Source organism: Gobio gobio (assembly GCF_949357685.1).
Source record: "Gobio gobio genome assembly, chromosome: 1".
Taxonomy (NCBI): domain Eukaryota; kingdom Metazoa; phylum Chordata; class Actinopteri; order Cypriniformes; family Gobionidae; genus Gobio; species Gobio gobio.
Window position 1 is genome coordinate 35065618 of NC_137097.1, and position 72089 is coordinate 35137706.

At 39.8% G+C, this 72089-nt stretch overlaps 2 protein-coding genes across 2 annotated transcripts; one reads left to right on the forward strand and one right to left on the reverse strand.

Moving 5' to 3' along the window:
* Positions 1–3568: 3568 nt before the first annotated feature.
* Positions 3569–28121, reverse strand: ubald2 (UBA-like domain containing 2). The gene is made up of 3 exons (XM_079833494.1): positions 27739–28121; positions 14399–14452; positions 3569–6809 (listed from the first exon to the last, which is right to left on the reverse strand). The coding sequence occupies exons 1-3, from the start codon at positions 27856–27858 to the stop codon at positions 6450–6452; spliced, it is 534 nt and encodes a 177-aa protein (XP_079689620.1). The 5' UTR covers positions 27859–28121; the 3' UTR covers positions 3569–6449.
* Positions 28122–38792: 10671 nt separating this feature from the next.
* foxj1a (forkhead box J1a) lies at positions 38793–43083 on the forward strand (the record flags this gene model as incomplete). The annotated part of the gene is made up of 2 exons (XM_079833096.1): positions 38793–39362; positions 42235–43083. 2 exons carry the CDS (start codon positions 38793–38795, stop codon positions 43081–43083), a joined length of 1419 nt encoding a protein of 472 aa, XP_079689222.1.
* Positions 43084–72089: the final 29006 nt, after the last annotated feature.

A 72089-nucleotide genomic window follows, 5' to 3' on the forward strand; every position in this document is an offset into this window, starting at 1 on the left:
TTTAAAAAATGCTAGATGAACGTTCAACTAAATCGTTTCAGAAAAAAAATGTTCCATGAACGATACAAGTAATGTTATTGTGCTAATGCTTTGAGAACATAAATTAAGACCAGATAACTTTGAACAAACATTATGTGAACGTTACTAAAAGAACGTTTGCTCGTAACTTTGAGAGAACCTTGCCAGAATGTTAGACAACATTCAGAGAACGTTCCCTGTTTACTGAGAAAGCACTAAGTATCAAATATCCTAGTATCATGGTGGTGACTTTATGCACAGAAGTACAATTAATTTATATACATATATATAGCTTTTTTAAACGTCAGTGTCTGACAGATGCCTTACACGTTTGCCAGTTTATGACCTCCAGTTGTACCTGAAGCAGTTGAGTGGTCTTTAACCTTTCACCTCTGCCCTCCACTCCCACAGCTTCCAGTATTTCAGTGAGAGATCGGCCCCTGTCCTCCATGGACTGCCTGTCCCAGGACGTCCCGCTCCAGTCCTCATTCCATGACACCACCACAGAGCTCAACAAAGACCTCAACCAATCAGAAGATGAGCCGGTGACATCACTGTAGAGCTCCTCCAATAGGAGCTGCTCCATTGTTTGAATGAAATGTTTACAGCAGGGCGAGACACAAGCGCTGTTCGTGTACAGAGTGTTCATCTGTAATGTCAAGAATATCTAAAGATTTAATAAACGCTTTTATGCATAAGCATTAGTCATATTGAATTCATAAACTATTGTTGGTCATCCAATTAGTAATAACTCGCTTAACCATTCTTAATTTTCTCGCAGTGTTGATCTGAATCTGACCCAGTACTTCCAGTCGGTTCAAACCAGTATAGAGTACCTGGAATAGATTCATTTCTGTTTCACCACTGATCTACCTCTTGAAACGTAATAAAACAACGCTTCTATCAGTCAGTTTTACCCTTCAGTTTAAGCTATTTATGGTGATAATCTGTCCCACTGTTGCACCAGTGTTGTTTCTATATGCAGAGAGTCCTTGCACTGAACTTCACACATGTATAAAATTGTCAATTCAGTAAACATGCATCATAAACATAACTGAGGTCTTGTGTTGAATTCATGTAAAAGCAGTTGTTTTAAGTTTTGTTTGGCTTTTGTTTGACTAATTTGATGACCTTGTCTATTTACTTTCACTTTCAGATACAAAAGATAAAGATACAAAAGTACAAAGTGTCCCAAATCAACACACACACACACACACACACGTGAAGTGAATAACACTGATTATCTCTTCATCACAGCAGCTGTTAGTGGGTGGGATATATTAGTCTGCAAGTGAATATTTTGTCCTCAAAGTTGATGTGTTAGAAGCAGGAAAAATGGGCAAGCGTAAGGATTTGAGTGAGTTTGACAAGGGCCAGACTGTGATGGCTAGATGACTGGGTCAGAGCATCTCCAAAACTGCAGCTCTTGTGGGGTGTTCCCGGTCTGCAGTGGTCAGTGTCTATCAAAAGTCCAAGGAAGGAACAGTGGTGAACCGGCGACAGGGTCATGGGCGGCCAAGGCTCATTGATGCACGTGGGGAGCGAAGACTGGCCCGTGTGGTCCGATCACACAGATGAGCTACTGTAGCTCAAATTGCTGAAGAAGTTAATGCTGGTTCTGATAGAAAGGTGTGAGAATACACAGTGCATCTCAGTTTGTTGCGTATGGGGCTGCATAGCTGCAGACCAGTCAGGGTGCCCATGCTGAGCCCTGTCCACCGCTGAAAGTGCCAACAGTGGGCATGTGAGCATCAGAACTGGACCACAGAGCAATGGAAGAAGGTGGCCTGGTCTGATGAATCACGTTTTCTTTTACATCACGTGGATGGCCGGGTGTGTGTGGGAACCTGGGGAACACATGGCACAGGATGCACTATGGGAAGAAGGCAAGCCGGCGGAGGCAGTGTGATGCTTTGGGCAATGTTCTGCTGGGAAATCTTGGGTCCTGCCATCATCATGTGGATGTTACTTTGACACGACCTAAGCATTGTTGCAGACCATGTTCACCCTTTCATGGAAACGGTATTCCCTGGTGGCTGTGGCTCTTTCAGGGTGATAATGCTCCTACCACAAAGCAAAAATGGTGCAGGAATGGTTTGAGCAGCACAACAACAGTGAGCTTGAGGTGTTGACTTGGCCTCCAAATTCCCCAGATCTCAATCCAATTTGTGGGATGTGCTGAAGAAACAAGTCCGATGTCATAATGTTATGCCTGATCGGTGTATATACAGCTCTGGGAAAAAATTAAGAGACCACTTAACATTGATTTCTCCTTTTTCCAGAGCTGTATATATGTATATACACATATTTTTACACACACACACACACACATATATAGCTTATATATTCTGGAAGAATTAATCTTCCAGAATCTGGCAGCACGTTTTGGGAGTTCATTTTAGTCCATCTCCTATCCTGATGTCCGTTTTGCAGAGATGGACTAAAAATGAACTCCCAAAACGTACTGCCAGATTCTGGAAGATGAATTCTTCAAACAGTGGTACTAGAGGATGTGGTGCTGGTCCTTCAAGAGTGATTCTCAACCTATCGGTCCATAAAGCCTATAAAAAAACCTTCTTCATGTATTTTACAACACTTCAGCTTGTGATTCTTATCTAGTGGGGGTCATTTTTTAGGATTCTTTACCTAACTGAAGTCTCTGAGATCCTGACACCTTGCACTTCTGGAGACTCCAGGTAGGTTGCAGCTCTGGAAAATGGTGGCGCTGGAGACTAAAGGGTTCCTGATGGTTTCACCCTTAATTCTTCACCTTAATTCTTTTGCAGTTAACAGGTGTCTTTTCTCCGCCACCTGTTTTTGTCAGATCCTGCTGACCCAACGAGCATTTCACTGTCCAATGGTCACGCCTTAACTGCAAGTATTGCATTAGTATTGTGCTTGGAAAAAAATTTATCAGGAAATCAAGTGTAGTGCAGTTTAAATAGTACATAGAAAATAGGCATAATGAATTTGGACCCACAGTTCCAATAAAAAGTTTATGTTTAAGTTTACAACAAATCTAGAAATAGTTTGCAAAACAATTCCCTGTAAAATGTGCGCAAATTTACACAAATTCAAGGCAGTGTGGCAAATTAGAAAAGAATGGATCTATGAATGATCGCTAGGAACAATTTGCCTTATGAAACAAGCTGAACAAACATGAATTAAAAGCATCGATTTACCAAGAATACTTTTAGGAATAATTTCTCTTTTCAGAGACCCAGTCCACGTTCACAATCATTGTCTGGAAAAGAGCAGCGTGAACATTCCTCAAAGCATCTCCTTTTGTGTTCGTAAAGATTTGGATCGACCGTGTCATGTTTGGGTGAACTATAACGTGATACATCAGGCTTGCATCATCATATTTAACTTGCTTGCATGTGAAGTAGTGCAAGCATGTCCTAGTTTCAGTCATGTGTGATAGCGGAGCGAGCAGCTTGAGTGCGTTAACATACCGAGACGGTTACAGAATGAGAATATTATCGGAAACGGGTTGCTGTTGCACACACTTGGTTCGTTGTTAGACTTTCAAGACAAATAACACAAATCACACTAGTCATTAAATCATTTATTATGACCTTAATATAAACACAATGACCTCCAAAATGGTTTCAGATCATAGCTTTTTTGTCAGACATATAAATACAAATCTCAACAAGGGAAAAGAACAGATAGTACAGGAGGGAAATCGATACAAAAAGGTTGTTCGCCAATGAATTGGTTCTCTTTCGATGAAGGAATTGCCCATGACTCACTGTGTCTGTTGTTTACCACAGCCGCAGTCCAAACAAACATGAACTGCCTCACCGGCCAGTGGTGTCAGTGACATCCCGACGCTCTGAGATCTACGGCAGCCCAACTGTTCGAACAGTCAACGCATGACTGGAGAGGATGACATTTGAGAGTACTGGCCCTGTTGCTATGAGATTTCGACAGAGCAACAGCTGAATAAAATGGAGAGCGTTTGAACCTCAAGGCACTCGAGACACTGACATCAGAGCCACTGCCTCTGGACACTCGCATTCCTCTTAGCAGGAAATGACCTACTCTCTAGATGGCCACAGCACGCATCTTCACCCTTTGGAGACCAACATTTTAGGTTTCTTTCTACTTAGCAAACAACAGAGAAACCAATTGGAAGACCAAACAATTATCTGCGACATCAATCTACCCATGTTTTCTAAAACCAAGGGGACTTTGCGCATTTCACATGCATTTTCTGGGCTGAAATGCAGAGGCTGGTCTATCAGCCCTCGATGATTAAATGAAAAATGGCTAATGCTCAAAATCATTCCTCAATGGACCAAAGTCTGATTTAGACACAAATGCAAATGAAGACAAAGCTGTGAGGCGAGCCGATTCAACGGGTTTTATGAACATTTATAAAGTCATTCTGCTTGTGCTTAAACCCTATCAGACGATTTATCTGAGAATGTACAAATAGTTTGTTCACGGTTATATATATTACCATTGAACTTAAAAGCAAGCAGAGCAAATATGGGTAAATGGGTCTTAAAAACAAATTCAATTTCTTTACTTAAGTACATTCAATGGAAACGGATTCACGCACATGTATAAACACAAACCATTTAGCCACAAATGGATTAAAACGTTAATAGCCAAAAATTTAGCCACCGCCAATGGATTTCCGCACGGGTATACACACGGCAATTTAGCCGCCACAAATGGATTTCCAAACGGGTACACACACGACAGTTTAGCCGCAAATGGATTTCCGCGCGAGTGTACACACACGTCAATTTAGCAGCAAATGGATTACCACGCTAGTGTACACAAACGTCAATTTAGCCGCCGCAAATGGATTTCCACGCTAGTGTACAAACGTCAATTTAGCCGCCGCAAATGGATTTCCGCGCGGGTATACACACACGTCAATTTAGCCGCAAATGGATTTACATGCGGGTATAAACACGAAAATTTGGCCACAAATGGATTTCCATGCTAGTGTGCAAACGTCAATTTAGCCGCCGCAAATGGATTTACATGCGGGTATACACACGACAATTTAGCCGCAAATGGATTTACGTTAAGTACATTTTTTCACCTCACAGCCTTGTTTTCAGTCGCTTCAAATGAAATGAATGAACGAGGTCGTACTAAACCACAAATTCAAACGGCAAAAGTGATTGTCTAAGATGAACGAATGAAGGGAAGGTGACATCACGTGAAACTAAAGAAACAGGTCATCTCAGAATACCGCTGCCAATCAACGTTCTGATCTGGGGTCAGCCTTCCCGCTCTATGACTTTACGAGACAAATGCCAATAAGTGACACTAGACCAGTCCTCATGCACTGAGACGTCAGAGCCAAGCCTGATCGGTTTCACACAGCACGTTCAGCAAAGAGCGTGAGGTATTTGAGGCCTCCATCATCGCCCTCATCGTCAAGAGGAGCGGAGGTAGCAGGAGCTGAGCTTCACTCCGCCGGCTGTGTGGATCCAACAAGCTGGACCTCCAAACGTCAGACCGCTCATTACAAGTCAAACAGGAGCGCTAGTATTTTTAGTTTTCTGCGGGTAAAAAGAAACCCAAACAAAACACTTTTTTTTTTTTTTTTTTTTTAAAGCTTGAGTCTTTTTTCTCCACCACAGTTTTAGTTTAAACACGACACTTTCCTGATTTAACGGTGTACACGATAAAAGTTGGGAATTTATCAAACAAAAAAATAAACTTTTTTTTAAGGTCGTCATTACTGAAAAATAAAATCAAACGAATCAGGGTGTCACTTGAATTCCGACCAGGATTATTGCAAACTGTTCCCGGTCATGTCCTGGTTTTTCCTTTTATATCTTGAAGAAAGGTTGTATGTTTGTTTTTTTATGATGATTCACGATAAATTCAACTCAGCATCTCAGTTATGTCCGAGGCCATACGCACTTGAAAATGTGCGTTTTGAACAAACAGACGATAGTCTGTTAGGAACTCAACAGACAACTATCTCTACAGAAACGTCCTCCGGCTGCTTTCTCCCGGGATGCAGAACAGCACGACCACCATGATATGCCGTTCAGTCTTATTGTCCGTCGGCTGTTTTATTGCGAGTGCGTGTTGCCGACACAGCGCTACAGAGGAGGAGAGAGTCCGAGAACAACCCAAGATTCACACGCACACATGACTCCGTGGCTTCCTTCCGCTGTTGGGAGAGTGAACTTCTTTGGGACTCCTTTTATTACTTCCATAATTTGTATTCATAGTGGTTCTTCCCAGGTTCGGACAGAAATGAAATCGACAATAGATAAAAGAACAAAACCAGATCTCCGAAAGAAGAGAGATTGTTCATCTTTAGAAAACAGAAAGAAAGAGTACCATGTCTTTCCCCCTTGGCCATCCAAAGTCTCAGTGAGTATTTCCACCCCGTTAAACCCCGCTTTACACCCTCTCTGCTCCCCCCCCTCCCCTGCCATAGAGTCTCATCTCTGGCCGTGCAGGGCTGAAATGACGGGAGTCTGCTGGCCGCTGGCGGGCTGGGAGACGGGCGGCCACGTGGGCGGCTGGTGCATGTGATGGTGGTGGTGATGGAGCGCGTGGTGGCCGGTGGGAGAGGACGGGGGCAGCCAAACGGGCTGGTGGTTGGGTGGCGAGGAGGCCCAGAAAGAGCCGAAGCCCTGTGCGGAGGAGTGGGGAGGAGGAGGGGAGCACGCCATAGACACCTGGGCAGAAGCGCCGGCTCCGCTGCCGCCACCGCATTCGGATGTCCGCAGCTTGGAGAACATGGTGATGGCGTCGGGGAAGTTGGGTGGTGTTGCTGGAGTGTTGCGTGGAGTGCACATCTAAACACAGACACAAACAGTCCATCAGCTCAGCTAGTCAATGAGTGTACATGGTAAAAAGGAAGAACATGCAAGGTTATTATAATTAACAAACTAAAACCATAAATACATAATTATTACTTGAAATAAAAGACACCGTTTAATTTCAGCTAGTTTCCAAAGGAACATTTCTCATTTTCATTTAGTTTAACTTTATGTACTCAATCAACTAAAACTGAAATAAAATGTACAAAAAAATGATATAGACATTAAAAAAAAAAAAAAAAAATAAGAGTAAATTACCAAAACACACAACAAAATTAAATGACTAAAACTTTAGAATTAAAATGCAAGTAAAATGAATAATTTTAAATATTGTAACCCTTTACAATAAAACTTTTTAATTTAATGACTATAGAATGACATATATAGATAGAATTAATGACATATGGCGTAACCATCAAATAAAAGCATTATTTTCATTTTTTTTAAACAATTATTATGCATTATAAATTTAATTATATCACTTAAGTATTTGAACCACATCATATTTTCCAGCCTGAACTAACCTTGATATCAAAAAGGACAAATTATCTGATATTTTAAGAAACTTATTGAACTGCAAACGCAGTCATGAAGGTCTGCAAGGGTCTTTTATGACATCATTTCCTGTTTTATGTTTCTTAACTCATGCTGGTCGCACCACAGGACTTTGACTTGGTGGATAAACACATACTGATTAGGCATAACATTATGACCACTGACAGGTGAAGTGAATAACACTGATTATCTCTATCACAGCAGCTGTTAGTGGGTGGGATATATTAGGCAGCAAGTGAACATTTTGTCCTCAAAGTTGATGTGTTAGAAGCAGGAAAAATGGGCAAGCGTAAGGATTTGAGCAAATTTGATTAAGGCCAAATTGTGATGGCTAGACGACTGGGTCAGAGCATAACGCTTGCCCATTTTTCCTGCTTCTAACACATCAACTTTAAGGACAAAATGTTCACTTGCTGCCTAATATATCCCACCCACTAACAGGTGCCGTGATGAAGAGATAATCAGTGTTATTGACTTCACCTGGTCATAATGTTATGCCTGATCGGTGTGTGTGTGTGTGTGTGTGTGTGTGTGTGTGTGTGTATGTATGTGTATATATATATATATATATATATATATATATATATGTGTATACAAAAATTAAAACACTCATAAAAAGGGTGCATTCAAGTGAATGCATGTATGAATTGCATTTATTTATTTTGAATAAAATAAATTACGACAAAGATTTTTCTACTGTACCTTTAAGACTTATACGTAAATAACCCTTATGATTGGCTAACCTTTGTATAGTGAAAATTAATTTTCCCCAACACTCTGGAAAAGGAGGTGTGTGTTGCGTTATAGTATGTGAACGACATGCTATGAGCCGCAAATGTCCGATGTGAAGTTTATAATCATATACGTCACGTACAGATGCATATGTCAGATACAGATGAGGCTTATGGGACTCTTAAACAAAGGTATATGCTCAGTAAGCAGGGTCAGATGTTCAAACTGAACAACATTGTGCTGAGCATCGGTCCCATGATTCACATAAAGTGTGAGTTTTGTTTGCACTGGTGTCTTAGTCTGTCTCTGCTGTCCGTGTGTTATGAAGGAAAGTAGGCCACATATAATTGACAGCAGTTTGAGCTCCTGATAACTGCTCCTTTAATAACCACAATACACACACACACACACACACACACACGGAGAGAGAGAGAGATCAGGTGACTGATATAAGAGGAGGAAGGGGTTGTCAGCACAGGAGTTTATGGAGTTTAATTTAGGTAGAGTAGCTATGATGAGGGTCAAAGGGACAAAAACACAGATCAGTCTGTTAAGTAGGTCATCAGTGTGGCTATAAACACTGAGGAGGGTGAAGATGTTTTGACCTTTTTCAGTGTTTACATCAACTCTGCGACTGGAAAAACACTGTACGGTTTCACTACACGCCTCTAACAGATCTTACATTCTGTATTTTGCTTCATATTTTTGTATCCAGCGGCCATTTTAAAAATCACTCAGGGCACCAACTAAATTAGCCGTTTCCACAATAAGTGTAGCTATTCACAGTAGCAAGCTATTTTTGTTCATCACATTTACAAATAACAAAAGCAGGTCCTTACAACTGGGAAATAACCTGCTAAAATTAGTGACACTACTAGCTTAAAGGTGCAGAACCTCGGTGCTCTGTAGAGAAGTTTGTCCGTTTAGGGCTACTGTAGAAACATGGCGACTTCACTCTAAGGAGACCTGTGGTGTGTGTAGATAGAAATTACTCATACTAAAGGTAATAAAAACATAACGCTTCATTATGTAAGGTCATTACACACCACTGAAAACATAGTTATTACACAAATTTCACAATCCGATATGATTTCAATTCAATATTGATTATTTTGTGTGTGTATATATATATATATATCAGGTACAATACATGGAAAATTTTCTCAAGGAAAACAAATCTCTTAACTAATGCTGTAAACTATGGGAGGTCACTATAACATTTAAGGTAAAAATTAACTGAATTCTATACAAACACAAATTACACTCAATTAAGTTTTGTTTTATAATAATAAAGTTATAACTAACTTTCCAATTACATAATCATAATTCTACTCCAATTTGTTTTGTGAAATATAAACATTTAAATGGTGGCGGTCATAAAAACTTGCCAGATTTATTCAAACATGCATTAAATATTGAAGAACGTTAAAAATGATAATGAATATGTGATATGGTGCATATATTTATCCAAATGCTCCTCTCTAGAGTTAATTTTTCTAGCTGACCAACGAGTTTATGGAGACTGGATAAGGTTTTTCTGAGGTAAATGTGACGTTACATGACATTGTTCACAAGCTGTTTTACTGATGTCTTTCCGCGGTTGAAAAACTGAGCGATTCCATGTGACATTTCGGTAAGTTTGTACTGTAACTTAATACTTTCAGATGCTCGTTCATGTTTATTCCGCGCTGTTACTGGTGTTAAGGCGGAAGAGAAGATTGAGCTTCTCTTGAGCTGAGCTGCGCCAGAGCGATCTCACGCCACAGCGCCAAAAATCTATTTATGTTTTTGAATTTCGTAATAAAATGGATGTAATTTGAAATCTGAGACTGTTTCATATCAATAAGATTATTGTGATTTATTGGATGGGAGGCACTACATTGTCCCATTCATTCATCAACTGAAAACAGGATAAACGAATTAATTCTTGGGATTTAAGAATCGATATCGGTTCGTAAAAATGAGAATCGATTAAAAACAAGAAATCTATATTTTTTTACCCAGCCCTAATAGATATGTATATTATATTGCATTTCTGTCAATAGATCCTCAAATATTACACACTGCACCTTTAAAAGCAGCAATGAGCAGCTTGTATTTGTTTTAGCGCAGTAAAAAAAAAAACGAAGAAGAGAAAAACACTCTGAGCTGTTGAACAGCATACGTTTATGGTCTCCAGTGAGAGGTTTGAACTGCGCAGGCCCGTGGAGGGTGGAGTGTTTTGCTATGAGACTCCCTTTTCAAGGACAGTCATAACAGTGTGTGCCAGGCCCAGCGTAATCATGACCTACAGACAGGATGTCAAAGGACCTGTTCAAAGACCAGAGGGACTTTGTATGGGGCTCAAGAGAGAGTCGAAGCAGACGTGGGCCAATAAGAGCCCTGGTGATGCTGCAACTTACTATACTTTACCAGCAACAAATATTTTGTAACTCACAGGAAATGATGGCTTAATGTAAAAAAAAAAAAACACATTACACTTTATCATTAATTTGTTTCACTACAGCACATTTTTTAAAGAAGAGAAAACTGTTCTCAACAGTCTCAATTGAAAAGATAAAATTAAGTGCATATTATTTATTTATTTTGTATTGACAACAAAACGGAAGTGATTTATAAGTACATCTGCAGCCCTCAGGAAATGTGTCCCATGTGTTTATAAATGTCTTCTTTGTGTGACTGCATCTGTATCATACAGACACACACACACACTGTGAGCAGTAATGGCAAACACACACAAATGCTTCTGATCCAATCAGATCCTGCTCTTGGCATTGCTCCGCCCCTTTGTCCATATATGGTCCCCAGCTGCATGATGTAATGGCTGCTCTCAAAATAAAAACAAACACAGCTACACTTCCTGCCTCTGCTTCTCTCAAACACACTCCCTTCACATACAGCCAGATTAAAAGAGGGAGAAACACACACACACACACACACATTCAGGCACGCACATGTCGTGGGTGGAGGCTGACGTTGATCTTTTAAAACGCAGCATGACTGCAAGAATCATATCGTGGCATGTCCACGGGGACTGGTTTTGTGAGAAGAAAAACGGATTGCGTAACCCTCGGCAGACTGAAGAACAGCGGTTGCACGTCTGCTTTTGTCCGAGAGGAAACGGCTCGGCTCATGTTTCAGCCGTCTGATGAGGTTCAAAAACAGCTGCATCTGTGTGTACAGACACAGAAAATCACTTCATCAAGCCCCAGACCACATGACTGATCAAACCCTCAACGGCTGGCTGAGATCTGCTCCTATCGCTGAGGGTTGTGTCCAACACATCTTCAAATCAGTGGTTGAGGGGGGGGGGGGGGGGTGGGGGGGGGCATGGCCGGAAGATTTTCACGCTGTATTAGATACACTTTTAAAGCCACCATGAAATCAAAATAAATAAATTCTTGTTTTTTTACAAATGGAATATTGCTGTATTTATTATAATTTTTTTTAAGATCATGTGTCCTCATAATCTGTAATCTAAATATCTTCCCCTCCCTCTTGAAGTGTCATCTCTTCTCTTTTCTGATGATGCGTTTACTGGCGTGAGGGCGGGGCAACCTGTCACTCACATGAGATCCACCAATAGCAAACCACAACAATCCAATCAATTCCCCATGGACAAAATCAAGCCCCGCCCCACATTTCTTCTTGTTTGAGAAGCGGTTTCACTCGAATATACGTCATAATAGGGAAGAAAAGACTGTTGCAATACTATATAAAATACAATTTTTGTCTACTAAAAAGGGAATGAAATAACACTTATTGAAGAATTTTATCATGCTGATAGCGTGCTGTGCTTTAGCTAAATGTTAAGTCTCACAGTAACTTAAAATCTTGATGAGTTTATCAAATATGGCTTGCTGTGCAGTTAATTGTACGAACAGACCGTCCAAGAAGTCTGGGCTCCGTTTTTTCCGTGAGTGAAATTCGAATACAAATTGTATTTATTATTTATAATTTTATTTATACTTTACTTCACTCCAGAATTCAACAGGCTGTGATTAGCTGTAGGCTGCAACCAACCACCAATACCCCCGACTAGCAACCCATGCTAGCATATAACATTAGCTCCTTAGGCCCTGTCCACGCGAACACAAGCTTTTTCTATGGTTTGGCCATTCGTCCACACGCAAACGCAGTATCCGGAAACAAAACTTTTTTTGAAAACTCCTGCCAGGGTGAAGATTTTTAGAAACTCCGGTTGCATTGGTGTTGTGTGGACAGTGAAACTGGAGATTTTGGCTAGTTGCGTCAGAACCGGAACTGGCAATAACCTTTTTCCAGGCTTCTGAATGGCCAACATGGCTTTATGGTTAGGGTTATATTGCCACCTGTTGGTTTGGCATACTCTTGACAGCGCTTCATAGCCTGTTTTGTGTTTTCATGCGGACACGATTTTTTAAAACGGAGGAGGGAAAAACTCTGTTTATAAAAATACCTGTGTACATGTGGACTAGGCCCTAGCCTGAACTAACTTGATCACGTCGAGCTAGGCAAGCGTGGTTTTAGCAAGCAGGCACCTCAGCTCCCATGTCCCGCCTCTTTGCCCATCTTCGATTCTTCGAGAGTGACGTGATAAGATGGCGACGGACGGCTCTTCCCACTTTGGGCTTCAAAAATGCTCTACAGAAACCTACAGGTGACGTCACGGACACTACGCCCATTGTTTAATACAGACTACGCTTTAGCTTTATTTTGGCCAATCTCTGTTCCGGACTTGAAAAACTGAGTAATATTTTCAGACAAAGGACATTTTTGCAAATGACTGCAACCAAGTCTGTAAACAGGACTTTAAAGGCCAATTCACACCGCACAGACAAATGCCAACAAACAGGTCTGTCGGAGTTTGTTGGATCAGAGGGTCACCCCTGTCGGCATCTGTTGCAGTTGGTTGGAGTTTGTTTTCACCCGACAGAACATGTTCAATCGGCGTTTGTTGGGTCGTAGAATGTCCGAGCAGTGTGGTATGATTTTCTGGACAAATCAGAACACAATTGACCGTTCGCAAAGACCCGCCCCCTTTAGTTACTGTTGCTATGTCCGACAAACCACGGCGCTCTCACACCACACATGTTCTCACGTAGAGAAAATACATCGCGGAGCAAAGAGGACACTGACAACACGCCGACAGACAGGACAGAGCAAGTTACTTTTGACATGAAACAGTTTCAACTTTGAAATTGTCATTTTTTAAAGAAATTTAAACAATAAATACCGTTTTGTGGCTCTTTAATGTGTCGTGATCGCTGTAGAGCCTGAGTTACAGCTGCTTGTGAACCGATTATCGCTTCCTTCTAGTTCATTGATAAGCACAAAATAAACACTAAAAGAAATGTTGTTTCAACCGCAGAAAGACGTCAGTACACACCATTTTTCCAAGTTCAAGTCCACCGACGTTAATCTACCAACTCTCCCGACTGCCTTGTCGGACAAAACGGCAGATTTGGCGATGTGATTGTCAGATCGCATCTCAATCAAACTTGTTTCTCTAATTCTGGAGAATAATCTCCTCGCTCTTTGCTAGAGCACACTGGACAAAGTTTGAGCACACATGTAAAATCTGAGCGAGAGCAGAGACATATTTGAAAGTGTGCGCCCCATCCAGTAAGTTGAGCTAAAGTGAAAAATCCGCCAGCGAGCGGAGATGGATGTACTCTCGCGGTACAATAATGCGCTCTCGACATTTAACGGCATAGAAACGAAGAAGAAAGTTGTGTCTGAAGTTGCAACCTTTTATTTTTACAGGTTAAAATTAATGGGGAATATTTTTCCGTGGGTGCTTGACTTTGTCGGTGTCTGTTGGGGCAGTGTGAACATTTTATTTTTCATCAAATATTAAATCCAACGGCCAACTTGTTTGTTGGCATTTGTCTGTGAACTGGCCTCCCAGAAACAGAACATGCTGAAGATGAACGCAAAGAGAACATTTTGTATTTATTGCTAAAAAAAACTAAATAAAGACCAATCCTGTGCAAACACACACTAACATTCACAACAAAAAAACTCCCTCCCTATTCCACGCAGAAATTGTGCTGCAGAACAGAAATTATGTCAGGGTTTGGTCATGAAAAAAAATCACGGCAGTTTCTACGAAGCCCCGACTAGCATAATGAAGTGTATTTCAGGCCCTTTAATAATATCTGTAGCCTTCAGGAAGTCCAGGCCCTCATTATTCTCTCAGATGCTATGTTGAGAACGGGCCGTCTGATGACAATGACAGGATGTTGAACACAGCACTGCTTTTTTCCCCCTTCTCTCTCGATGCTAAACACACTTACCATCTGGTGATGACTGGGGATGTTGGACTCCTGGAAAAATGAGCTCAAAGCCGTCTGCGGAAAAAGAGAGAGAAAGAGATGGGGATGAGACGGAGGAAGCGGTGTTACAACTTGAATGGGCAGAGGAACTCTGGTTTGGAAACGTCACCCTCTCCTCCCTCCTCCCTGCCTGTGACGGCCACGGGTCAGTCAGTTTAAGCACTGAGATCTAAAAGAGGGTTTCTAAACCGTCACATGCATCGGTGCAGGATTCTAAGAACTGATACACTATGCGGGCTCAGAGCTCCAGAAAAATGTGAGATTGGGAAATACAGAAACACACACCTATGCAAACCAGTTTTGCTTACCAAGACAAGCATCACTATTACTAACAGTAATTACAAATAACACAAGTTATGTAATCATATTACTTTTTTCAAAGTAACTAGCAAAGTATTGGAATACTGTTCAATTTCCAACAAAATCTAAATTTACTTTTTCAAATAAGTAATGCAAGTTACATTCATTTCATCTTTGGTGTGAAATGGCCTTTACATTTGACAAAAACAGAACTGCAAGCAACAAGCAAACATCATGCAAGCCCAGCTTAGGTGAAAAAGTAACATTACTTTTCACAAAAAGTAACTAAGTAACGTTTTTTTAGTGAATAACGCAATACTTTTAAAAGTAACTTTCCCCAACACTAATTACTGCTGTTTACACTTGGGTTTTGTAGCACTGTTTGTATGTACTAAGAACATTAATGCCTCAAATAAAGCAACCGTTTGAGGAGATCTGAGTCTAGTTGATGATAGGCGGAGCAAAAAACCCACAGACTTACAGTGAAGGAGAGCCCCGGGACATTCATAGCTCTCATGACTCTAAAAATGTCATTTAAATCAAGCAATTTCTGTTCAATGTTTATTTTCTTCTGCATGTTCCTCACATTTGATTATGCCAAAGTACTAACAAAGGTTTATGTTTTTCATGCAAGGGTTAGTTCCAATGTCATGTTGTTCCAAACCCTTAAGACCTTCATTCATCTTCTGAACACAAATGAAAATATTTTTGACGAAATCCGAGAGCTCTCTGACCCCTCCATAGACAGCAACACCACTGAAACTTTCAAGGTCCAGAAAGGTAGGAAAGACATTGTTAAAATAGTCCATGACTCCAGTGGTTCAACCTTAAATGTTATGAAGCGACAAATACTTTTTGTGCGCAAAAAATCCAAACATAACTTTATTCAACAATTTCTTCTCGTCAGTGTCATTCTCTTACACTGTTGACATTATAAACACAGTGCAGTGCTTCTGTGTTCTACGCCAGAACGCTGGCTCACCATTGGCCGATGCGGTTCACGTGAGCACCCATGCCTGTGATGCTGATGCAGGAGCTGGCCAATAGCGAGCCGGCGTTCTGCCAATGAAGCACTGCACTGTATTTACTACATCAACAGCATAGAAGAAATTATTGAATAAAGTGGTTATTTTTAAGGTTGCATGTAGTCACATGGACTATTTTAACAAGGTCTTTATTACCTTTCTGGACCTTGAATGACAGTGTCAAAGGTCTTACAGGTTTGGAACGACATGAGGGCGAGTAATTGATGACAGAATTCAAATTATTTGGGTGAACTAACCCTTGAACCTTCATCCTTCATTAAACCAGGACAGTTGACTTCTTCAAAAAAATGAATAAAAAGAGTTGTGTATTCAAGTCATGGGATATAGACAATCTATGTTGAATAAATTATTCATTTAGGGTGAAAAAATTAGTATCAATGTTTCCAAATATAATTTGCTGATGATTCACGTGAACTCGCAAACAAAATATTGCCCAACACATGTCTGACCTGCTCTCCCTCAACCCGTCATTTGGTAACACTTCCCGCACCGAGCGCCCTCTTCTCATCCCCCGCACGGCCCCTTCCCCCTCTCCAGCCTCTCCTGTTCTCTCGTTTTGTTTAACAACAGCCACGGCTAGTGCAGGAATGTCTGCGGCTTGACGTGACACACATATCAAGATGAACTCGCCAATACGCCATTGTTTCCGCTGCTACAGAACCACAGAGTTCTTTGTCATCAAATCTTCTACGTCCCTCCCCCAAACGCCATCATGTGTACAAAGATTGTTCTCATTTAAGTGCTGGACTATTGCTCATTTCCGACTGCACACACACGGTTACGGATATAAACAATGCTCGCTTGTAACACAGAGCATCTGTATTGTATTAACACTGGCACTGACTGCTAAAAGAGGGTTCCTCAAATGTACAAACCTGGCATCCGAACTAGCAACGAGGTGAACGGCTAAATAAGATACACAGCCCAGCTAGTGATACTGGTGAGCTACCCATCATCCAAAACAGCATATTTGGCAGGCGCATCTGTAATCTGATTGGCTTGGATTTCTGGGAATTAGAGGTTGTATATTGGTCTTAAACAAGGCTGTTACAATGAGTTTCCCAATGGAAAGGCCAATCACTGGATTTTGAATTACTCTTTGGAAGACATTCTGATAGCAAGCAAATTTGCACATTATCTCTGCTACACCTGATTTCAGATTGTATAATGTTGATAAATATCACAACGAGCCAGTTGAATGGTTGGCAGTTTTTGTCGAGAATAATGCAATGTGGACCAGGTTGAAAGCATTCATGTGTTAACCTGTGTTCAAATCGAATGCCTCAGCATGCCTAAATGCCAATTCACACTGCAATAGATACGGACCAAGCCAACAGACACGTTTGTTGGATTGTCGGATCAGTGCGTTACCCGTCGTCATCTGTTGCCATTGGTCAGCGCTTGATTTCCCCAATTAAACATGTTGAATCGGCATTTGTTAGGTTGTGAAATGTCGGAGTAGTGATACTGTTATATGGTGATTGTCCGCATTGATCAACATCTGTCGTGCAGTATGAATTGGCTTTAAAAGGACAGTTCATCCATAATTATATCCCATAGTAATAAAATATCTAGCTTCCAGCAGACCAGCCTTCCGTATTCAACTTACAAAGAAATGTAATGCCTCACGCAGTTACGCTTTTCCATAAGTTGAATACGGAAGCTAGAAATTTTACTTTATAACGTGTTAAATATGGATATTTTTCTTACAAAAACCCAACGATTCGCTTCAGAAGGCGAACCCCCTGGAGCAGTGTGGAGCTCACTTTTATAATGGATGGATGCACTTTTTTGGGCTTCAAATTTTGGGCTGCCATTCACTGCCATTGTAAAGCTTGGAAGAGCCAGGACATTATTTTAACATAACTCTGATTGTATTCATCTGAAAGAAGAATGTCATATACACCTAGGATGATTTGAGGGTGAGCAAAGCATGGGGTCATTTTCATTTTTGGGTGAACTATCCCTTTAATAAGGCCAAAAATGCTGTTTGGTTAGGCAGCAAAAATCGAGATTAAGTTTAAAAGCTACTAAAACACAAACTAATCGAGAAACTGTGTTGATTACAGCCTAAAGGTGCAGTCACATTTACTGTTTGGCAAAGTTCCACAGTCGAAATCCAGTCATGTCAGTAGGAATCCATGCAATTGGAAATTTGAAGTAAGGGCATAAGATTTCCCTCGCAACAGTTCAAGTTGGGCACATTTGTTTGCCACATTGACTGACAGAAAAATGCATGGTTCATACAATCGCTACACTTTTGACAATGGGCTTTTTGGAATCCAAATTGGAATCATTTTGGATTTGTTACAGGTCACATGCACACAGCAAGCAAGCAACGTGACAAATCTAGAACAATCTTTTTATAATCAATGAGGAATAGAGGATGGTCTTGTTCTAAACCAGAGAACAGGAACAGTGTAAAGGCACAATCACAAAGAAATTTCACAAGCTAAAGTCAATTTTCAACTGCGTGACGCTCACAAAGAGGTCACTTTCAAACCAAGCAGTTTTCTGCTGGTGAGTGCTGTGAATTTGCGTGAACCTGATGCAAAATCTGTATGTGAAATTTCCGGGCCACAACAATTTTGGGATTTCGATATCACTGCAAAATAAGAAACTGTAAATGCAAGCACACCTTAAAGGGATAGTTCAGCCAAAAATGTAAATAGTGTCATCATTTACTCACCCGCATGTTCCAAACCTGTATGAGTTTCTTTCTTCTGCTGAACATAAAAGATGATATTTTGAAGAATGTCGGTATTTGATGGGTCCCATTGACTTACCCCACTTACCTAGGTTTACCCCATACTATGGAAGTCAATGGGGCACATCAAATCTTTGGTTACCCCCATTCTTAAAAATATATTCTGGTGTGTGAAATAAACTCATACAGGTTTGGAACAACTTTAGGGTGAGTAAATGTTCGAATTCTCATTTTTGGGTGAACTTTCCCTTTAAGCCTGCAGTCAGTGATGGAATCAGTCATCACAATTTTGTTACATTTTCAAGTTCCATGTACAATTTCTTAAGCTGAATAACTTTTGTTATTCATGCTAGCAGGACCAATGTGAAGTTGTTTAGTCGTGGTCTTCATTTACTGATGCATAAAACCGCAATAAACTAATTTAATTTAAATATGGTTCAGCTTGTTTTGATGTATATATCGTACATAAATCCAGCATTCAGGTAGCCCACAAAAGTATTATAATGTAAAGTACAATCACGATTACAATTAGCACCGATACGATAATTCTTTATATTTGAAAGCCGATAACCGATATATTGGCCGATAAATTAAAATCCAGATTTTTTATATACTTTTTCAGAGCCTGATTACAAAAACAAAAGTCTCATTCAAATCCATGTCCCAAGCACACAATTATAATGTTCTCATTATAATTTTATGTAGCTTATATGACAGACTTACGCTGCACATTTTGTACTTAACTGTATTTTCCTTTTTTGAAGCGATTCCAATCATATTTCAAGCAATTCAAACCCATCATGGTGAACAGTGCGTATCTGAAGTGTCTCCAGCTGAAGTAAATAATCCATTATTTACCGGCTTTAATATATCAGTAAAATGTTCTTATGTGGATGATAACATTAAAAATGAACATATATTGGCTGATACCGATATATTGTGCATCCCTAATTACAATATCAAGGGAAACAATTGACAATTATGCTTACTGTCAGATTCTAGTAGGTATGAGTGTCGTATCTCTGCGAATGCTGCCGATTTCAGCCTTTACGCTGGATATAAGCGGGTACGAAACATGCCCACAGAGAGCCAGGTCACCAACACACAGCATGCTCGTAATAAACCAGGTCAGTTGTGCGCAGAAAGAGACAGAGACAAATGGAGAATCTACACACAAGCTGCTAGAGCGAATCAAACTCAATATGCCGTCATGTGGACACTGCTCTGGGAATAGCAACAAACACTCGATAATGTCAGGGATTCTACACTTGGTTTGATGGCTTGGCCCGAATCATACCTTTGATTTTGATTCAAAACGGTGATAGGTTTGCATGGTGAGTAACACTGCAAATACTGGTGACAGATGTTTACCACTGTCGCTTGGTTACGGCTCATGAGGAGACAGCAACAGCTTCTCCGGTTTATTCAGGTTCATCATTCGCCCTTTGGTTTTACTAACACAACAACACTGCGCTTCCATCACACATGTAAGAGATGCTACGAATGCAAGATGCTCACCAAAGGAAATTAAGGTACCAGATTTATGGAATAAGTGCTTTCGAGGAAAACTAGGCAAGACTTTTTATTCCTGAGACTAAAATCCAGCGAACGGCTGGTCATACTTCTACAGTGTGTAAGCTTTAGCTGTCCCTGGATGCTCTCCGCTCCTGATGTTATCACAGAATGAGATCAGAAGGTTAAGAGCAGAGCTCTGTGACCCCTTCATCTGTCACCGAAGCTATACATCGTAAAAGAGCCGTAGAGATCCAAAGGGGACACTTGTCCTAGACATGCACTTGGTACAATCAATCAAACCTCTACTACCCAACACCAGAGAGAGAGAGAGAGAGAGAGAGAGACCACCTGTTCAAACTACAGCAGCCACATAAGATTGTTCAGAAGGAGATGTGTTTGAGAAACCATCTGGACGCTGCCGATACTGCAGGAGAAATGGGGAACGTCACTGCTGAGAATGTAAACACAAGCGTGTCTGTTAGTGAAGGTGTGGTTGACTTCCTTTCTTTCACAATCAAAAACACAGACCAGTAAAAGTTAACAAACACTAACCACAGAATATGAGGAAACAGTTATGACAACACCATTATGCCCTGACAAACAAGTGCAGCATTTTTGGGTAAATTATCGCTAAGGGATAGTTGGCCTGTTCTAACCAAGAAACATTGAGACGACTATAACGTTAAATATACCTGCGTCTCATTTCGAAGGCTGCTGTCTTATTTAAGAAAAGTAACCGTAATAAAATTGACATTCCTCGTGAGGTGTAAAATACTGCAATTTCTTTCTTACGTTGCAATCTAACGCCTACTTTTCTTAAATGAGACCACCGTAATGACGTATACAGCCTTCAGTTGAGTTGTGAATGGCTGTGTTAAGCGACGCATTTGACGCCGTAGGTCACATGACCATGACAACATGGCGGATGTAGTTCGTCCGGATTACTTACACACACACACACACAAACGCACGCACGCGCACACGCGCACACACACGCACACACACGCACACGATTATTAGGAACACCATACTAATACTGTGTTTGACCCCCTTTCGCCTTCAGAACTGCCTTAAAGGGTTAGTTCACCCAAAAATGAAAATTCTGTCATTAATTGCTTAGCTTCGAAGCGTTATGAATCAGTGAGCCGAATCATGAATGGATCGCGTGTCAAACCGCCAAACCGCTGAAACGACTCACTGATTCATAACGCTTCGAAGCTTCATGATGCCTTGTTTTGAAATCGTCATCACTATACAAGTCGTTATTTAGGGGTTTTTTGCGCACAAAAACTATTCTCGCCGATTCATAAAGTTATTTTAGAACCACTGTAGTGAGATGGACTTTGTAACGACGTCTTTAGTACCTTTTAAGGGTCTTGAGAGTGAACCGTGCATTGTGCCAATGGAGGCCTTTCAGAGCCATCAGATTTCAACTAAAATATCTTCATTTGTGTTCCGAAGATGAACGGAGGTCTGACTAGGGGTGTGCCGGTTTCAGAATTGGTGATGACGGTTATGATGTGAGTAAAATGGGGGGGGGGGGGTTAATTATAAGCAAACGAAAGGAAGAAACGTTTATAATCCCCTGCGAAAATGGGTGCGACGTGAGTGAAGATTTTGGAAAAGAAACGAGATGTCCATGTCCATTGGGATAAAATGGACTAGGGCTATTGTTAAAATTCACGGAAAATCGATTGACCAGATCACAAAACAGAATGAAAAAATGCTCTCTGACCATCATTTCCTTTGTAGGCTAAACAAAGCTTTGTGCTTCACTCCTGTGGTAATATTCACGTGAAACATTATTCACATACAAAACACTGGGTTAGTAAAATAACAAAATTATTTTTTAAAAGTAGAAAATAGTATTTATGTAAAGAGATATATTAAAATATAAAGAGCTCAACTCTTAAGTGGAAGGAAGCCATTTTTCCCCCTCACGTGCGGACGAGTCATTATTTGGGTTAGTAAAAATAACGAAATTATAGTTAAGTAGAAAATAGTATTTATGTAAAGAGATATAGTATATTATCTACCGATTTACCTAATTACCGTGACAGGAACACCATGTTCACTTTACTTGGTTTTAGTGACGATCTGACAGGGGTATGTTTCCCGCAGTGCTAAAAACTCTCTCTGATGCTGTGCTTGTAGCACAAATACACATGTATTTACGTGCCAATTTTGCTAAGAGCGGATAGCGTGTTTCATTGTCTCTCCACCATGCTAGTGGATTAGCCGTAGAGTCATTTGGTTGTTCTTGGAGATAGCGGGTTAACGCGCGCTCTGATCGGTAAAGTGGCAGAGATTTCAGACCTCCGTTTATTAAGGAGATCTCCAAGATTTCTTAGGGGGTGGTGCACAGACCTCTCCCAAATCATCTCCAGCAGTAGCAGCCTCCGAAGCACCCCTAACTCCGCCTCCGTTTCCCTCGTCAGCTGAGGGAACCTATCTAAAAAATGATTTTTTTTTTATGTTTGTAAAAAATATTTGAATAACACGGTTTTGGCGGTTATGGAGTTCTAATGACGGTGTTTAACTATAACCGTCGGTCTCACGGTTATATACTAACCGTCACACCCCTAGGTCTGACGGGTGTCGAACGACATGAGGGTAAGTAATTAATGACAGAATTTTCATTTTTGGGTGAACTAACCCTTTAATTCTATGTGGCATTGATTCAACAAGGTGCTGAAAGCATTCTTTAGAAATGTTGGCCCATATTGATAGGATGGCATCTTGCAGTTGATGGAGATTTGTGGGATGCACATCCAGGGCACGAAGCTCCCGTTCCACCACATCCCAAAGATGCTCTATTGGGTTGAGATCTGGTGACTGTGGGGGCCATTTTAGTACAGTGAACTCATTGTCATGTTCAAGAAACCAATTTGAAATGATTCAAGCTTTGTGACATGGTGCATTATCCTGCTGGAAGTAGCCATCAGAGGATGGGTACATGGTGGTCATAAAGGGATGGACATGGTCAGAAACAATACTCAGGTAAGCCGTGGCATTTAAACGATGCCCAATTGGCACTAAGGGGCCTAAAGTGTGCCAAGAAAACATCCCCCACACCATTACACCACCACCACCAGCCTGCACAGTGGTAACAAGGCATGATGGATCCATGTTCTCATTCTGTTTACGCCAAATTCTGACTCTACCATCTGAATGTCTCAACAGAAATCGAGACTCATCAGACCAGGCAACATTTATCCAGTCTTCAACTGTCCAATTTTGGTGAGCTTGTGCAATTTGTAGCCTCTTTTTCCTATTTGCAGTGGAGATGAGTGGTACCCGGTGGGGTCTTCTGCTGTTGTAGCCCATCCGCCTCAAGGTTGTGCGTGTTGTGGCTTCACAAATGCTTTGCTGCATACCTCGGTTGTAACGAGTGGTTATTTCAGTCAAAGTTGCTCTTCTATCAGCTTGAATCAGTCGGCCCATTCTCCTCTGACCTCTAGCATCAACAAGGCATTTTCGCCCACAGGACTGCCTCATACTGGATGTTTTTCCCTTTTCACACCATTCTTTGTAAACCCTAGAAATGGTTGTGCGTGAAAATCCCAGTAACTGAGCAGATTGTAAAATACTCAGACCGGCCCGTCTGGCACCAACAACCATGCCGCGCTCAAAATTGCTTAAATCACCTTTCTTTCTAGGGCTGCTCGATTATGGAAAAAATCATAATCACGATTATTTTGGTCAATATTGAAATCACGATTATGTAACACGATTATTTCACATGACTTTGGGAATGTGTTGTATTTATTAAAAATACACCTTTCAACAATTCAATTGAAATTGTAACATTTGTTGTACTTTTTGAACTATTAAAATAAATAATATAACATATATTCAAATCAAAGTATAAAAGTATTCATGTAAAAATGATAACCACAAATAAATAAGATCAACAATATGGTTCGGCTATGCTTTTCATGTACGTCTAACATTAGTTTTCAGGTACAGAAATGTATCAAATGTAAAATAACATTGCATATTTGAGTGCATAAATTAAAGATTAATCCTATTAAACTTACAAAAGCTATTCAATCAAGAGCGGTGAGTGATGTCCTTGTCTTTTGTTGTTTGACATTAAACAGACAGCAGTAAAGGCTACTGCCCCTTTAAGACCTCGCGTCTTCTTTATCGACTGTATAAAGTTCACTTAAGGCATATACAGACTATGTCTGCTAAGATACTCATCAAGATGGACATGTTGACATACGTTTTGTGTGAGTTTGTCCGTTTAAGAGCAAGACTTGAAAGAGAACTCAATATTTGCGCGCTGAGAGACGTGTGCGCGCTCTCGGATGACACAGAGACACATTTTCTCACAGCGCGCGCGGCTTCTCATTCTAAACCTAAACCCTAAAGCACTAAACCCGGGTGATGACGGTGAAAACGACTGGTCATATTCGAAAATATGGCAGCACTCGCAATCTCGCATGCATTGAACAAAGTTTACAAAGAGAGAATTATTTGAAAAATATGAAGGAAAAAAAGGACGTTTACACGGCAACCCTGCTCTCGTCAGTTTTTGTTTCTTTATTAGATTGTCATAGGTCACTCTGTTTAATTTTCAAGTGGTTAAACAAATTCGTGGTGTTCCCTTGCGTTGCAGCCACTACCATGTAGAAAATCTTAGCATGTTTCTGCTCGTCGTCTGATTCCTCGAAGCCAAACTGTTCCCAGACAACGGAGTTGGTTTTGCCTTTTTTGCTCACCAAACGCTGCTGTAACTGCCCTCCTTCTGCCATCTTTACTCGCGCCGAGTTTTTAAATTCCAGCGGATCTGCGGATGATATGCACACGAGAGGGGCGGATGTGCGCGTGCGCGTTTCATTCAGAACGCAAGGCAAAATAATCGTTTTTTCTCGATTGTACTATTTTGGTGATCGTTGGGAGGCAAAATCGAAATCGAAATCGAAATTCGATTAATTGCACAGCCCTATTTCTTTCCCATTCCGACATTCAGTTTGGAGTTCAGGAGATTGTCTTGACCAGGACCACACCCCTAAATGCATTGAAGCAACTGCCATGTGATTGGTTGATTAGATAATTGCATTAATGAGAAATTGAACAGGTGTTCCTAATAATCCTTTAGGTGAGTGTATATGTAGAACGTACTTTTGAATGGTCATAAATCTAAGTATGCGATTTCAGATGCAGCCTTACTTAAACATGCAGTATACAACAAAGCACACTGCATGGAAACCTGTCTTTTCTCTGCCTCCTTATTTGATTTGTCTGCCAAAAGAAACTAAATTTTTACATCAAGCTAAATAACTGGACCCCACTTCCTACATTACATTTACAGGTCATGTGACAACAACATAGCGTGCTAGTGTTTGAAATTTTTACCGTTATCATTAAAAGCCGTTTCACATACTATTCTTTGTACAAACAGGCAGCATTCCAGTCCAAACACAGCCTGTTGTGACTAGAGCAAACTTTACCCTACTTACTAGGGTTGAGCAAAAAGGAACGGACTTACTCATTGGCTTACTACACGCATGTCTACTTTATAAACAATACACGCATTAACTAGTCAAACCAGAACGTGTGTGTGTGTGTGTGTCCTGTACTCGACCACTGGACCATTTCAAACAATCAACACAATGAACCTACTAACAAAAAACACAGCAGGAACAAACACACGTGAGAGGATGTGAATGATTAAAATGTGCTTGGGTTCATTTGGCTGAATTTTCACCAGGGAATGTAAATAAAAAAAAACTTCTCTCTCTCGATCTAGGAGTGTGTTGCAACACTGCTGATGAGATCGTCTTTGAGGCATGTCCGTTTGTGGCAAACACTTCTTCCTTACAGGAAACACTCAGAACAACCACACGACACTTCAAATGCGAGCTGCCATAAAACAATTATCACAAAAAATATAACAAAAATATAACAAACAGGCATGAAACGCAACACTTATTTTGTATGTACTAGGGGTGTAACGATACACTCATGTCACGATGCAATATTATTGTGATACTCCATGACATATGGTAAAAGGTTAACACTTTTTTTTTAGCAGCCGATTAAAATGCTAAATTGGTGACAGCACAATAAAAATATTTATTTTTTAAAGCTGAAGCTAATAGTATATTCTATAGAATATAGAATTATTTTAGACGAATATGCTTGCATTTTGTCTCTGACTAGATACATTTAAAATAATGTAGGCCACTTTTTACTGGTAACATATGATTTGTGACCCTGGAGCACAAAACCAGTCATAAGTCACGGGTATATTTGTGGCAATAGCCATCAATACATTGTATGGGTCAAAATGATTGCTTATTATTTTAAGACAAAATCATTAGGATATTAAGTAAACATCACGTTCCATGACGATATTTTTTAATGCCCTTCTGTAAATATATAAAAAATGTATTATTAGTGGTAATATGCATTGCTAAGGACTTCTTTTGGACAACTTTATAGGCGATTTTCTCAATATTTAGATTTTTTGGCACCATCAGATTCCAGATTTTCAAATATTGTCCTATCCTAACAAACCGTACATCAAATGGAAAGCTTATTTATTCAGCTTTCAGATGATGTATACATCTCAATTTCAAAAAATTGACTGGTTTTGTGGTCCAGGCCCAGGGTCACATTTGGCATTATCAGGACACACAAATATCCCCCCTCCCCATTGCAATTATATATATATATATATATATATATATATATATATATATATATATATATATATATATATATATATATATATATATATATATATATATATATATATATATATATATATATATATATATATATATATATATATATATATATAGTGGTTATGTACTACTAACACTAAAACTCTGTAAACTCTCACACAGTCATTTTCGTTTTGGGTGAACTATACACAATACAGATCGTCACTATGCACGATACATATTGTTGCTTTTTTGTATTGCGACATATTGTGACACCCCTAGCATGTCCCATTTTTGTACTGTTCTTCCGTCATGGTTGTTTGGCAGTATTTTGACTGTTGTGCTTATCTTTGATATAAACATCTCTGGGTGATTTTGTGTTCATGTATTTTCAGGAAATGAATGATGGATATGTCTAGTCATATCTATGTCTATCCATCCATCTTTCTATCCATGTGCACAATCAGCAACACCAAGGTCATCATGGGTTTGATTCCCAATGAATGATACAATGTATATATGTTGAAATCATCCTCCAAATGAAAAAATGCAAATGTATGCATCAATGTAACGTCCATCTATGCATCCAATTATTCATTCAACTCTTTACCTTCTATCCATCCCCTTACATATTTGAATAAGTCTTCAAACCAGCACATTTCAACACTGCTTCCTCTCTTTCATTTACATAACTATAAAACACACACATCGCGTTGGTTTCCGTCAGGCAGTGTCTTTGGTCTGTATTACACAGACAGATAATCTCAGTGGCTTTAGTGTGCATTCAAACACAAAGCTGCTCTGCCTCAGACTGGCTATCAGACTAACAGCCCAAAGAAAGCCATGAAAACATTACCGTATCGAGCAAGAAACGCTTTACTCATTGTTTACATGCAAACAAACGCGACGTGGCTTTATGTAATGAAGTGAACGCATCCGGCGCGATGAACGAACACACACAAATAGAAACCAGGTGTTCATACACAGACAAAATAGTGATCTGTGGTTAAAAAGGCTGGTATAAAACGTTGATCTCGATTATTAATGAGCGGTTACCTCGAACTGCCAGTGCGCCGCCTGCAGAAGCTGCTTCGCCTGGTCCGCCGCGCAGCCCGCAGTCAAAACAAACTGGTTAATCATCACTTGATGTCTCAGTTCGTCCATATTCACCGACATCGCCGCTATTCGCTCCTCCGCGACTCCCGTGAACGGAAATCACCGTACGCTGTGTGTATGTTCGTTGAAAGCGAGCGTCCCTGCCAGGCCCTTCCTTCACACTCTCTCCTCGCTCTCCTTCCAGTAACAACAAATATTTTCATGTCATCATCACCAACAACAAACCCGAGCGCGGCCTCTGATTGGCCACAGAGCCAAAACAGCGAGTACACACGGGCGTCCCATTGGTCCATCGACAAATTAGCAATCGGCTCAAGTGACGTAATTTAAAGCAACGCGTCGCGCGTGGTTGGACACTGGCGATCGGCATGAGCTCTGTCATTGGTCAGAATAGCAGGAAGGCATAGCGTAGTTATTGCTCAGATGAATACTTTCTGTTTACATTTTACTGGACACAGTCCATTAGACTATAATGTGTCTTTTAAAGTCACTATGAAATCAAAATGGACCATTCTTATTTTTAAAGGCAAGATTTGTAAGATTTTTGGATTAAAATATCCAAAAACCACTAGAACAATGTTATATATTTTGTTGACTTGTGTAACGTTACATTATCCTAAATGTTTTCAAGAATGTTTAAGAGAAATAAGCCGTTTTAACCAAGACACGGACGATTAATGACATCCTACCCGCGTTACCCTCAATTATTTATTTTGTAGAAACCGCGGAAACCACAAAGACGCTTTAATGTGATGTGTTTTATTAGACAGGTGAGCAACTGTTTGGAGACATTCATCAACAGAAAACGAGTCATTGTTCTATAGCTCAACACAGTTAGTCTAATTGTTTAAATCTGATTTTCTTGATTTACCGCGAGTACCATGTTTTACCATGCCTAATATCCATCTAGCTACTGCAGTGTGAACAAGGGTCTCATATTCGCCGTCGAGTGAACGCACAGAGTAACTTTATAACAACTTTAAACACTCAAATGTGTCTAATATGATAAAAACAGGGCTGCGTTACCCCACATACACATGAGCGGAAGAAGCGGAAATGCTCGTCTGCGGCAGAATAAAACGCCTTCGTTTTGAATAAGTGACCTCTAGTGGCGAACAATTACATAATCTTGCTTTAATGGAATATTGCAGTGTTTACTATAAATGATTCATCCAAACCCATAATTTTTTTCTTAATTTATGTGCCTCGTAATCTTTAATAAAAATAACTCTCCCCCCTTCTCTGATGATGTGTTTACTGGCCTGAGGGCGGGGCAACATGTCACTCACATGAGATCCACCAATAGCAAACCACCATGGACAATGTTGTCCCCATGGACAAAATCAAGCCGCGACTTAGCTTTTTTTTTAAGCCATTTCACTCGGACAGCCTATATCACAATATAGGGAAGAAAAGACTATTGCAACTTCCGTTTCATGCTTTAAAGTTGAAGTTTTTTGGGTTTGAATATGTTAGCCTTACTGTTATCTATAAGCTAGTGTCAGGGCCGGCCCTGACCAATTTGCTGCCCTAGGCAAGATTTTACTTGGTGCCCCTTGTATCAAGGTTTAGCACTACACGTTATCAGTCTAAGTTGTGGAAACACTCGTACTGTTTTATTTTTGTAATGCATTGATGTTTTATTTTTATTGTTGTTGTTGTTTTATATGATGTCCAGTCCATTCTACCCCATCATTATGTTCATGATATTATTATTGTTTTTTATTTTTTAAAGGCTGATGATAGTAAAACTGTACAAATATTACACCTATGCCACATTACAGCCTAAACACAAATAGCAAGAGTAATTGCATCTAACATTCATGCACAAACTATTCATTGAGATCTAGCAAAAGTGTTTGTTTTCCAGTAGATGGCAGCAATCTTCCACTAAACTATGAGCATTCATGTTTTCACCAGGAATTCAACTGAGAAATTTTGATATTTATTGTGAATTTTACATAAAATGTTGCCATTTTAAATAAACCTGTATATAAATATCATTACTAATTTCGGCAAATACATTTTATAATTGCTATACACCCCCTTAAAACTGCACAACTGCAGAGTAAATACATTAGGGTATTAAAATAGTGATATTACATGCGTTTAATATTTTTATATTATTTATTTTTTACAAAATCATACTGGCTGTGGCCTCTGGAGAACCCAGAACAGCTGCTTGCATAAAGTTTAAGCTAAAAATAACTGGAATTAATTAGCAAACATTCGTATTTTACTACTATGCAATTAAATAAACTGTTAATTAATTTGCCTACATCACTTTACTTCTGTCTTTACACAGCAAAAAATGCTCTTCTTATTTAGAATCTTTTTCTTGTTTCCAGTCCAAATATCTAAAAATTCTTAAATCAAGGTGCATTTAGATGAGTAAAATGACATAGCCTACTTCATTTTGATTTTATTTTCAAGAAAACAAGAAAACTATCTTCTGTCATTTAACTTATCTAGTAAATGCACCTTCAACCTTGATTTAGGAATTTTAGATATTTAGACTAGAAACAAGACACAAATACTACGTAAGAAGAGCAGTGTATCCCTTATCTTCCCTGCATCAGAGGGCTTCTGTCTTTTTTTTAGACACTTCAATTCGGCCATCCGTCATAAATAATCAGGCAACTTACACCGTGTCAACACCTGGAGCGAGCGGCCAAGAACCCTAAAAAATGAAAGCAATTCTGTCTGCGTTAGATGCGGCGAGAGGCGACGCAACACAACAAATTCCCCTAACGATAAACTGATCGCGCGTTGTATTTCTGACGCACTTCAAGTAGATCGGCGGGGGGAGATTGATGAGGCGGACCGGAAAGAGGCGGGGGACTTAGTTACGTTTTTTTTGCGCTTTATTTGGTAATATTTCAAATTAATATTAATAAAATAGTATCAGTAATACATTTTGGCGCCCCTATGGATGAGTGGCGCCCCTAGCATTTGCCTATTCCGCCTATGCCACGGGCCGGCCCTGGCTAGTGTGCTCCAAAACAATGACAAAATTCACATTTAGAAGATATAAGCATTCAAAACGTACAGTCTCTCTTTAGCCTTTTACTTCTGGCGACTGCATTTAGGCTTCAAAATTCATAAAAGTTGTATTCATCTGTGATAATTATCTTGATGGACAAAACGTACAAGTATCATAAACTTTTGTTGATCACAGAACTTGTTTTATGTGATAATCCAAAAGCCTGTGGGAAAATCCTATTGGGTTTTTCTCGAGGGAACCAGTGCGATGCTAACAGCCGGTTGGCCTTCAAAGTGACATCATGCACCACTCTATACATAACAATACAGGGAAGAAGAGACTATTGCAACTTCAATTTCATGCCAACTTTAAAGTCCCAAAGAAATCAATATCCACATTTTTTGGCTTTTACAGCACAATATGTTAGCCTTAGGCCACGTGTCCACCAAAGCATTTCAGCCAGCTGAAAACGCTAGGCACTCATCTGTTGGCGCTTGAGAGTGTTTTGGCAGCGCAGTGTTTTTTTTTTTTTTTTTTCAGATGAGATGCTTTGCTTGCTATGATACTCTGGCTCTTGTTTTAAAAATTTTTGTTACGTTATTATGCTTGTTGTTGTCATCTGTTGATGTCGTACAAGCAGAATGTGGTGGTTGGTCGGTGTTGTATTTGTCCTGCCCCTCCTCCACTGTGACTGGACGTTAAAAAGTGACAGTGATGAGCGCTGCATTTTACCCCAAGTTGAACGTTCTTCAACTCTCGGCGACCGGTAAAAAATGCAGAGCGCTCAGCGCTTCAGTATGTAATCCTGCCGTTTTAAAAACGTGGCGCTTCCTTTGAAAACAACTGGAAACATATGCTAGCCATGGGAAAAACGCTTCAGTGGACACACAGCCTTACTGTTATCTATAAGCTAATGTGCTCCAAAACAATGGCAAATTCCACCAATATGGATCAATGATTTTGATGACATCACTGCACTTCAGCTTCTCATCAGATTTTTTGTCCAATCAAATGCTCTCTAGAATCTGAAGCCCCGCCCCCTACATTATAAATAGACACTGAAGCTGTGGGCCGGTCAATTGTTCACACATTTACTATTTTCTGCATGGTGAATGGCACATTGTGCACTATATAGGGGCTAGGGAACGATTCAGACAGTGTAAATATGCTTCCCATTGGGCCGAATGAAGTCTGGTTTCATGTTAGTTTCATGCAAACCGCCACAGCTCTGGTCCAGAGACACGATAGCACAGAGCAGATCATATTCACGAGTCGACTCAGACCACAAAACATATCGGACCCATTTGAGTTCTGCACAGAATGCTGTATTTTAAAGCGATATGAAGGAGGTAAGCAGGAGAAACGGTTAGAGATTAGGAGGAAACTGCAGCTTTATCGAGCTCAACAGCTGAGCTGTGATATAAACTAAACGCTATTGGCTATTTTAAAAAAGGGGAGGAGCTGTTTGATATGTCCCGCCTTGTCTTCCTGTTTCTGTGGAAATTACGTCAACACATTGAATATCAAGGCACTTCCATATCAGTGGGACTTTAAGACAAGACCAATTTTATACAAAACCACAAGCCTAATAATAACAACAATATTCAACTGCTAAATTAAAATGTAATAAATAAAGAAATGAATGCCACAGGTAGCACATTTCACTGTCCCAAGCTCACAAAGGCTTCAGCCAGGTGTAAATGGGGATGTTGTTAGCTACTGCTTTGAAATGAATTCAGGAGTTTCAACCCACCCAGCAGAGAGTCTGAATAATTCAGACCGGGTGTCAGAGAAAGCCTGTTATGGAGAAGGCTATCTATAATGTAATGCAGCTGGGCGTTTCTTCTGTGATCTCTGTGTATTGAGTTGTAACAGTGGTCTGGATGTGAGAAGGGCTACAGTGACATTAGTATCAGCTGAGAGCGACTGCATGCTACACATGGTAACATGGTACACAGTATACACATATTATAACACAAACTTTTATTTTGGATGTGATTAATCGCGATTAATTGTTTGACAGCCCTAATTGTGACGTATAGGCCTATCCGAGTGAAACAGCTTCTCCAACAAGAACAAATGTGGGCGGGGCTTGATTTTGTCACTGGTGAATTGATTGGATGGTTGTGGTTTGCTATTGGTGGATCTCATGTGAGTGACAGGTTGCCCCGCCCTCACGCCAGTAAACGCATCATCAGAGAAGAGGGAGGGGAAGATATTTTAATTAAAGATTACGAGGACACATGAATAAATAAATAAAAAGGATGTGCACATATAAATCACTTACTATATAATACATACTGCATTATTACATCAAAAATAGATTTGTCAGTTTTTATGGTGACTTTAAGAGAATTCAATCATACACATTTCTTTCGAATGAGTCTACTTTGTCCTACTTTTTAATACTTTATCTGTATGATGTCAAAATGATGTCATTGGTGTATCAAGGATATCTGTGACAAGAGCTATTTTCAGTCCACTGTATTCTGTTCCTCCTGATTATCTTATTTTTCTTTTTATACGGAAAAGATAACAGATGCTGTACTTTTAGAATCATTTCTGAAGGATCATGTGACAATGGAGACTGGAGTAATGATGCTGAAAATTCAGCTTTGATCACAGGAATAAATGTCAGTTTGACATATGTTCCAATAGTAAACAGCTATTTTGAATGGTAATATTATTTCACAATATTACAGTTTGTACTAAATTTTAAAGCAAATAAATGCAGCCTTAGTGAGAATAAGAGAACTGATTGCCAGTCAGTATAATTTTTAAACGGTATTGTTCTTGAGGTTTAAAAATATGATTCACCTTTTGTTTAGATTAAGTACTTTACATAATAAATCTTTTATGGTTCTTGTATAGTATTTTGAAATTCGACGGATGTAAACTCATCACTGTCTGTTGTGTCTTCACTTCGCTAGAGGACCATGTTTGTACATCTTTTTATCTCCATAATCTTGACCTGTTTTGGGGACCTTGGGATGCACTTTTACACTGAATCCTGATTTATGTTTTTTTTCAGGAGCTTTACGCTTATCACTGTCTGTGAATGACTGATCAAAGCGAAACTAAGTGGACTTTGGACGGTCTTCAGAGCTGATGCTCTCTTCTTATTGTTGTTCTCCTGCTCAGGCTTCATACTTGTATGGCCATTTAGAGAAGATGCTTTAAAGGCCAGGTTGATCACAACACTTAAGTCACAAACTGCATTGGCCTACATACAAAGTTTCAAAGCTGCATCTTAAATTTTAAGAGTTATTTTTAGTAAATGGATGAAGTTAGTTCACACGTGTAGGCTATTTACTGTAGTAAATAATATGTTTATTTTGAATAAAATATCGTTCATTGTTTTATACTCTATTTAGACTGATAACGTAATGAGTTCCAACATTTTAAGTGTGCATAATAATCAATAGGCTATTAACCTTATATCGATTATTGTTAGTATCTATAAAAACAGAAAAGATAAGTATGATAGCAGATGTAAGTAAATAAATGAAATAATGAATCGTTTCAATCAGTCGATAAATATGATGACACGTGACTCAGTTGTGACCTGCTTTATGCTCGCGCCCTCTTGTGGTCAAAATCGATCTGAAAATGTCTGATAGTTGTACAAAATAACACTTTTCATTAAAAAATGTAACTTGAAGAGTAAAGATTGGTATATTTGCATTTGACTTTGATACTAATAACATGATGTTAAATTTAGACTATATGTCAATGAAGAATGGCAATAAGACACAGCTTTTCTTTTTAGACTAAAACAAAGATTGATTCAAGGAGGCTTATTAACTAAAACTAGAAACGAACATATAAACATAACACTGCAAAACATGCTTTTCTTACTAGTATTGTTGTCTGGTTTCCAGTCCAAATATCTACAAATTCTTAAATCAAGATGCATTATAAGTAAAATGCTAAGATATTTTTTCTTGTTTTCTGGGGGGGGAAATCCAAATGAAGTTAAAACAAGCACAATTATCTCCCAATGGGATAAGAAAAATAATCTTATTTCTGACTGAAACAAGATTTCATACAGAAACAAGATTATTTTTCTTACCCAATTGGCATATAGACAATATTTTGTTAGCTACTTGAAATGAAGAGGTTAACTGAAAAAAAAAAAAAAAAATTAAATAGCCTAATGATTAACTTTTTTCATTATATATATATTTTTATTTCAGATAGTTGACAAAGCAACAGTTACCAATACATAAAATGTGTATACATATTAAACCCCCCTTTTTTAATGTATAAAATATTTTTTATTGAAAAACTTGGAGGATGACAAGAAAATATCCAAATAACTATTTTATGATAATATTAAAATATTAATAAAATCTATAATAGTATCCACTACAAACGCACTCGCAGAAATCCAGTTCTTGATATAAAAAAAAATTTATTTCTACTAATAAAACCTATTATTCTGGATATCTGTAACTGCATTTTCACTTGTAGAAGTTGCCACTGATATGTCATAAGCCACCTGTTGTTTACTTGAAGAGGAGGAACAGGTCTAAAATTGTCTTGAACAATCAGATCAGACCAAAAACAAACATGTCGGGGTCAAACAATAAGGAATGTGTTTAAAGTGATTTCACGCATGACTGGCACTGAGGCAAGAGAGGAAAGGGCTTCAGGAACTGTCTCTTTACTCTCAATACAATGCCTGTTAACTCTTGCCTCTCGACAAGAGTTCAGGCGTCAGACTGCATTCAACAGCACTGTATGTATCACATATTAGCATTGTTTCCACACAAATGCCACATTATACAGTCATTGATGTGTTTAAATGAGCAAAACTGACAGGGATGAACCTCAAACTCGACTTGCTCTCAGGGCAGATTTAAGGCGATAAGTGTTAGTTTGAGTGCATCTAAAGGGTTTTTTTTTTTTAAAGGAATGCACTTTTTGTTGGTAACATAGAGGGACTAAATGGAGGATAAAAAGATACAAGAGGGATTGTGCTCTTGAGCGCTCTGTTAGTGTGGCTGAGTGGCTTCATGCAAAAGAAACTCTACAAAAGCAACCATAGCAATAAAAGCTTCAGCATCTCTTGAGCTCGGTCCCTCTTCAAGCCCCTTCACATGTGACAAATGCCAATCAGCAGGTCAGCAGACGGGCTCTGGATGAGAGAGAAAGAAGCAAATCACCATTATTAAAACAAATAGATCTTCAGACATCAGACCGAACTTACTATGGTAATTCAGAAGCAGTGCTGAAACCACCAAAGACCACAAAAAAGGTCAGGTAACCTTTCATGGTAACATCAAATTAACCAGTTTTATTCAAGTCAAAAATATTATGACTGAATGAGCCTAACAATATTCATGAAAATTAATGATTTTACTACCATACCAATTGTTTACTGTGGTTCTTAGTAAAACCATAGTGACTACAAAAATAACCATGGTTTTACCACAGTAAACATGCATGGTTCAACTATGATTTTCCAGGTAACCATAAGCTAACCATGGTTTTACCACAGTAACTAACCATGGTTTACCACAGTAAACATGGTTCAACTATGATTTTCCAGGTAACCATAAGCTAACCATGGTTTTGCCACAGTAACTAACCATGGTTTACCACAGTAAACATGGTTCAACTATGATTTTCCAGGTAACCATAAGCTAACCATGGTTTTACCACAGTAACTAACCATGGTTAACCACAGTAAACATGGTTCAACTATGATTTTCCAGGTAACCATAAGCTAACCATGGTTTTACCACAGTAACTAACCATGGTTTACCACAGTAACCATGGTTCAACTATAATGAAAATTCACTTCTGTGCTTTAATCTTTAATCCAGAATTAAAATAAATAAATAAATATTTAACATTTATAAAAACATTTATACTTTACGTTTATAATTTTGACTTTAAATGCTATTATAAGTGCTCTTATTTGTATGTTGTTAAAAGCTTACTACGAAGGGTCATTTTATGGGTCAGATCAAGAAGCTATAAATATATAAGCTATAAGTAACTATTATTTTTGCAGTTAAACAACAAACCCTGGTTTTACCACAGTAAGTATGGTTCAACTATTATTTTTTTGCAGTAATAGCATTTAGTAACTAAAAAAATAACCATGTTTTTACTACAGTCATTGTTAGTAGAGTTTTACTATAGTAAAATCATGGTTAATGAGCTCATGCCAATTTTTTTTGTAATGTAATTCACTTCTATGCTTTAACCTAGACACCAATCCAGAATTATTATTTATTTATTTATTACATTTACAAAACATTTATAGGCCTACTTTACATACTTTTGACTTTAAATGCTATGATCTTATTTTTTTATGTTGTGAAAAGCTTACTAAGGGTAATTTTAAGGGTCAGATCAAGTAGACATTTACTCTTTAAAGTAACAACCACACATTTTATGTGTATTATTATGTATTTTTCAAAAAGGACATCAAACATCATGAACAAATCATTATAAATACCAAAAATCATTCTGCAGGTTGAGTTAAAAAGCATACAGAGGTGACTGAAATGTGCATTTCACTTTATTTTCGTTTGCTATTTAATTATTATTTAATGTAATTATTAAATTACACAATTTCACTGTAAACAACATAATGGTGTGTTTTTTCTTTCTCGTTTCGCGCTTTCTCTCCGCCAGTCAGACGAGAAGCGAACGTGTGTAACGTTCACGAACCTGTGAGCTCGCGATTATTAGCACAGTCACCATAACAACCGCCCGACCAATAGAAGAACGGGAAGCTGTTTACAAGGGGGGTGCGCCGTTGCTGGGGTGACCGGACAAACGTCCTGCAGCAGCAGGTATTAAACTGGCCCCGGAGCTTCTGCTGCCCTGGAGACCTTGAACTGAGACGCGCAGAGGCACATTCTCCAGCAGCTGCACGTCTGGAAGTCATTTCGACCTAATCGGATAAACTTTTCCTTTCTTGAGTTATTGGATGTTATTTCCCTGCCACTCAAGGCTCCTCTCGGTAACAGGTGAGTTAATGCAAGTTTACTTTATTTCGAGTAACGTTAGACATGACAAACGTATTATCATCTCAAAAATGTGTGGTTACACTTTATTTTAAGATGTCTGTGTTACAGTGTAAATATACATTTAAGTACTGAGTAATAACAACTAACTACATGATCTTACTATAGGATTATGGTAGGATTAGGGGTTGGTTGCATGTAATTATGCATAATTTATAGTTATTAGCTACAGTACTGTAACATGTATAACAAGGACACTGTAAAATAAAGTGTTACCAAATTTGTTTATAAAGTAAATTACAAAAAGTAATTATTAAAATGATAATCGCAACGACAAAAAAAGAGTATACGTTATCTACAAAGGGAATCTGAGTTAACATACCTTTACATTAGTATTAATAATTTATTGAGTTTTGTTAAACTAAACATCCTGATTACACTATACCTTGTTACATTGTAATTATACATTTAAATACTGAGTAATATTAATTACCAACATGTACATACTATACATACATTTTATTTTACAGTGTCCTTGTTACATATTTCACATGTAACGTTACTTACCATAGAAATAAATGTAAATTATGCATAATTACATGCAACTAACCCTAATACAAACCCAAATCCTACCCTAACCCTATAGTAAGTACATGTAGTTACTAAATATTACTCAGTACTTAAATGTTTAATTACACTGTAACAAATAAAGTGTAACCTTGTTGTTATTGCTTGCTAGATAGTAAGTACATGTAACAAGGACACTGTAACGTTACCAACATAGGCAGAACATAATATTTTGTGAGCGTCCTGATGCACCTGCCGTGCCGAGGAATGTTAGTGGTTTGGGATCTGCTCTATTGTGTATCCAGTTATGAGATGTCGTAAAGAGTGACCTGTGAAGTTTCCGGAAAGTTCTATGACCTCTATAAGCCGGAGAATCCAAATAAAGCAGTTCCCTATAATGGAAACAAACAGCTCTTCAAAACGTTATTGTCTCCTCAGGATTTGGCTGGGAAAGGACCATGCTGTCCATGAGTTACGCGAACGACCCCTGGCCGGAGGGCTCGGTGGGTTTGGAGGAGGAGGTGGTCACGGCCGCTGCTCAGGCCGAGCGGATGGACCGCGGTTCAGTCGAGTGCAACAGCAGCAGCTGCAGCTCCGACAATCTGGACGACAGCCTGACCAGCCTCCAGTGGCTGCAGGAGTTCTCCATTCTCAACGCCAGCGCGTCTCAAACCAGCCACCACCAGAGCCACTTCTTCGGGAGCCGAGTGGGCTCGGATGCTCCCGCGTCTCCTTTAGCAGGAGACCCGGCGTCCATGGGCATGCCGCTGACCCCGGGCAAACCCACGGCGGCGTCTTTCCACAGGGTGCCGTCCTTTTCGGCTCTACCCAGCCTGGTCGCCCACGGACACTGCCCAGATGAAGTCGATTACAAGACAAACCCTCATATCAAGCCACCGTACTCATACGCAACTCTCATCTGCATGGCCATGCAGGCTAGTAAGAAAACCAAAATCACCCTCTCATGCATCTACAAATGGATCACGGACAACTTCTGCTACTTCCGCCATGCAGACCCCACTTGGCAGGTAAGACGCAATATCGTCGAACCTTACAGCTGTTACCACATGCATTTACACTTAAAAGATGCACCTAATAGATGGCTCATCCCGGGACCTGCATCATTTGCATAGCTGGCAAATGCCAAAGAGGGTTTTTTGCTATTGTTCGAGCTGACTGGAGAGAGAGAAAGCCTTCTTAGCACCTGCTGAAGTAGATTGTGTATTGGAGAGAGGCCGACAGAAACCTTTCAGAAGGCTGTTTTATTTTGAGAGCTTTTGATGACAGGTGTGTACGGCCAATGTGCTCAGATGTAAGTGTAATCCTAGCTGACTGTCCTGCAGAAAAGGATACATTTGTCCCCTTTTGAAACGTGTTCATTAGGCAAGGAGGAAGAATGAGCTCATAAGTTGGATATGTACACAAAAAAAGGGGGATTTCTAAAAAGATTTAGTTGCTGGTGAATTATTAATTAACCCCTTAGCCATAACCTCCTTTCTCTGAAGAAAACGCAGACATTCACTCAGTTTTTAGATAATTTAACTCAAAGCAATGGTTAACCAGGGTTAGGAAGTCAGTGCTTTGTTTAAACGTAATTAGCTTGTGGTGGCTGGCGTGCCCAAAATATTGACACACAATGGAGGTCTACAAAATTGGACATTTAATGGCTATTTTTATTAGCTTTGCAGTCTTGCAATACTACTGAAAGCTGACAAAATTATCATTTAGCATATGCAAGTGTTTCAAATATTCAGTTTTGCTCATCTAGGAAATGGTCCACAAAAATCAATGATGCATTTTGTACTCATTTGCATAGCTAAATATGTGTCCAATCAAATGCTCTTTAGAATGAGAATGTACCTCCCTGTAATACCATCTAGCAAATGAGGAGACACTTTACAGAGAGGTTCAGTTTGTTAACATAGTTAATGCACTAGGTATTAAGATTTTTTCTTTCTTTCATTATTACCTCTTTCCCAGCCAGCGTTTTTGAAAAAAAGTTGCCAGCCACCAAATATGGGTAGGTTTCGTAAAAAAAAGAAAAAGAAAATTTTGAGCAAAAAGCTGAAAAAAAATCGGACAACATCTGGATCGGATTCAGAACGATGATCAGAGCACAGATGGAGTAGATGGAGTCCATCAACACCTCCAAAGCTTCACAGTCCTATAGCTCATTTCATTCAGTAACATTAGGCAGTTTTGATTTATATGATGTTGAATGTTTGATAATCGCGTTATTTTACATATGCATCTTCATAAATATGCCATCGCTTGTTTCTACGTCTTCTTCGCCTGTGTTTTGATCCAGAGATTCTGTACTCTTTCAGAAGATGTGTAATATACGCCCCCTAGCGTATAACAGTGAAAACATGGAAAGCCAGAAATTTCCGCCAATGCTGGGGAAAAGTTTTCTCACAAATGGCGGGGAAAGAGTTCATTTTTGAATATACTGTTGTTCACTGCACCGCTCACACAGGAATCACTTTCAGTTCTGTTGTTGAACGTGGCAAATGTGCATGAAAAACATAATCCAGATGCAAAATCTGCAAGGGGAAATGTTTTGCCCCTTCACAAATTCCCTGTTTCGCAGAATTCTATTGAAATGACTAGATTTTGGTTTATGCAACATTTGGTTTAGTAACAGTAAATGTAAATGCACCTTAGATACATTTATATTAGTGCTGTCAAACGATTAATCACGATTAATCGCATCAAAAGTAAAAGTTTGTGTTTACATAATATATGTGTGTACTGTGTGTTATTATTATGTATATAAATACACACACACACGCATGTATATATTTAAGATTTTTTTAATATTTATATATAATGTTTATATATATATATATATATATATATATATATATATATATATATATATATATATATATATATATATATATATGCGATTAATCACGATTAATCGTTTGACAGCCCTAATTTATACTAATTGTACTTTTTGTATACATGTTTAAAATGTTCAAAATATTAAAAATGTATTAGTATTTGTAGAAATTAACACGACCTGGAATGATAAAGGATGTAAAAGTATTGTTTGCTGTTTGATACACTGTAAAAATGTAATTAAAAAATAAATAATTTAAAAAAGATTAACTCTTTCAACGCCAAACACGGAATGTTCCGTTATTTGTGAAAAAACGCTTCCTCGCCAAACACAGAGTTTTCCTGGTTTCCGGGTATTCACTGTTAGGTAGGGGGCGCTATTACGCATTTTGTGAATGGGTACAGAATCTCCTGATCAAAACACAGATGAAGAAGAAGCAGAAACGACGATATCATTTATATAAGCAGCTGCACATGTAAAATAACGTTGAATGTTGATCATCAGCATTAAAAATCACATAAATCAAAAGTGCCTTATGTTACTGAATGAAATGTCGACCCAGAACGAGCTACAGGACTGTGCAAGCATTAGGGGGTGTTGATGGACTCGATCTACTCCATCTGTGTTTGATCATCGTTCTGAATCTGATCTGGATGAAGTCTTTGACAAAATGTGATTTTCTCAGCTTTTTGTTCAAAATGTTGCTTTTTTTATGAAACTTACCCACATTTAAGTGTAGATAAAAAAGGAATGCATGATAATTATTATTAATTTTTTTTTATGGATTTACTAAGATTAACAAATTGAACCTTCTTGTAAAGTGTTACATGTCATGGAAACTAAAGCCTAAATTAATCTAAAGCCTAAAATCAGATAAACCCTACGATATGTCCTTCCCAAAACGCATCTACGCAAGAAAAAAAACGGCACTCAAGGTATTTCAGTCTTTAATGCTCGACTTCCATGTGTTTAAGTGCATCATGCCAACACACAAGTGAACTATAGATTAGTACTTGAATAAATGTTCTCATGGATTTTCTCATTCATCATTGCAGAACTCCATCCGCCACAATCTGTCGTTGAACAAATGCTTCATAAAAGTCCCGAGACAAAAGGATGAGCCAGGCAAAGGTGGGTTCTGGAAGATCGACCCCCAGTACGCAGAGCGTCTCCTCAACGGTGCCTACAAGAAGCGCAGGATGCCTCCCGTGCAAATCAACCCAGCTCTTCAGAACCGCCTCAGGATGAGCTCTCACGCCGGACAGGCTGTAGCCAACGCAGGAATGGCCAGAAGCCTTTGCGTGAGTCCCGAGTCCCAGCAGCTCCTGAAAGAGTTCGAGGAAGCCACGGGAGCAGATCAGAACTGGGACCCTCGTTTGGCTGAAGCCACTATGTTGAGTTGTTGGGTTTCAGGGAAGGGCGCCAAGAGGAAACAGCCGTACAGCCACAGGACTGGCGGGAGCAAACCTCCACGACGCTCAAGCTCCCCACTGCTGGCCATGGACGAGCACGAGGATTTAAGCTCCCTGAAAGGCAACTTTGACTGGGACGCCTTGCTGGACTCGGCCCTGAATGGAGAACTGAGCTTGAACGAAGGGGGTCCATTGAGCCCCATACCACGAGACGAGGACTTGATGGTTAGGGGCACCCATATCAGCCCCCTAGAAGCTCCTGGAGGTGTCGTTGAGAGCCACGTGTTGATGGAAACCCAGAGGAGCAGCGAAGTAGACTTTGATGAGGAAACTTTCCTGGCCACGGCACTTCTGCAGAGTCCCTGGTCCGAGGTGGACGAGGGCAACCGCCCTGACTTCCTCTGTAGCTCGACGGTCAGCATCGATCAACTCTTTGACCTGGGAGACTCTCTCGGAGGGGACTTAAGCAGTAAGATCGAGTCTCTCCTTTGAAGAGACACCTGAGATACATTCGGTCCTTTGGAGACACAAACAAGTCAAAGAACAAAGAGGGTTTGGACTGTTTAGCCCCAAAGATTTCATACTGGATTCCATGAACTCCACGTGAAGATGTATTTTTAAAAGCGTATCTATTTCTAATACTGATTTTTATGATTATGTTTTTTTTGTATTTGACTTGTTATCTACCTGCATTAAAGCTAATCTAATCAAGTTCCTTAGCGAGTCCTTAAAATCATGTATCATGTGGACTGGACGCCAACCATGAACTGGAAGTAGACATGCGCAAGTTTGTTGTTTACAAAAGAAAGAGTTTAATTTAAGAAATGAACAGTTGCATCACATTCAAACAAATTCTGTTGTACAAAATCAAATGTGCAAATGAAATTACACACAAACATTGTGCTTTCAGTGAATCTAATGCTGTTTAGAGCAGTTGTTCTCAGGAAGTCCCCATGCAGGGCTAAACATTTTGGATGTCCCACCTGATTTTTATCATCATCTCTCTGGCGGAGGCTCCAAGACCTGAACTGGATGTGTCAGATACAGAAGGACAGATACATCCCTCATGTGCAGTGCCGGACCATGATTGAAGTAAAATCTTTTGGTTGAAATGGAATTGTTTAGGTTTATAGTCACCAAATGAGCTGTTTTAGTGCTGATGTGATGGAGACAGTGTATTCTGATTATAGCAGTAATTGAATGAATGGGATCTAGGGGTTCCTGCCTATGTTGGATTATTCGGTAGGTGAAATGTATGTGCCAAATGTTCTCTTTTGCAACTGAATTCTAGCTCTGATGCACATCTAACCACTTTCATCCACATATTGTGTTAAGAGTGTTACGCAGACATCATACAAATGATATTTTACACCAAGACTACTTTTATCTTCTTATTTAGATTGTTAGTACTAAGTAAATTTAAATGGGATGAGTTAATCACTTGGGAAGACATGTCATTAAAGCAAATAATAAAAAGGCACTAATATACCAAACTTTCTTTGGGTTTGTTTGTTTTCGGGAATACAAGAGAATAAACCTTAAAACTCATCGGGGTTTTAGTCTAACCTTCATGTTGTAAGTGCAAAGGGAAATAAGGTAGCACTTTATTTTAAGGTGAGAGTTACACATTACATATACTTACAATAGTGATAACAGTAAATTATGCATAATTACAACTAACCCTAAACCAAATCCTAACCATAACCCTATGTTAAAGATATTGTTCAAGCCATCAAGTCATCCTAGGTGTATATGACATTCTTATTTCAGACGAATACAATCAGAGTTATATTAAAAAATGTCCTGGCTAATCCAAGGTGTATAATGGCAGTGAATGGCAGCCCAAATTTTGAAGCCATAACAGTGCATCCATCCATTATAAAAGTGCTCCACACGGCTCCAGGGGTTAATAAAGTCCTACTGAAGCGAATCAATGGGTTTTTGTAAGAAAAATATCCATATTTAACACGTTATAAAGTAAAATATCTTGCTTCTGCCAGAGCGCCTTCCACATTTAACTTATGGAAAAGCGTAACTGACGCAATGATGACGTCGGACGTAGTGTAAGCATTTTGAACAGCGAGAGGCGTTACGCTTTCTGTGTGAGTTGGATACGAAAGACGGTCCGCCGGAAGCTGGATATTTTACTTTATAACGTGTTAAATATGGATATTTTTCTTCAAATGCTTCAAAATTTGGGCTGTCATTCACTCCCATTATAAAGCTAGGAAGAGCCAGGATTTTTTTTTTTTAAATATAACTCTGATGTTCGTGTTCGTTTGAAAGAAGAATGTCATATACACACTTGAGGGTGAGTAAATCATGGGGTCATTTTCATTTTTGGGTGAACTATCCCTTTAAGTACTAGTAGTTTATTATTTTGAGTAATTACACTGTAACAACGTCACCATAGAACAAAATGTAACCAAAAATAATTGGCAAAACAGTAATATTTTTGTGAGCATATGCGTATTCAGGTTACCTGTTTGTGTTCAAATTTTGGTAATGCACCTATATGTATATAAATCAAATGATTGATTATCAACAAAACTTCTTCCAAAGATACTAGTGGGTCAGTTATTGTTCTGTAGGTTTTACAAATTTAATTTGGTCTCTGACTGTTGCTTAAAGGGATAGTTCACCCAAAAATGAAAATTCTGTCATCATTTACTCACCCGCATTTTGAGTAAATGATAAAAGAATTTGTATTGTTGGGTGAACTATCCCTTTAATGTTTTTTTTCCTTCATTGACAAGGGTATGTTTATAATGGGCATGCTGTACTTCAAATTAATATACAATATAGATGTCTCATGTTGTGTGTGCCTATCTAAAACCGAATCCCCCTCTCAAAGCAACATCTTTAACTCAGTTCATGCTTGATTCCGCTCCATTTGTGCTCTTGCTTTTATTATGCGGTGGGAGGGACGTCAAATAGAGCAGGACAGTGTGTGTGTGATTTACACAGCCTCTCTCTGCTTGTCTTATTTTGGGGGTGACACTCTCTCTGTGTGTGGGGGGTGTGTTAGGGCTTTGTTTGTGCTCAGTGAGATTCTCGTACCCCCCAGAGTTCCAGTCAGGCCTGCCCTCACTAGGCCCATGTGGGGTCTGACGGGGACGACGTCCCACGCCCTCATATATCACTGTGCTTTTACATAGATCAACAGGACCTGCCATTCATATTGGGTAGCTGAGAAGCGGTTTGTACCTCATAAAATGTTTTTGTTCTATATTGAAGAGTAATTTGTTAGTAGAATCTCACAAAACGTGTCAACAACACTGGTTTGATCAAAATCCAAAAAAGAAGGAAGAATTTAATTTTTGCATTTGATTGGGATAAATGTGACCTCGGTATTATTTCATGATAATGACATTTTGACAGTTTTGTACAATTCAATAATCTATGAGAGAAATATTTCTGTATGTTCTGTAACAGAGAGGTGATGATAAATTAAGGCCAGCTAATAAGTATCAGATGAAGAAAAAATAGAAGCATTACCGTTTCTATTTTTTATTAGTTATTAGCTGGCCATAATTTATCTCCGGATCAAATGTTGTAAAAAAATTTTTTATAGATAAATATATATATATAAATATAAAAAATATCTATTTTTCTTATTTATTTATTCATTCTGTCAACATTTTTACATTTTAATTATTTATAAATAATTCAAATGTAAAAATGTTGACAGAATAAATAAATAAATAAATAAATAAGTAAACAAACAAAAATAAAATATAACATGTAGAAGGAGTATAGAATAAAAAGCAGAAGAGGTAAATAAATAAATATTCCCTTAGAAAGGGTGCATATTGTCACCATCTCCAGTCACGTCACCATCACCTGTCATCTTTGCACTACATTTCCCACAATCCCTCCTGGCTTTCACCTGCACACACTTCTTAGAGCTGTCCAGTGTATCTTGATGATGAACTAGCCTACTACCTATAATTGTTCAAGGAGGCTTAGATGAGCCACTGTACTCTAGGATGCCTAGGTATGCTAAGAGCTCCACTTTGTAGCAATATATTCTCTATGCTCGCCTGCTTAGTCTATCCACTTTCAAAACCCCACTTCTCCTTCCTGTAGTTCCCGAATCTGTTCCTGAGAAATACATTTCTGAATCTATCCCTGATGACAAAGTTTCCGAGCCGGTTCCTGAAAATATAATCTCCAAATCTATTTCAAGGAGTAATTTTCCCATATCTGTTCCAGAGAGGAAAATCCCCAAGTCAGTTCCAGAGAGTTAAATCCCCAAATCTATTCCAGTGAGTGAAATTCTCAAGTTCATTCCAGTGAGTGAAATTCCCAGAGCCCGCTCCAGAGGAAGCTGTTTCAGAGCCCGCTCTTCGGCCCTATCCCAAATGGCACACTTCATATGCACTTTCAGTCTTGTGGACTTACAATGGCTGCTGCGTGCGCGTGTCCGTTAAGTCCACGAGACCGTAGGGTGTCCCATTTGTCATTTTAGGTCTCAGAAGGGGGCTCGCGAGTCGGCCTTTGCGGTCGATTTGCGCCCTATATGCGCACTTCTGCCGAGTCCGCACTGGTGTGGGTTCCGCAGCGGACTTCTTCTCGACAGTCAACGCGGCGCCATGAAAGTGCAGACTGTGCAGACTCGTAGGAAGACCACGAGAGTTTAGGGGGCCATTTGGGACAGGACCTTTCTTTCTATTCAGGTGTTATCGAGGAGGTTGTCCTTTCCTTATATGGTACTGCTGCTATGTGTGTCTGGGCTACACACACAACCACTCCAGCCCCTGAGCACAGTCCACTGTCGGCAACAGCCCCTGAGCACAGTCCAGTGTCGGCTACAGCCCCTGAGCACAGTCCAGTGTCGGCTACAGCCCCTGAGCACAGTCCAGTGTCGTCTACAGCCCCTCAGCACAGTCCAGTGTCGGCTAGAGCCCCTGAGCACAGTCCAGTGTCGGCTATAGCCCCTGAGCACAGTCCAGTGTCGGCTACAGCCCCTGAGCACAGTCCAGTGTCGGCTACAGTCCCTGAGCACAGTCCAGTGTCGGCTATAGCCCCTCAGCACAGTCCAGTGTCGGCTACAGCCCCTGAGCACAGTCCAGTGTTGGCTACAGCCCCTGAGCACAGTCCAGTGTCGGCTACAGCCCCTGAGCACAGTCCAGTGTCGGCTACAGCCCCTGAGCACAGTCCAGTGTTGGCTACAGCCCATGAGCACAGTCCAGTGTCGGCTACAGCCCCTGAGAACAGTCCAGTGTCGGCTACAGCCCCTGAGAACAGTCCAGTGTCGGCTACAGCCCCTGAGAACAGTCCAGTGTCGGCTACAGCCCCTCAGCACAGTCCAGTGTCGGCTACAGCCCCTGAGCACAGTCCAGTGTCGGCTATAGCCCCTGAGCACAGTCCAGTGTCGGCTACAGCCCCTGAGCACAGTCCAGTGTCGGCTACAGCCCCTGAGCACAGTCCAGTGTCGGCTACAGCCCCTGAGCACAGTCCAGTGTTGGCTACAGCCCATGAGCACAGTCCAGTGTCGGCTACAGCCCCTGAGCACAGTCCAGTGTCGGTTACAGCTCCTGAGCACAGTCCAGTGTCGGCTACAGCCCATGAGCACAGTCCAGTGTCGGCTACAGCCCCTGAGCACAGTCCAGAGTCGGCTACAGACCCTGAGAACAGTCCTGTGTCGGCTACAGCCCCTCAGCACAGTCCAGTGTCGGCTACAGCCCCTGAGCACAGTCCAGTGTTGGCTACAGCCCCTGAGCACAATCCAGTGTCAGCTACAGCCCCTGAACAGAGTCCAGTGTCGGCTACAGCCCCTGAGCACAGTCCAGTGTCGGCTACAGCCCCTGAGCACAGTCCAGTGTTGGCTACAGCCCATGAGCACAGTCCAGTGTCGGCTACAGCCCCTGAGAACATTCCAGTGTCGGCTACAGCCCCTGAGAACAGTCCAGTGTCGGCTACAGCCCCTGAGAACAGTCCAGTGTCGGCTACAGCCCCTCAGCACAGTCCAGTGTCGGCTACAGCCCCTGAGCACAGTCCAGTGTCGGCTATAGCCCCTGAGCACAGTCCAGTGTCGGCTACAGCCCCTGAGCACAGTCCAGTGTCAGCTACAGCCCCTGAGCACAGTCCAGTGTCGGCTACAGCCTTGGCTACAGCCAATGAGCACAGTCCAGTGTTGGCTACAGCCCCTGAGAACAGTCCAGTGTCGGCTACAGCCCCTGAGAACAGTCCAGTGTCGGCTACAGCCCCTGAGAACAGTCCAGTGTCGGCTACAGCCCCTGAGCACAGTCCAGTGTCGGCTATAGCCCCTGAGCACAGTCCAGTGTCGGCTACAGCCCCTGAGCACAGTCCAGTGTCGGCTACAGCCCCTGAGCACAGTCCAGTGTCGGCTACAGCCCCTGAGCACAGTCCAGTGTTGGCTACAGCCCCTGAGCACAGTCCAGTGTCGGCTACAGCCCCTGAGCACAGTCCAGTGTCGGTTACAGCTCCTGAGCACAGTCCAGTGTCGGCTACAGCCCATGAGCACAGTCCAGTGTCGGCTACAGCCCCTGAGCACAGTCCAGAGTCGGCTACAGACCCTGAGAACAGTCCTGTGTCGGCTACAGCCCCTCAGCACAGTCCAGTGTCGGCTACAGCCCCTGAGCACAGTCCAGTGTCGGCTACAGCCCCTGAGCACAATCCAGTGTCAGCTACAGCCCCTGAACAGAGTCCAGTGTCGGCTACAGCCCCTGAGCACAGTCCAGTGTCGGCTACAGCCCCTGAGCACAGTCCAGTGTTGGCTACAGCCCATGAGCACAGTCCAGTGTTGGCTACAGCCCCTGAGCACAGTCCAGTGTCGGTTACAGCTCCTGAGCACAGTCCAGTGTCGGCTACAGCCCATGAGCACCGTCCAGTGTCGGCTACAGCCCCTGAGAACAGTCCAATGTCGGCTACAGCCCCTCAGCACAGTCCAGTGTCGGCTACAGCCCCTGAGCACAGTCCAGTGTCGGCTCCAGCCCCTCAGCACAGTCCAGTATCGGCTACAGCCCCTCAGCACCATCCAGTGTCGGCTCCAGCCCCTCAGCACCATCCAGTGTCGGCTCCAGCCCATGAGCACAGTCCAGTATCGGCTACAGCCCCTGAGCACAGTCCAGTATCGGCTACAGCCCATGAGCACAGGCCAGTGTCGGCTACAGCCCCTGAGAACAGTCCAGTGTCGTCTACAGCCCCTCAGCACAGTCCAGTGTCGGCTACAGCCCCTGAGCACAGTCCAGTGTCGGCTCCAGCCCCTCAGCACAGTCCAGTATCGGCTACAGCCACTCAGCACCATCCAGTGTCGGCTCCAGCCCCTCAGCACCATCCAGTGTCGGCTCCAGCCCATGAGCACAGTCCAGTATCGGCTACAGCCCCTGAGCACAGTCCAGTATCGGCTACAGCCCATGAGCACAGTCCAGTGTCGGCTACAGCCCCTGAGAATAGTCCAGTGTCGGCTCCAGCCCCTCAGCACAGTCCAGTGTCGGCTCCAGCCTCTGAGCACAGTCCAGTGTCGGCTCCAGCCCATGAGCACAGTCCAGTATTGGCTTCAGCCCCTCAGCACAGTCCAGTGTCGGCTCCAGCCCCTCAGCACCATCCAGTGTCGGCTCCAGCCCATGAGCACAGTCCAGTATTGGCTACAGCCCCTGATCACAGTCCAGTATTGGCTACAGCCCCTCAGCACAGTCCATTGTCGGCTCCAGCCCATGAGCACAGTCCAGTATCGGCTCCAGTCCATGAGACCGCTCCAGTGTCCAGCCCCAGAGCTCAGTCATGAGCCCCATCCAGTCCTTGAGTCTGTTCCAGAGTCAGCTCAAGCCCCAGAGCTCAGCCAGGAGCCTGTTCAAGCCCCAGAGCTCAGTCACGACCCCGCTCCAGCCCCAGAGCTTAGTTGCGGGCCTGCTTCAGCCCTAGAGCTTAGTTGCGGGCCTGCTTCAGCCCCAGAGCTCAGTCACAATCATGCTCCAGCCCCAGACCTTAGTCATAAGCCCCATCCAGTCCATGAGTCTGTTCCAGAGACAGCTCAAGCCCCAGAGCTCAGCCATGAGCCTGTTCAAGCCCCAGAGCTCAGTCACAACCCCGCTCCAGCCCCAGAGCTTAGTTGCGGGCCTGCTTCAGCCCAGAGCTTAGTTGCGGGCCTGCTTCAGCCCCAGAGCTCAGTCACAATCATGCTCCAGCCCCAGACCTTAGTCATAAGCCCCATCCAGTCCATGAGTCTGTTCCAGAGTCAGGTCAAGCCCCACAGCTCAGTCACAAGCCCGCTCCAGCCCCAGAGCTCAATCACAGGCTCGCCCCAGAGCTCAGCAAGGAGGCAGCGCATAATCCTGCAGCTCCTCCCAAATAATATTTTTTGGGTGGCTGGCATGGCCGTGAAGGCCATTCCTAGCCCCAGTGATTTAAACTCCAGCGCCCATAGTTCCCTCGTCATGGATGTAGAGACCGCTCCTTCCTGGCTTCCTGCACCTCTTGCATCTCCCTGGTTCCCTGTATCGCCTGTGCCACCCTGGGGACTGGCCATCCTGCCAGCACTGCCCTGGTCACCTGTCCTCTACCTGTCACTCTCCCGTCATGCTCCCTCCCCGGGTTGGATTCAGTTTGGCACTACATTTCTCACAATCCCTCCTGGCTCCCACCTGCACCCACTCTGCAATCATCCACACATGCCATCATTCACCCTCATCAGCTCCACTCCATTTAAGCCTGCTCCACACACTCATCAGGTTCTGACCTATGACCAGGACTCCGTCAAACACTGCATAGGTTACTTACCTGAAGTTACCTACCCGAGTGTGTTCCCTCGTCTCCACATTCTCCGGGTATCATCTCATGTCTCCAATTCTTCCATTTAAACAATACAGCGACAACAAACATACTGACAAATACAGAAGATGACAGATATAGGAGACAAAAAATAAGAGGTAAATAAACAAATAAATACGATTTCTTTAAAATGGGTGTGTATATATTGACAAATATCCTTTATTTTTTCTCAGAAGACATACAGGCATACAGAGATTAGATAGATAGATAGATAGATAGATAGATAGATAGATAGATAGATAGATAGATAGATAGATAGATAGATAGATAGATAGATAGATAGATAGATAGATAGATATATAGATAGATAGATAGATAGATAGATAGATAGATAGATAGATAGATAGATAGATAGATAGATAGATAGATAGATAGATAGATAGATAGATAGATAGATAGATTAGATAGATTGTTTTATGTTATCACCCCTGGGATAACCAATCCATGCTGGAATAGTCTTTTCAGGTGAAGTGTACTCGTAATTATAATGTGGTGGCTTGGTCAGATGAGAGGCCCTGTAACCAGATACAGGTATTATCCTGCAGCCTTGCTGATAGCTACAGGTAAGGAGAGCACACTGATGAAATGCTAAACCTCTCGCTTGTTTTCTTTCACTCTAACAATGTTCAAAACTAAAAGTGTAAAATAAGCAAGAGCCAATGTAACCAAAATACAACCAAGCAGCAATCTTTAGGGGGAAAAACAGGGCCTTGTTGTTTAGTATCAGGGTTGTGTGTTTCAAACTGAGCTGAGAATGCACGTCTTAACGAAGTGGAATGAAAATGGAATGAAATTAAGAAAAGTAAAATTTTCAGTATAATTTATCCGCAAACATCATACAACATATGGAATATTTCCAGAAAGAAATCCATACAGTATTAATTTATACACTACCTTTCAAAAGTTCAGTATTTTTTTTATAAATGTTCAAATAAATGAATACTTTTATTCAGAAAAGATGCATTAAAATAAACACCACAGTAAAGACTTTTACACAAAAAAATATTCCAAATAAATGTTGAACTGTCACAGTTGCCAGAACTTGCCACACATGAATATATGAAAATATGAAGCAGCACAACTGTGTTAAACATTGATAATAATAATAAATGTTTCTTGAGCATCAAATCATCATCATTTTGAAATTTCTGAAGGATCATGTAACACTGAAGACTGGAGGAATGATGCTGAAAATTCAGCTTTACCACCACAGGAATAAATACAATTTTACAATATATTCAACTGGAAAACAGTTATTTTGAATTGTAATAATATTTCAGAATATTCCTGTTTTTACTGTAGTTTTGATCAAATAAATGCACCTCAAACTTTTAAATGATATACAATTTATATATATTATAGTTTTCATTAAATGTAATATTTTTTGTTTAAAAATAAATAAATAAAAATAGTAGTATCTGTGAAATGTTGTAGTGCATATCAGGGAATAAATAGAATTCATAATGTAATTTATAATTATTTATCTTTTTTTATTTGTACTATTTTCAAATATCTACTACAGTTCAACATCCTGTGTGTCATGCACTATAGTAACCTAAAAATGGCATCTAAATGAATTGGTTTATTCAAGCTAAACATTTCATTTAACATCACTGAATCAACTTAAATACATCAATTTATACCAACAAAACGCATTTCAATGGGTTAAATCAGGTAGCAGGAGCTCTTTGTCCAATTCAAATTCACTCTGATTGAAATGGAGCCAATTCTCAAATTCTGAATTTCTCTCAAGCCCCTTTGACGTCACATCAGCGAAGTGTTATTCAATTAAAGAAAGCACTGAGAAAGGAGAGTAAATATCAAAGAGGTCAGGCTTTTACTGTAATGGGAGGCCGTTTATCAGGCAGTTGAGTCAGACGTCAGACTCTGGGATGAGGCGGGCGGTCCTACTACATTCATGTGAATATGAGCCATTGGGCAAGCTGTGGCTTTAGAACGGGGTTTGCACCGTTTCCCGCACAACTCCATTGGTATTCTGCCACTGTGTCCCACAAGAAGAGCTGAGAGCCACTGATGTCTCAGACAGCCCTCATGTGCTTAACTGATCCCCATGATCCAGACACAAGAGACGGGGGTGGAGCGTGAAGGAAAGGGGGAGAGGAGCAGGGAATACATCTTTTTTATCACACGGGCCGTGAAAGGCCAGTCTCCTGGGTAACTACTGGTGCTATTGTCATGAGGGCCGAGCACAAAATGGGCAAGGGTCCATAACAGTGTCTGCAGCCAGAGGTGGGGGTTTGATTAGGGAAGGCTAGCAGGACGCATTAGAGGGGGTCTGGCGGCCACTGAGATTTATTAAGGTGATGGCGTATCTCTTTGTGAAAGTGCACTTACCTTCCAGAGTAAAGCCTAAAAATGGAAACATGTTATTTCTTTCTCTCCAGGGGTTTAAGGCCCTGATATCTACTCTCAGCTAAGATTTTGTGTTCTTTGCTTAGGGGTAAAAAAAGAATACCTTTGGAAATACCTTTGCAGCCATATACTGTTAGCGGACATCCCAATGTCGTCCACGCTACTGAGAGTGACGTTCAGATGAATGTGTAAATATGTGCTGTGCTCTTTCCACTCAGTAATAAAATAAACACACAAAACTGACAGCGGTGAGAAAGCAGCAGTTCAGAAAGCATCTGATCATTGCAAAGTGTATATGTTTGCATGAGCTCTGCAATTCGGACCCTCCAGTCAAAGTGTATTTATTTATATAGCGCTTTATGTGTCGGAATGTCTGTTTTTGTTTTGGTCTGTGTGATCCCGCCCACTGCCAATTTACCCAATAGTATTTCAACACCACAGGTTGCCAGTTGGCAGAAAACACAGCATATTGCAGCCACAGAAGCCAGAAGTCAGAGATCACTGATTCTTCCTAAAAAGCCTCGGCATCCATCTAAAAATCTATATTAATGGGACTATTAACCCTTTTGCACGTACAATCACACATGTGAACAGTTTTGACCCTGGAGGGTACGATCACACTGGTGTGATCAGTTTTGGCTGGTTCCTGGAGTGTACAATCACACCGGTGTGATCAGTTTTGGCTGGTCCCTGGAATGTATGATCACACTGGTGTGATCAGTTTTGGCTGGTTCCTGGAGTGTACGATCACACTCGTGTGATCAGTTTTGGCTGGTCCCTGGAGTGTACGATCACACTGGTGTGATCAGTTTTGGCTGGTCCCTGGAGTGTACGATCACACTGGTGTGATCAGTTTTGGCTGGTCCCTGGAGTGTATGATCACACCGGTGTGATCAATTTTGGCTGGTCCCTGGAGTGTATGATCACACTGGTGTGATCAGTTTTGGCTGGTCCCTGGAGTGTACGATCACACCGGTGTGATCAGTTTGGGCTGGTCCCTGGAGTGTATGATCACACTGGTGTGATCAGTTTTGTCTGGTCCCTGGAGTGTACGATCACACTGGTGTGATCAGTTTTGGCTGGTCCCTGGAGTGTATGATCACACTGGTGTGATCAGTTTTGGCAGGTCCCTGGAGTGTATGATCATACCGGTGTGATTAGAACATTCAGTGCATCACGTGATCAACTGCTAGATTTAAACATGCTTTCGCACTTTGGCTAGTGCAGAGGCAGATGCACTCAGCGCTTGTCATATATAACAACTATTCAGTGTTTTCAACCACATAATGTTAATTTTAGGTTTCAGGTACACATAGTGTAAGTAACTTTAAAGTTTACTCTGTTCTTCTCCCAGTTCACTGGCCACTTACTTTCATGTATTTTGGGAGAAGTGGATGACTTCACGTGTTGTAAATCCAATGGCTAAAATGGCACCGCCCATCGCACATATAGCTCAACTAACGTGGTCGTTATAAAGGTGTTTAAGGTGTTTAAACAACAAAACACATCCACTTGCCCATATTTGACAATCAGAATATCAGATATTTCATGCTGTATTTAAAAGATTTGCAAATATTTTTAATAAAAAATGAAAAATGAAATGAAAGCAGATCATCAGTTATACAGGACTATTGTGACTGCGGTGTATTACGTGACAAGCAATGACGTGTCACCATGGAAACAATAAAGTGATACGTTCTAAATAACAGTCGCCTTGAAAAACTCATGCTGGTGGGTCAGACAGAATATTTTAAACTTACATGTGAAAGGGTTAAAACACAGATTAATCAACTCATCAACTTGTGTAAGTCTCCTTACCTTCCACTGTCAATTGTGCTCGGTCCTGTTTTGTGTCCTCAATCTGGCAACCCGCGTGAGCGTCGAGTCAGAGGAGAAGGGGGCAAGGGAAACTACTCTCTCCAAATTTTTTTATTTCGCCTGCAGTACCCATTTTAACCACTATTACATACTGCACTGTCAATATAACACATACTACTGTCAATCTTACATACTGCACTTTAAACATAAAAAAGTGTCAGTGTTGCTTACGATTAGAATTACAATTTCAGTTTTTACTATAAAGCAGCTCTCCAGTGTGTTCATGTTTTTACTTGTGGACATCTGACCTTGAGGGATTTAACTGAAAAAATGAACTGGAAAATTTTCAAGTTAAAGAAGGCGGAGCCTCAGAGCCTCACCCACCTATTACGTCATCACCACCAACCAATGGTATTTTCAAGGAGTTTACCAGCCAGAACGGACTTTTCTGGAAAGTTTGCATCAGTCAAATAAATGTGAAAAAATAACTTGCGTTACTTTTTTGAAAAGTAACTCAGATATTTTGTTGTAAATTTGAAAAGTAATGCGTTACTTTACTAGTTAATTGAAAAAGTAATCTGATTATGTAACTCAAGTTACTTGTAATGCATTACCGCCAACACTGGCGGTGTTTGCGTCAGACAGAGTTATGGCACATACGGAAATGAGAATGGTATATATGGATTTATCTAATTCTGGGGGATACAACAATCCAATCAAGCAATCACATTTGACTTTATGCTTCTACATCAGTGTTATTCACCTATCATTTCCCTCTGATTTTAAGGAGAAGTTATGGGTAGTCTTAGGTTTAGGGGTAGGGGTAGGGATAGGGTTAGCATTACATTTTTAGACAGGAATTTTGATCCAGGATCAACAAAATATGATGTCCCATGAACGTGCTAACACAGCAAAATCAGGATGTGTGCTTCTAAACTAGCATACACAGAAAAGTTGGTGGCATGGCCATCTATATTTTGCTAGTGCATGACTAGTTCCATCAGCAACATCAGCACCAGACCAGCATTAAAATCCCAGCCTGGACCACCATAGCTGGTCTTTGCAGCAGGTGTAACACCCACCTGAAAGAGGAAAGAGCCAGCTTTAAGGAATAGTTCACCCAAAAATGAAAATGAGCCCATGATTTACTCACCCTCAAGCCATCCTAGGTGTATATGACATTCTTCTTTCAGGCAAACACATTCTGAGTTATATTTAAAAAAAAATCCTGGCTCTTCCAAGCTTTATAATGGCAGGGAATTGCGGTCCTGATTTTGAAGGTAATCATAAAACTGCTCCAGCTCCAGGGGTTAATGAAGGCCTTCTGAAGTGAAGCCATGCTTTTGTGTAAGAAAAATATCCATATTTAAAACTTTATAGACTAAAATAACTAGGATCCGGCGGACCGCCTACGCAAGTCAACTTAAGGCAAAAGAGTAACTCGTGATGCGATGTATGACGTCGGATGTAGGAGTAACGTAAGCTTTGACGCATCTCGTGGTTCAAACTAATAGAGCTGGGCAACAAACACAAGCTTCTCTTCGCTTATATCAAAATCCTCTAATATTTTTCTTTAAAAATTATAATTTTAGACTTCAAATTTGTGACCGTGTTTTGTCCTCTATCCTCTGTGCTTCCCATTCTTCAATACGCCATGCATCAGGTCAGAGGTTACTCTTTTGGCGTAAATCGATGCGTACGGCCGTTACCGGAAGCCAGTGATTATAGTTTATAAAGTTATAAATATGTATATTTTTCTTACACAAACACATCGATTCACTTCAGAAGGCCTTTATTAACCGCCTGGAGTCACGTGGAGTACTTTTATAATTGATGGATGCACTTTTTTGGGCTTCCATATCTCATCCTCCGTTCGCTGCCATTATAAAGCTTGGATGAGCCAGGACATTTTTTAATATAACTCTGATTGTATTCATCTGAAATGTCATATACACCTATAATTACTTGAGGGTGAGTAAATCATGGGGTAATTTTCATTTTTGGGTGAACTATCCCTTTAAGTCTGGTCTGATTGTGGCATTCTTGAAATACAATTAGAGGTTCTTGCTAAAAATCACTATTACCATTGTATCAGATACCATTGAGACTATTTTACCATTTAAATAAACATTTAACTCTAAGTAATAACATTTTGAATGTGAACATGCGGAAGATTTGGGAACACAGTTTTCACATAGCAATGTGTGTCATGTATTTAAATATATTTAAATTACACATTTGTAATGGTGAAGCTTGTAATTTAGTACATTTAAAATATATTAACATTAAATGTAATATTGAATAACAAACTAGTTTAAATCATAATCAAGTTCTTCAGTATGTTAGTCAACACATCAAAATAAGTGCACCTCTTTAAAACAAGACAAAATATTATTAAACATAATGAATTTAAAGCTGTTAATTTGACATTATAACAAGATGTACTTAAGTGTGTTAAGAAACAGTCATGAAAATGTACCTTTTATTTCATTATATAATCTGCAAGTCCAGTATTTTCTAAGTTATTCTACTCTCAAGGTGTGAAGTGCACTACAAATACACATTCAAGCACACTTCTTTTTTCCACAAGGATTGACCCTATTAAGCTTCTACATATGGCCATGTTTCTGGTCTTATTGTGCACTGATAAATAAAAAAAAACAAAATATTTTTCTTATTAATATTTAAAAGTAATAACTTGCTCTGTCTCATTTTTTGTCCATGTAATCAATTTCTAACAGAATATACTGAAATACTGTATATATGATATTATGTAAATAAAATGAGTGGTGTTTTATATCGACTTTACTTTGATTTACATTACATGGAAATAGAGGCATGCGACAGGTTGTTTCTGATAATAAGCAATAATGTCACGGCCAATAAACCATCGGCTCACTGTGCGTTCGGTTTTATTAATATAAATGATGTACTGTTGCACAGCAGACAGGGGGTATTGCAGTTATTCTTCAAAAACCATCAAGTCTACACAATGAAAGTGCAGGCCGCATGATTAGCACATGAGCGCTGATATCAGAGACGTGGAGGTCAGGGAAGCAGTGGGCCATGACACGCTGGGCTGTATCTGGACGGTGTGTGTGTGGTGTGTGTTCTCAGAGCCAGCGTCTCTTTGTTAGTGAGACACTAGTGGCTGAGTAATCCGACATCCATCACCAGCTTAGAGAGCAATACACACAGTGAGCGAGCATAGGGAAAACAATACGTAGTGAAACGGTGGGAGGCCCTTTGTTCATTACACAGGCCTGTGATGCTCTTTTGTAGGTGTTTGGGGGTGGAGGTGAGCCTGCAAAAGAGCCCCATGACAAAGCCATTTCCTGCTGTTTGGACTGCTCATTGTAATCATCTCTAATAATGCTGTTTATCGTGTTGCTAATGAGTAGAGATGCATTTCAAATGAAGGATATCCAAAGTGATGTGTCAGCAAGCTGAGTTTGATTGAAGTTTTTATTTCTTTCAATCCATAAATTACAGAAAGGAAACATTGTTCATAGAAAATGGCATGCATTCATCTGATCTTTGGACACATTACGAACTAAACTACACTTGGGCCCTATTTTAATGATCTGAGCACATGGTCTGAAGCACATGGTGCAGGTGCACTTAGGGCGTGTCCGAATCCACTTTTTCTAGTTTAATGATGGGAAAAATGGTCAGCGCACCAGACGCATGGTCCAAAAGGGTTGTACCTAGTCTCTTAATGAGTCATGGGTGTGTTTTGGGCGTAACGTGCAATAAACCTATCAGAGTTTCACCTCCCATTCCCTTTAAAAGCCAATTGCGCTCGCGCCATGTCGGATTCATTATTTACATGGTTGAATATAGACACCCTCAACCTGACGAGTCAGTTTAAATACATGTGTGTATTGCCACGATTGGTTAAATAATTAGCCAATTTAATTCGTCATTACTGCAAATAGGTCATTTTGATACATGCAATGACTATCCGTTATGACATGTAGGCCTATTCTTTTTTATCTTTATGTACACAATAATAATCTTTTACATTTTATTTTTAATATTTGGCATGTGTGTGTGCTGCTGCTGCGTATAATCAGAGTGTATGCATGTTGTGCACCCGCCTATAGGTGCATATTACTAACAGCCCTTTAAATAACACAAAAAATACTGCGCCATTGACTTTAGACCAGGTTTTCGTTGGTCAATAGTGCAGTTGTTTTCATTTCCTCAAAATAGCAATACGCCAACAATGCGCCAGAACACACCTGGTTTTCAGACCAGCACACCCATGGGTGAACAGACGGGCACGAGTGCATTTTCTATTTAAACAATGTGGAGCTGGACGTGAAAATGAAAAATGGATCAGGCTGAAACTAGCAAAAAAAACTTGCGACGCGCCTGGCGCCAAGAAACTGGTATTTTTTAGCATTTTGTCCTTTTTAGGGTCGCATCTTCCTGTTTTTGGTTTGTTTACATGTCTTTGGTTCATGTCACATTCATATTTCAGTCGAACAGCACCAGTTCGTTTGGAAGCAGACAGAGACTCATCTTTTTCTTGGGTCTCGTCCACTTGTTTGGTGCACACCAGGGTTCAGACAGCAGTGTTCACACTTATTCAAATTATCAATCAAACCAAACATGCCAAGTGTGAACCCAGCCTAAAATTTGGCTTGTCCCGCCAAGTCAGATTTTGAGCCTTTTCACTGTATCCAACAATAAAAATCTCAGAATCTAATGAACTGATATTGAATTACATGAACCAAAAGCTTTTATTGTTACGGGTGGCTGTTGCAAGGACATAGTCTTTAATCCAACAATGAATGCAAAACACAGGAAACAACCTCTTAAAACTGACACGACAGGACAAAGAACGGAACAAAACAGGGGAACTAATGAGTTAATTAACGAACAACAGGTGACCTGAATGACACTGACCCAGACTAGAAAGAAGGTCAAGACTGGAACAAACACAACCAAACAGAGCATACTTTGTCCTGACAATTATTGGCTTTGTTATATTTTACAGTATGTTTAGTTACAGTAAACTTATCCAAGAAAGTTTTGCATAATATAAAGTAACATCATGGACTTACCATGGGTTAAGTTTAGGATTAGTATCTAGTTATTACACAGTTATTATAATTGCTATAATCATCCATCCCCCGGGTCATATTGACCTGAAATACATTTTTGAACAAAATTGAGTGTTCATTGGAATGGTCCAAGACCTTAGGACTTTTGTCGCACTTAAAGGTGCAGTGTGTAATATTTATGAGGATCTATTGATAGAAATGCAATATAATATACATATCTATGTTTTCAGGGAGTATAAAGACCTTACATAATAAACCGTTATGTTTTTATTACCTTAGAATGAGCATTTCTATCTACACACACCGCGGGTCCTCTTACAGTGAAGTTGCCATTTTCCGCCGTCATGTTTCTACAGTCGCCCTAAACGGACAAACTGCTCTACAGAGCGCTAGCTACTCTCTGCTGTCTCAGACGACGACATCTTTGTCCTGTGTCGGCCACCGTAGCTTCTATGTGCTTCGAAAGGGAGGGGTGAGCGGTGGGTGATTGCAATTCACAACCTCACCGCTAGATGTCGCTAAAATGAACACTGCACCTTTAAAACACGAATACGCACAAAAAAACAAAACAAAAAAATACTGGATCCGAAGAGTTTATGTGGTTGAAATTTTAAAAAGTAACAATTCTTTCCCTCGTGGGTCAATTTGACCCCCTTAGCGGTCCCCCGATCAGGGGATTCTCACTGACGTCTGCCGGGACGACCCGTCCGCTGGGTTGAATCCTCTGGGCGGACCGTGTGGACCCCACCCATTTACCTCTTGACGGTTTTACACCCTGTTGAACTCTCTCTTCACAATTCTTCTCAACTTTGCCTCACGGTACTTGTCCGCTATTGGTCTCGTGCCGGTATTTAGCCTTAGATGGAGTTTACCACCCGCTTTGGGCTGCATTGTTATATTATTATTTTTTCCCCGGGTTCCTCCTGGAGCCACAAAAGTGCGTTCAAAGTGTTGATGATCAATGTGTCCTGCAATTCACATTAGTTCTTGCAGCTAGCTGCGTTCTTCATCGACGCACAAGCCGAGTGATCCACCGCTAAGAGTCGTACTCATTTTCGTACTCAAAAATAACAAAAAAGCTGCATTAAAAATATAATAAAATATAATAAAAATTATATAAGCCAAAAAATGGGGGCTTGATCAGTCGAGTGACTGATGTGTTATAGAGTGCGAGGTCTATAGATACAGTAACTATAAAGACTTGATCCTTGCTAGTACATTGAGTGACAGCCTAATATATTTAACAAGCAAATAAACACATAAAGAAAAAAAGTATGAATAGAATAATAATTTATGAGGAAATTTTGGATTTTCTTGTTTTTCTTTAAGAGTTGTGTACATTAAAAATAAATAACTTTTAAAAATAAAGGATCTTAATTAGCAATGCTGATTCCTTGAAGAACCTTTAACAGATCTTTCCATTCTACAAAATATTATTTATAGTGAGAAAAGGTTCTTTAGATTATTAAAATATTCTTCACACTAAGAACAAAAAAATTGAGTACTGGTCACTGAAAGGTTCTTCGGGGAACCAAAAATGAAATTGCTGTGAAACCCCCCCTTTTGGAACCTTTATTTTTAAGATATTGGGGTATTTATGCTACATTTTGTGTTGTTAAGTTATTATGTATTGCATTGTTTTAATGTCATGTACTGTATCTTACTTGGATGGCAAACTTCAATTATGTCTTACAGAAACCTTTTAATTGGTCTTACACAGTTTCACCAGTTTGATGAAATAAACCACCGACTGGAATTATTGCTATTCCTCATTATTTTAGACTATAGGTGCACCTCCCATGAAAAATTCACAGGGATTATGAAGTAATCAAATGTGTTGTAAAGCTAAATTAGCCTATAGGGTATTGTTTTCTAAGAACATTTCTATCCTGTGTGTCTATCGTAGTCACAAAGGTACCATGCTTTCATTTTCTTCAAGAGAACTATCTCATTCATTTTGCATTGTACTAGCCTAACCTTACCATCACGACAATAGCAACAATCATACCTGTCGCACGTAAGCAAGTAGCCTATATTTAAAAGAAATAAGCAATTTGTGGCAGTTCATGCTCTGAATGGCACCTTCAAGTACAGGTTTGTCGGCTCAAGGTTATCCAATCTCAAAGGTGTCAAGGATGAAGCTTCTGTTGTGGCGACCATGAAACAATATAGCCGCTAAACGGGACACGTTTATCACATACAAAAGCAGGAAGAGAAGAGCTCACCTGACACCTGATCTCAAGAGAGACCTGAAGACTGTCCCTGAGAGAGGGAATTACAGTGACAGCGAGAAAAAAACAAACATAAACAAGGCCCACGGTAGCCAGGGAAAGACTGGCGGACGCGGCTCGACCTTGAACTGGCAAGTCCGGACTTGCCTTTGAATGCTGGGTGGGAGACGCACCAAGCCGACTGCAGGACTTGGCTACACTCAATGAAAAGAAAAAAAGCCTACTTTAAGCAAACAAGAGCATAGTAAACTCTTTCACCCTACTCCATTTTCGCATTTATTTATTTATTTCCCTGCAGCCTCTTCATTGGCGTCCCGCGCATGGCTCTGCCAGGGTCTTTTACTATGGCTACTCATGGAAGATACCCCCCCTTCTGTTTTTTTCCAGAATAAACCTTGATTTGATTTCTTTATTTCTTTGTTTGTTTCCCAGTGGACCAAAGACTTTAAAAAGATGCTGCTTTACATATCTGAGGCGCTCCCTTCAATAGGTGAGCTGCCGTGGTGACAAAAACCTGACAAAAGCCCCAATGCTGGATCCAAATTGGGACCCCCTCGTAGACTGGCTCGGCCAAGGCTTTCTCCAATGCCACTCTCAGTTTTCCACCCCCAGCAATGGGACCCACCGTTAGTGACTGCCTCTCCCATTAAATGACTTGATTGGAACAGATGGAGGATGAAGTGAAACACAGACTTTTCAAGCAATTTCCCACAGCCCTTCCCTTTCCAATCAACACTGATACTGTTTTTGAAAGGCGAAGTGTGTAATTCTAGTGGCTCTAAGCAGGATTGCGTCTGTTTGTTTGAGTGGCCAGACTGGGTCAGACATAACAACACTGGGACGTGCTTAGAATAGCACACTATTTCTTAGTCCTGTGTATAGTTACTTTTTAAAAGGAATGTGTTATAATATCGCGTTACTCCCTAAAAAAGTAACTAATTGCGTTACTTAGTTACTTTTATTGGAGAGTAATGGGTTACTTTCAGAGCTTGACATCAACACCCGCCAACTCGTCAAATGCGGGTGTATTTCATCAGTGTCGTGTAAAACAGTCAATCCAACTTGAATTTTATAATATATACATTTTTCAGTTGTAGTCATTTATTTAAAAAGGCATCTGAAATAATAATGTGCAATGTAGTGTTGTCAAAAATATCGATTTTCCGATACATATCAATACTGAAATATCTGAAACACTTCCAATACTCCTTTTCCTCAGAATAGATACATGATACCAGCGGCTCTTTATCTCTCTCATCTCTCAGACAGTGAGTTTAACACAAACCCGCCTCCCCTCACTCACTCATTTCATTTTCTCCAGATGAATATTGTTGCTGTTACGGGGCTTGATTTTTGCCGTGGGATTACACATAGGTTTACTCATTCCCGCAGATTTTGTGTGCGCACCTCTCAGTAGTGATGGGAGAAATTAAGCTTTTCAAAAGCTTTGCGAAATAATTCACTGTGTTGAAGTGTTCGAAACGCCACATGCTGTGACCCCTGGTGGTCAGAACAGTGGAAATACAACAAAAACTCAGGCATAAAAACACCTTTTACAAACACATTGCAAATGTTTTATTGAAAGTAAAATCTATCAAATGCTATATCAAGTGTCTGTATATGTGTTCTTTTATAATTTTTCAGGGCTTGTTTTGTTTCTTTCATGGATGGCTCAGCTAAACAGGCCAATTTGAGGCTATTAACTTCTATTATTCATTTTAATTATACTAATGTCTAATTAAAATGTCTGAAAAATGTATAAAACTGATCAGAGATCAGGTAAAACCCATAAAGACTTGATCGATGGTTCTCAGTGACTCCTCATGATTCATGGTTTCCCAGAGATCATCGCCCTCCAGCGGAGAACAATTGAAATTTTGAAATGTTTCGAAACGAGACTCGTTCACTGATATCACGTGACTTTGGCAGTTTGATACACACTCCGAACCACTGATTCAAAACAAAAGATTCGTAATGGTTTTGAAGCTTCATGAAGCAGTGTTTCGAAATCGCCCATCACTACCTCTCAATACTAAATTGAGTTCTTTTCACTGCTTATTGCGCTTAAACAGTCACATAAACACAAATGCCAAACACATGTCAAAATGCCGGTCTCTGCGAATGTTCACGTAAACGCAGTCAGTTATGTTTTGAGTGAACGTAAACAGTTGAGAAAGACAACGCATGTGTAACCGATCTAGTATAATGGATCTGTGCATCAGTCTTAAAGTGCTGCTGCCAAATTATAAGATAATATTAAAATATCTATATGGCAGTTTTCCCCCATGGTATTGACGTCAAAATTGTGGCCAGTGAAAATGCTGAGTGGTTAGTAACTTAGGAAAACCACTAGCTACAGAGGCCGGTGTGAAAAAAAAAGTAAATGTCAAGCCTTGGTTACGTTACTATTGTGTTACTTTTTCTCACCTGTGCTGGGCTTTCTTTTTTGTTCTGCTTTTGGCAAATGTAAAGGCCCTTTCACACACACCAAAAGGAAGCAATATTGGCAAATGTTTTTAAAGTTTTGTTACGCTAGTCAAGGAACTTGTGTAGACCAAAACACAACATACAGTAAGCTGGCCTTTTGAACAGGGTAGAAAGCTGAACGTACCGTCAAAGTGAACTTATGTGTGTGCTGGCATGCAGACAGGTCACGTGACCCACTGCGGTAGATCTGATCTGTGCTGGTCCCCCGGATATTATCATGGTTAATGGATGAGCTGAAGGTCCATGAAATTTATGACACTCATTAGCTTAGCGTCCCTCTAGCTGGCTCTTTCACAGCGAGGCGTGGGAGGGGCTGTGTGTTTGCGTGGGGTGATCTTTAGCCCCTGCTCTGGGATCAGACAAACACTTATTAACTGAGAGGAATGCAAACAAGCCAAGACTTTCAGGCTGAACACACCGGAGAGAGAGGGGAAGAATCTACCCCCCATCCACACACACACACCTCATACATAACAAAATTAGCCATGCAGGGAATCAGCTAGAACATTCTAGAAGCGTGGAATCTCCCCGAGGGTGAATAGAGGAGAACACTGTGACCTTGAGGAGGAAAGTAAGGAGTGTGCTGCCCGTATGCCACACACACACATTAATCAGCTCATATCTGGAGTCGCTGGAAGTTTATGAACACCGAATACAACAATAATTGTTTTTGCCTTGACAAAGCCATTATAATGTTGTTGCACAAACTTGACTTTCTGACTACATAGAGCTTTCAAGTTGTATCAACCAAACATTGATACATCCACCAAACTCAGTTCTTCAGATATTCTACTAACTATAATTATCTTAACTCTCATTAGAGTTTAGTAGACTGTCTGCTTAATGTCTGCTAACTCTTTATTTTGATGCTCCCCAACAAACGTTATACTGACTATAAGTATAAAAACAACTTATTTTACTAACCAGAATCCTAACCACAGTCCACTAATACTCTAATGAGATTTGATATGTATTTGCAAAGTTACTTATAGTTAGTAGAATGTCTAAAGTGAACCATCGAAAAATAAAGTCTAACTGAAAAAAAAAAAAAATACTTAAACGCATCCTTGGAAGGCAGCCTTCATTTAGCATTTTTTCATTTTCTTTTCTCGCATAGCCAGACCCTTAAACTGACGGAAGAAGGTCTGGACTCTATCGCAGCTTTCATTGACTAAGGATCATCCAGAGGACGTTTGACTGACATGTAAAGCAACCAATAACAGTTAGTTTTGTTCCGCACCATGTTTAGGGGTGTGAAAATGTCGATGTTCCTACAAATTACAGACCAGCGTGCAATTAATTCTAGAACGTTGTACATGTTTACTACAACAATGGTGCCATGAACTTCACATACTTTTGAAAATAGTTGATCCTAATAATTGCTCACTGTCACAGTTGTACACACAATGGCTTTCTTTTTCATGAGGGGGTTCGGCATCTCAACGGCTTTGTTTCCAGGTGGACCATTAAAGAAAGCAACACACATACGCTCTTGGAAATCCTATAGAATTCAACCAATCAGATGACTAACACTCCCGAAGTGTTTCCCATTTTGTGTGCCTAATGCAGCAGACATTCAGCCAACGGTCTGTGGGCATGACGTCTGAGGCTGAGACTAGTTTACATATAGTTGCAAAGTTTCTTATAGTTAGGAGAGTGTCTAAAGTGGACCATCGAAATAAAGTGTAACCAAGTACTTAATACTGAAACAATACACTTTAAAAGAATATACTGTAACACGATTTTAGTGACCTTGTTACACGTTACATTTAGTTACTGTATAACAACTATGAATTGCATGCATAATTACATGCAACTAACCCTAAACCAACCCCTAATCCTAACACTAACCCTATAGAAATTACATATGAGTTAGTACATCAGTAGTAAGTTAATTATTATTACTTAGTACTTAAATATATAATTAGACTGTAACACAAACACGGTGTAACCCTTTATTTTAAGGTGTCCTTAAGTCTAATTATATATTTAAGAACTGAGTAATAATAATTAACTTACTACACAGGTAAATGTTACTACACATTTACTAACTCATATGTAATTACTATAGGGTTAGTGTTGAGGGCTAATATTAAGTAACTGTAATATTAAGTAACTACGTGTACTTACAATAGGTATAGGTACTATAGGTTAGGATTTGTAATTAGTTGCATCATTTATTGTTACTACTATGGTAAGTACATGTAACATATGTAACAAGGACACTGTTAAATAAAGTGTAACAAAATAAAGTGTAACCGCATATACTTGTGTGAATTCAATGTATTTTTTCAAGCACTTAATTGCACATTAATTGCAATTAAATTAAATTGTATTAGTTACAATTTATATTAATCATAATGAATGCTTAAGACTTAAGTACATCTGTATATGTAATTTGTATGTTACTTGTCTTTGAAATATGGTTAGTTACTGCTGAATGAACTGACAAGCATTTATGATAAACTAAAACAGAATATTTATATTGAAACTTATATGTGATGTGTTTAAATGTAATTACATTCATAATGATAAAGTTAAAATTTAGTATGTTTAAAAGATTTTAAATGTATTATTGAATACAGAGTTAAAATTATAATCAAGCACTTTACATATACTTTAGTATGTTCGTCAGCACATAAAAAGTGCACTTCTTTAAATCACGACAAAATATTATTAAAACATAATGATTTTAAATGCTTTGAAGTACAACTTTATATTTGACATTATTACAATGTGCACTTTTCAAAACTCTACTTAAACGTGTTACGTAAGAAACAATAATGAAAGTGTCTCTCTTTATGTGGCCTTTTATTTCATTACTGATCTGCAAGTTTTTAAATATACTTTTAATATTTGAAGAACACTACAAGTGCACATTCAATACAATAAAGTGAGGAGCAGTTTGTTTGTGTGGGGTGATCTTCAGCCCTCTTTTTCACAATTGATTCCATTGATAAAATGTTCTTGATTTTGAATCTGTCTGCCAATGCTCAAACAGCCAGCCAGAACACCACAGCAATAACCTCTAATATTCTGTCCAATTACTCAAAATAACAGACTTACAAGGCCTTCAAACTAGCCTTGTTTAAAACTCCTAAACATGTCTTTATCATGCAAGTCTGCCTTTGTTTAGTAGACTTGATCAGCTGGACTGAACATTCATTTCATTAACATACAGTAGCACACTAGAGGCTCCGGAAAAGTCTTTTTCAGGTGTGTTTGAGTAGGACTACTGGCTACATGTGGCATTATTGCGCCGAGTGGCATCACTGAAAGTGCAGTAGTGTAAACGAAGCACTAAAGGCAGATTAACAGATTAGTGCTGAAGGAAGCAAAACTACCGGATGAGTCTGTGATGCTATGAAGGAAAATGATTTGTCCTCAGCGTGGCTTTGTTTGCTAATAGTTTCAATGGTGTCAGCTTCTGCACCTCAGACCTGTTTGCACAGGATCGACCATTTAAAGGGACTTACTGCTCTTTGATTTTCACAACTGAGAGGTTTCCTTTGCAGCCTTTAAACTTGTTGTGTTGAAAAAGATGGAGGAAACTCACTGAAATAAACAAGAGTTCTACTATATTATTCATTTTAATTGATATAGATTCAACCCCATTAGATGGCAGCAGTACTTGCTGTAACTGCTTAAAATTGTAACTGCGAGAAAAGGTAAAAATTGCGAGATATAAAGTCATAACTGCGAGAAAAAGTCAAAATTGCAAGAAAAACAGTCAGAATTGTGAGATGTAAAGTCAGAATTGTGAGATATAAAGTCAGAATTGCGAGATAAAAAGTCAGAATTGCGAGTTATGAAGTCAGAATTGCGAGATATAAAGTCAGAATTGCGAGATATAAAGTCAGAATTGCGAGTTATGAAGTCAGAATTGCGAGATATAAACTCGTAACTGCGAGAAAAAGTCAGAATTGCGAGATATAAAGTCAGAATTGCGAGAAAAAGTCAGATTGGCAAGATATAAACTCGTAACTGCGAGGAAAAGTCCTAATTGCGAGATATAAAGTCAGAATTGCGAGATATAAACTCGTAACTGCGAGGAAAAGTCAGAATTGTGAGTTCTAAAGTCAGAATTGCGAGATATAAACTCGTAACTGCGAGATATAAACTCGTAACTGCGAGAAAAAGTCAGAATTGCGAGTTATAAAGTCAGAATTGCGAGATATAAACTCGCAACTGCAAGAAAAAGTCAGAATTGCGAGATATAAAGTCAGAATTGCAAGAAAAAGTCAGATTGGCAAGATATAAACTCGTAACTGCGAGAAAAAGTCAGAATTGCGAGATATAAAGTCAGAATTGCGAGATATAAACTCGTAACTGAGAAAAAGTCAAAATTGCGAGATATAGTCAGAATTGTGAGATATAAACTCGTAACTGCGAGAAAAAGTCAGAATTGCGAGATATAAAGTCAGAATTGCGAGATATAAACTTGTAACTGAGAAAAAGTCAAAATTGCGAGATATAGTCAGAATTGTGAGATATAAACTCGTAACTGCGAGAAAAAGTCAAAATTGCGAGATATAAAGTCAGAATTGCAAGATATAAACTCGTAACTGCGAGAAAAAGTCAGAATTGCGAGATATAAAGTCATAACTGCGAGAATAAGTCTGATTTGCGAGATATAAAGTCAGAATTGCGAGATATAAACTCGTAACTGCGAGAAAAAGTCAAAATTGCGAGGTACAGTCAGAATTGCGAGATATAAACTCGTAACTACAAGAAAAAGTCAGAATTGCGAGATATAATGTCCTAACTGTGAGAAAAAGTCAGAATTGCGAAATATAAAGTCATAACTGCGAGAAAAAGTCAGATTTGCGAGATATAAACTCGTAACTGCGAGAAAAAGTCAGAATTGTGAGTTATAAAGTCAGAATTGCGAGATATAAACTTGTAATTGCAAAAAAAATCTGAATTTCGAGAAAAAAGTCAGAATTGCGAGTTAAAAAGTCAGAAATGTGATATAAACTATAGATATAAAAATATATTGATTTTTTATATCTGATATAAAAAATCAGAATTGAAAAATAAACTCGCTATTGCGTAGTCAAAATTGTAAAATATACATTTGTATTTACATAAAAATTTGTAATTGCAGGGGAAAAAAAGTCAGAATTGTGAGATAGTCGCAATTATCTTTTAAATTGTTTTATTCCAGGGTGGAAACAAGCTTCCATTATAATTTTTACGGAGATTGTGTAAGAAAAAAAACAACAGACATGCTTGATTTAGAAAGAACTGAAATAACAAGCAAGTCTGAGAAACACAAGTTTACCTAACCTCCTCAAAGGAAACTAGTCTTTTCTTAACAAGACTAGAGTTGATAATCAAGTTGACCTTTTAAGATGACCTCTCTGGCAATCTGCATCACCACTGCGTTTTGCAAACCAACGGTCTAGACAAAAGTGGGAAAAAAAACCCAATTCAGTGCATTAACCAGCGGATTAGAGAGTCACACATACTCTGAAAGACCTTCACACATCCCAAGACCCGGCAGTTAAGCGTTCCTGAATGGGATGAAGAGAATCACACACAAAGCTTCAGCGTCACTTTTGGATCGGTGCAGGCGTTGTTTGACGTAACTGACAACAAATCTGTAAAGAACTGTATAGTGAACCATATAAAATCTTTTACAATGCCCATTCAAGACTTTTACACAGCAGTAAATGATTGGATATCATAAGTATTGCCTTGACACAACATTATTAAGACAATTCTTGCGCAGTGACACTGTTTTAAAGTTACACAAACCTACCAATACAGCAAAACATCACATAATTCGTCAAAAACATTGTTAATGCTTCCAACCAAAAATGTGATGTCACTTCCTTGAAGATGATGTCATTAAGGAAGGACAAAGCAAAAGACTAACAAGATGGAAAGTGAAAAAAAAAGTAATATTATTAGAATACTTTTAAAATGAGTATTTAGAATGTAAATATTATACTTTTTTTAAAAATATACTTAGGTGCTAACTGAATGTAATGTTTTCAGACAAATAACAGCATTATAATTGCAATTAAATGAAAGTGTTATAGTTTTACATTTATAAGTCAATTAGTTGAACTTTAGAGTGTTTCTGACCCACTTAAGTAGGACTGAAGTACATTTGTATGTCATTTCATAATCACTTATATTGTCTTTGAAATATGGTTAAAATTACTGCTGAATGACAAGCATTTATGGTCAACTTAAATATACTTTAATGTAATTTTTATTGAAACTTGTATGTCATGTAACTGTATGACAATTTAGTATATTTAAAATATATTAACTTGAGATGTAATATCAAATAACACTATTAAACGTATACATGTGCTTTATGTTAGTCAATACATCAATATGTGAATGTCTTTACTAAAAAAAAAGATTATTCAAACATATTGATTTAAAATGTACTGTAAAAGTAAAAAAAAAATGATGTTATTACCAGCGTTATTTAGCAACGCACCAACAATGCTCCTGAACACACCTGGTTTTCAGACCAGCACACCCATGGGCGAACAGATGGGCACAAGTGCATTTGCTGTTTAAACAATGTGGAGCCGGACGTGAAAATTATAACTGTGTCAGGCTAAAACTAGCAAAAAACACTTGCGTCGTGCCTGGCGTCGCATTGCGCCGGGTGTATGATAGGGCCCCATGTGTGAAAAAGCCTTTACAATTGCCAAAAATATAACTTTTTTTGTTATAAAAAAACATACCAGCAAGC

Excerpts from the sequence above, each read along its gene's own strand:
- ubald2 (XM_079833494.1), bottom strand. The coding sequence starts at position 27,858 with ATGTCGGTGAATATGGACGAACTGAGACATCAAGTGATGATTAACCAG. Across the intron at positions 14,453-27,738 it reads CGGCGCACTGGCAGTTCGAG|ACGGCTTTGAGCTCATTTTT; the intron begins GTAACCGCTCAT and ends CTTTTTCCGCAG. Across the intron at positions 6,810-14,398 it reads TCCCCAGTCATCACCAGATG|ATGTGCACTCCACGCAACAC; the intron begins GTAAGTGTGTTT and ends GTCTGTGTTTAG.